The sequence below is a fragment of the Aotus nancymaae genome, unplaced genomic scaffold, assembly GCF_030222135.1.
Source record: "Aotus nancymaae isolate 86718 unplaced genomic scaffold, 86718_ANA_hifiasm-v0.15.2.pri h1tg000002l, whole genome shotgun sequence".
Lineage (NCBI taxonomy): Eukaryota > Metazoa > Chordata > Mammalia > Primates > Aotidae > Aotus > Aotus nancymaae.
Genome location: NW_026988413.1, coordinates 37,452,784 through 37,524,872, shown reverse-complemented (window position 1 = coordinate 37,524,872; position 72,089 = coordinate 37,452,784). Strand labels below are relative to the sequence as shown.

General features: G+C 34.6%; 1 pseudogene; it reads right to left on the bottom strand.

The window, feature by feature from the left end:
- Window positions 1-37,959: 37,959 nt before the first annotated feature.
- LOC110568921 (uncharacterized protein CXorf49-like) lies at window positions 37,960-50,170 on the bottom strand (annotated as a pseudogene).
- Window positions 50,171-72,089: the final 21,919 nt, after the last annotated feature.

The window sequence follows — 72,089 nt, the reverse complement described above, 5'->3', positions numbered from 1 at the left end:
TGTTTAACTGTTTTCTCATGCTCATTTTGTTTCTCTGTAGAGAGGTCTTCAGACTGGTTGGCATCAGCTGTTTCACTAGAATTTGGGAGCTGAAAAACATTTTAAGCAAATAAAAACCTTGTTTTTTTTCAAAAAAATTTTAAAACATGAATGTTGTACATGAATCACTAATATCTGGTCTGGTATTGCACAGTGCTAAATAATAATCCAGTTTTCTGTAAAATGGATATTTTATCTTAACCATTAAAGGAAGTTGGTAAAAGATGTAAACACATCAGGAGTTTTCCTTCTTCTCATAGCTTTATAACTTACAAAACCCACAAAATGGAAGTGTGGCATAATGTGACTAGGCGAAGATAAATGAGAAAAATGGGTGGTTAGGGTCAGGGCAAGGCTTCCAATCTTATAGGATAGCTCTGCAAATAAATAGCCAAACATTTAAATCATTATATGCAAGAGAGAGAGGCTAACCAGGCTTAGTTGTAGCAGTTAATATTCATATAGGGAAGCTAATCCTGGGCTGTGATGCAGTAGTTGGAATTTCAGGATAGAGGTAATGATTGCAGTCATACATACAGGACAGGACACCAGCCTGTGGAAGTAAGTAAGGCATCGGTGTCTCAGCCTAATGGGCTGGCATTTAGCAGGGCTCCAAGTAGTTTTGTTTTGTTTTCCCCTTCAGGGTAGAGAATAGTAGGAAAAGGAAGGGTATGTTCGTTAAAATACTTACCTATGTCAAGCACTTGCTGGATATTTTACACAGAGTATCTTATTTAATCTTTAGAATCAAAGGTGTTATGATCCTTCTTCCAGACATACCAAGCTTGAGAGAAAAAAAATGTATTTTATACCTCACTTAGAGAATAAGTCTTCCTTTACTTCTGTGAGGCTTAGTCAGGCAGGAACAAAGTGACTCTGGATGGACTTGAATCTGCAAGTTATGTTGTTAAGTACTTGCAGCTGAGTGGAGCCAGTGTAGCAACTGAGATGCTAGACACCCGCGATCTGGGCAAGGTCAGGCCACAAGGATCCTGGTACTTGCTGATTGCTTCATTGCCTCAATTTAGCTGTGAGCTTGCTTCTTTGCCTAATGGAAAGGTTATGAGCTTTGGGAGATACTACTTCATCTTGAAAGCAATTTTGTTTTCAGGTATAATTTTTGATACTAGGAGAAAAATGGAATCTTTTATAGAATAGTAATGAGAATTAAATTACAACATAGTAACTCATCACAAAACTAAACACTTAAGAGGTTATTCCTAATTAGTCTCTTTTATTTGCCCTTCTATGTTCCCACAAGGCCAAGCACAGAGGTTCTCAATCCCAGATGCATGTCAGAATCATATAAAAAAAATTATAAAAATATGACAAAGTTATACTCCAAAGAAAATCTAGCACAGGGCCCTGAAATCTATATAATACTAAAAGATTCCCAGAGGAGATCCAAATGCAAAAGTCAGGGTTAAAATTTCCTGGCCTAGTGTAATACTAAGGACTCCATAAATGAAATATTGATTAATTGATTATATAGTAATAAAGTGGAGAGATGTGATAAAAAATTTTGCACATGGTCATAACATATAACTGGAAAGACCCATGAAGCACACTGTGTCTTGTGCAATAAGTTTGAAGAAAGAATATGATAATTTCTAAAATCATTAACACTTGTCATTAGCACCATTTTAAACTAGCTGCCAGAAATTTCAACATAAAAGAATTTCTTTGTAGGCTTAGAAACTAATAATTTGAGGTAGAAACCAAGTATATTTGCAATAATAAGGGAAATGAAGGAAGTGGGATTTTTTTTTTCTTTTTTGTTTTTTTATATCTAGGTGCTATTGCTCTGATCTGCACAGCATGTGACCTTCTTTGTAACATTTGATGACCATGCTTTAAGAGAAATCTAAGAAGGTGTAAAATTATGTTAAAGATAATGTTTAAATTAAATACAACTTTCTGTTAATCTGATACAAATATAATGGTGCAATATTATTTCTTGCAAAGACATAAATTATCAGCTGTTGACATTATGTTGAGTACTATTTTGACATCATCTCCCTACGTTTGCATACTGAAACCAAGCATTCTTAGGATTACTTTAGGGAAGAGGTAGTCTCAGGGTGGGTGATTATGGGTCTTCTAGAATATCCTTTTAGGTAGGTTTCCTTAGTGCCATGCTCTGGCATTTTGACCTAGTACCCTAGCATATAGTTGTGCCTGGATAAATGTTAACAGATAATGAATTCAGTGAGCATAAAGGGTTCTGATTAAGTATAACTGAGCCTGCCAGCTGCTGAGACAAAGAAATAGCCTTAGCCATGCAGCACTGGCTTTTACAAGTTGACATCACTTCCACTTCCGTTTCATGGCCACAGCTTACTGAATCCTGCTCAGGGGGCATTTCAGAGAGGAGATGCTGGGAATTTAAACTAAATCTCCCACTAGATTGTCAGAGAGAAGATCAAGTCAGGAGAACAGTCTTCTAGAAAATTAATGTGCTGTTCTAGGGTGAGGCAGCCTTGGAAGTGAAAGAACCAGCCCCACAGTATTTTAGCATCATCCTCAGAGTTCCAAAAAATAATGCCTACTGGACAAAGTAGGCCAAGGCCTGTTTTTTTACAACTGTCAGCTAAGAATGGTGTTTTACATGGACATGTATGTTTATTGCAGCACTATTCACAATAGCAAAAACTTGGAACCAACCCAATGCCCATCAATGATTGACTGGATAAAGAAAATGTGGACCATATACACCATGGAATACTATGCAGCCATAAAAAAGATGAGTTCATGGCCTTTGCAGGGACATGAATGAAGCTGGAAACCATCATTCTCAGCAAACTTAACACAGGGACAAAAAAAAACCAAATACCACATGTTCTCACTCATAAGTAGAAGTTGAACAATGAGAACACATGAACATAGGGAGAGGAACATCACACAACAGGGCCTGTTGGGGGATGAGGGACTAAGGGAGGGATAACATTAGGAGAAACATCTAATGTAGATAATGAGTTGATGAGTGCAGCAAACCACCATGGCACTTGTATGCCTATGTAACAAACCTGCATATTCTGCACATGTATCCCAGAACTTAAAATATAATAAAAAAAAATAAAAAATTCTTTAGGAGGATAGATCTCATATTAAATGTTCTTAACTCCAAAAAAAAAAAAAAGATGCAAGGAAACTTTTGGAGGTGATGAATATGTCTGTTACCTTGATTATGGTGATGGTTCCACAGGTGGATGCATATGTCCATATTTCAAACTGTACATACTTAATATGCTTAGTTTTTTATATATAAATTATATCTTAATAAGGCTGTCAAAAAATAAATTTAAAAAAATTATTTTCTCCTTTAAAAAAAGTAAGATATTTAATAATTATCAACAGCATTGACATATTTATATAATTTATGAGAAAACTGCTTTTGTGCTGTTAATAGTTTCTAAAACAAAACACAAAAAGAATGATGTTTTAAATATTTAAAGGATTTAAAGGAACTCAAAAATATTTGACAGTGTTTGTAGCTTACACATACTAAAATATTTACTACCTGGACGTTTACAGAGAATGTCTGCCCACCCAGATCTACCTAATCCTTCGGGGCCTTTTACTGAGAGGAGAAGGAAAAAAAAATCTTTAAATAATCTGATGAACTTGTGATTCTCAAGTCCAGGTGACAGCTGGAGTTATTTTTTACTATTCTAGACAATGTTTTGGTCCTCAAGTTTGTATGTATTGGTCCATACATTTGTTTATTCATTTTCTATTTTTTTATTCAAAATCATTGATGATTGGAAATATATACATATATAACATAAAGACATCATCAGAAATATTTGAACACAGGAGAAAGTAAGGAAAAAATAAGGGCAAGGGAAATAATGGCACTGCCCATTATACTTATTATTGATGTAATAAGGGTCATTTTCAGATCCTGGAGAATTGAATGACCTGTATAAATGTTTGAAGAGATGCTAATTGCTCCCAATAATTTATTATGGCATATTATGGAGGTTTGTTATTAAAATACTTACAAATAGATATACATTTTTCTGATTTAGGTTATAGTTATATCCTGAGCTTTACATAATTAAAAGAAAAATATCTTCATGGATATCATCATGAAATGCTGATTTTTTTTCTTCCTTTTAAATTTTCCAGTTGCATATGACCAAAATCTGCTATATCAAACCACATTTTGTTATTTGAACTAACAAATAAAAATTGAGACTGCCAGATTTAAGAGTTCCCTAAAGGAAACAACCTAGAAAATGGAAAAAAATCCAGTGGGTAGAAATTATACTATTATTAGAAGTAAGACATTTTCTAGAAGGGGATTTTAACTGGTTCCTATTTCTTTTTGTAAAATTTAAGCAGACATGAAACACACTTCATCAATTTTACTATCAAAACCTTTCACTGCAACAGAAAATTGTTCCAAATTATTATGATAAAGCTTTTAATAAGGAAAATAATATAATGCTAAAAGTATTATGTGAACAGATATAATAAAAATGGTATTCAAACCCATCATGAGTTTCAGTAAATCATCTTAATCAACTCATTTCCCTTGAATACAAGAGACGTGTGATTTCATTCTTCTCTGTGGATGTCTTGATAGTGTGTAATAGAAAAATAAGCATGCACTAAAATTTAAGGAAAGGGCATAGCACAGTGAGGAAACTACAGAAAGCAAACAACTGCATCAAATTACACATAAGAATGAGATACATATGAGTTACAGTAAATTAGAAGAAAGTAGGCTGCATGTGGTTGCATTATTTAAGTTGAACTATGTTAAGGAGAGAAAGACAGACTCTGGTGAGGAGCTGTTAACATACATTAGATGTGTCAAAGTCAGTTGTCAACAGATGGTACACTCTTTTTATAAGTGATACAACCCTCTAGGTAGCATACAGTAAAAGGTAATGATACTTTCGGGGAAAAAACAACAATTACTTTCAAATTTGAATGAAAATGTCATTTTTTGCAGTAATTTGAATGGATTTGCGGTAATAAGGGCTTCCAGCCATCAGGCTGGATAGACCAGATTAATAACAACAAGATTTGCATTGGAAGTTTCTCAGAGTTAAACCCATTCTAGGTTCCTTAGGACTTCAGTTTTCTGTCACTCTCATACTTATTAAAAGGTATGAGAGTATTTGAGAAATTCATCCTGGACACTTTACAGTTTAAATCCTATCAGGTATCCAACTTAATGTATGACTTGTGGGAGACTTGGAAGTTTTCAGGAGTTTTCTTGCTTATTTTTTTTTTTTCAGAAAGATGATAATTTATCCTGAAGACAGTTTATGGAAATAATGCAAAAATTTCCCCCAATCTTGCCAATGTATTTATTTTGTAAATATGCCTAGACCCACTAAAATTCTCCAAGCTAGTCTTCTTTTATATAAATGTATACACGAAGAAGATTATTCTTATATTAAGAGTTTTACATATATTATGTATTATTATTATTTATATGTTTCTATGAAATGGTACACTGTCAAAAGGAGTTTGCGACTTCTCTAAAAACTGATAAAAGTAGGCCCAAGAACTACCTCCATTTATATTCTCTCATGAAACATATTCTATCCATGAACTTAGTGCCAGCTTCTAGAAGTTACTTTTTTATTGTTACGGAAATGATAAAAGATATCTGTGGATTTAATAACATAAACCCTATAGTCACATCTTTTAAAATAGTCAATATATTATTGCAGTAGAAGCTTTATTAATTGAAGTAAATAAATGAGCATTATCTAAAAGTTATCTAAACATTTTCAATCAGTTCTTTTTAGTGGCATAATTGCAGAACCACTTGGAGAAAGCTACGCTAGACATTTCTTCTTTGAAAACATTCCATTTCTATATTTAAAATATAGCCAACTTATCAAAAATTTAATATCAATATGCTCTTTTTTAATCTATCAAGAACCAATTATGGCAAGGATCACCACTAAGGAAAGAATGGGGTGCAGAAGAGGGAGCAAGAGCTAAGAAAGTTTCTCCAAATCATATTTCAGATTGCTGTGACATACATGTGTGAAATTCCACTTAAGTCTTTTTGATTACTACATATTTTCAGTCTTTATTTCTGATATGAAATTAGAAAACTAAGAATGTGAAGCATATCACTCTGAAAATAAAGCTGTTGGCTGTTATGAAAATAAAATCTATGCAGTAATAATACTCCTGGGTTATTATTTTTTAATGATGCTGTCAATATGTAAAGTGTAGTTAGCAGCACAAATTTAATTTACTCTGTAGAGATTTTAACACCTTCTGTTACCATAATATATCTTGCATCCCTAGTTAATGATTTTTATTTGTTTGATGAACTCCTACAATGTGGTTGGGGCTTAGAGGACTGTCTTTGTCCGAATAATTACATATCTGGGTAAGAAAAGTATCATACTATTTGAATCATTTGCTTATGATTTAACAAAAATTTAGCATTCCTAATAATGCTACGTATTGGGCCAGGAGTTTTCACATTTTTTGCCTAATTTTACCATCAAAATACCTTTTGGAGATGGACATCTCGTTATTTCCTCTGAGGAAACTAAAACTCAGAGAAGTAACTTTACCACCCTAATATGTGGCATTGCCTAGATTCAATGGCAAATCTTTAAACCTGGTGCTAGTTTCATGATTTTAAAATAATCCACAATAGATTGAAAATAAATAATAAATGTATTACTGCAGTTGCTACAAGCCCCATGTCTTTAGATGAAAGATAAGTGGTTGAACTTCCCAGGAAGAGAAGAGAAATTCTTAATTGTCCTTGAATGAAGAAAACATTTTGTTCCATGAGCTCATGACTATTTTATAGGTGAAAACTTGCTCAGGTTGTAGAGTGTGATTCAAGCCAAACAGGGCCTAATGAGGCTCCAGAAAGCAAGAGGTAAGAGAATGCAGTAAATTATGACAGGATAACAGGGCAGACCTTCACATGGTCATGAAGAGTGTTCACTACCAGGAAAGATGAGAGATTGAGTTGTAGTTGACCACATTACCAAATGGCGTTGATTGTACAGCTGTGATCATTTCCCTGACATAGTCAGACCAGGGTATCCCCATTCTAGGAAGATAATTAGTAGTTGCAGATGACAAGCCTTCACCTTTTCTTCTCCAACCTGCACTGGAAAGACATTCAGAACGCCCAGTGAATTTAGAGAAAATGAGCTTCTCAGTTAAATAGCCCTTGTGGCATTATCCTATGATATATCACAGCAATTTGTGGAAATAATTAAGTGCAGATGCAGCTAAATGTCTCTGGAAATATTAGAAAGAGAAGATTCACCAGGGCTACTGAGTGATGTAACATAAATTACATATATTATCTTTAGGCACCCCAGTTCAAGGACCTCCTTGGTGTTTCCGGAGAATCAGCTACAGTCTTTTAGGCAGAATCCCACCTGAACTCTGCTGAAATTATGTTTGTAGCTCTAATGGATTTGTTCAATTCACTGCTGGACAGGAACTGAAAAGCTGATGAAAACTGTATTATTTTCAATTTTTAAAATGGCTTTTAGGTTCACACTAATAAATTTTGAATCCATAGCTCATAAGTTGGTTTAAGCACATAATTCTTATTTTGTTTACTATCTCGAGTCTTAGCATAAAATGCTATGCTCATCATTCTAGGCCCTAAAGAAAAATTACCTGTCAGCTTGAATTAAAAGTAGTTTTTCAAAAATACTTTAAGAAAAACCTCTCATTCAAAAGTACCAGACAACCACAAATCTTTTGTTTACATATTTTTAAATGTACAGAGGGAGATAAAAAAATAAGCAACAAAGAATATATATTTCCACTTATTTATTACTCTATATATTACTATTTCGAGAACTTTATTATACATAGTGCTAGGGATAAGGATGATGGAAAATACTTGCTAGAGGGTAGCATGGTATAGCAAAATGTGCACTGCACCAGACTTGGGTAGTTCTAGGATAATTTTTGTTGCCCCTTGGTTGTAATTGGTTCTAAGTCTAAACAAGCCATTTAATCTGTCTTTGTTTCCTTATTTATAAAGTGGGAAAATAATAAAATCTAATCCTCATTATTTATTGATTAATACTCTGTTTATTTCTCAAAAGGATATCTGGGAACTTCATAGTATTTTCATACAAATTTTGATTATTTTGCTAGCCAATAGTGCTGCTTATTAACATGCTAGTTCATATTGACTAGTGAGAGGATTTTAGCTTTCATTGTTAATAAGCTCAATACAAGCCAATGGCATCCTCTGCTCTTGCATTAATAGAAGTGAGGTTAGGATGGGCCTTCTCTACTCTGCACTGGGAAGACCTCACTAGGGCACTGTGTTCTTTTCTGGAAAGCTCACTTTTGCGGGTCTTCTAATCATAGTGAAGAGTGTTCTAGTACAAACAGTGAACATTGCTGGTCACTCTAAATCATGACATGAGAACCTACCTGAAAGAGCTGAGAATGTTTCATCTGGAGAAGGAAAGTGTGAGGAACTCAATAGCTCTTTTTGATTATTTAAAGATTCATATGTGTAGGAAAGTTTAGATTCATTTTGAGAAGTCCTGGATGATAGGACTAGGAAAAAAGGTGAAAACGATGGGGAAGAAAAATTTAACATGGAATAATTTCCAATGACTAGAACACATCTCAAAATGGATTCAGTTACTTCTCTTGAGAATATATTTCTGGATCCTGTATGTGTTCAGTGAGAAGCTAGAAAGACACTTCCATGAACTTTCATAAAGAATGAATCTAGATCACCTCTTAAATGATAAAATCCCTCTTATATTTTAAATTTTCTTATTTTTATTACTTTGTTATTATTGCATTTAAATTAAAAATTTGCATTTTATAATAAAATAATATTAATATGCAATTATCTGTAAGGGTTTGAATTTATTTCTAGAAAAGTACAGGTGAAAATAAAATATAATTGGATTATTACAGTATTCTAGTTTAACACAGCTAATCTTGGCTCCATGAGGTGCTCTGTTTTCTGCTTTGCCATTTTTTTGTGAGGTGTTTAACATGTTTCACTTTTGACATTATCTTTTAAAAGTTTAAAAGATTAAGAGTTGAAGGAGCCTTAAAGATTTCTAGTCTGACAATTTATCCAAAGTTCTTAATGATCCTGTAACACCTTTGGCTAGGGTTTTCCTGTCTGATGCTTGAACTCTGAATAGCCTGGCATTATAAATTCCTGTTAGGTATGTTATTCAGAACTGGACTCAATCTTATTATAGTTGTGGCCTGGCTATAGCGAGCAGACCAAGACTGTCTCCTCCCTTGTTCTACTGCCTGTAATTCTGTTAATTCAGCCTAAGCTTTAAATGATGTCTTGTAGCAGCTAGAACTGACTTATTTCACTTGTGCATTCAACTAATATTTAATGAATGTCTACTGAGTACAAGGTTTCAGTTGTAGGCAAACAAAGAATGAGCAATGGGCTTTCACATTTTAGTGAAGCACATGCAGTAAAAACCCTTCATTCTTTTTCACAAGAGCTCTTGTTAAACCATGGTGTCTATTGGAAATTATAAAGTAATCATTAACAATGTGTAGGACATTGCATTTTTATCAATTCTATTTTTTTAGGTTGTGTTTTGTTTTAATATTGACTCCACAAATTTTGTGCGCTATTTCAGCATTTGAGGAAACTGTCTTCCTGAACTCCACTGCATGTCAGGTACTGTTGTATTACGAGTTCATCTATTAACCTTCTCTTGAGGGGAATTCTTAAGCTACGATTGTATCATCACTGGCAAATTTGTCTGGCATGTGAATAAACCCCCTAAGGTACTAACTGACACTGGCCTATGTTATTAATTCCTGTTCTAGATGCAAAATATAATAAAAATAGAAATAATATGAATGAAAAATGTAGACTAAAAAGAAGAAGATAAAACAACAAATATAAAAGAATTTAATGAACATCCCTTCCTAGGCTGGAAAAACCACTATGTGCTCAAAATTTTATTAGATGTTATGATATGATGAGAATTAAAGACAAATGTGGTCTCAATCCTCTTGATAGTTGCAGTCCAGTGTAGGGAACTGACATTAATCCAAACATCCAAATAGTCATGCAAATATATTGAAAATTTCAGCTCTGATATAAATTTTGTTAAAAGGGTATCTATCTTTCAGAGATACATATTGAATTATTTGAGATGAAAAGGGAATTGTCTCAAAATAATCTGGATGGGGAATGGGTGATGTCATAATGAAACGACTGCTGTGAATTGCTAGTTTTGCATTATTAGTTCATTAGAGCTGCTATAAGAAAATACCATAAAACTGGGTGGCTTATAAACAACAAAACTTTGTTTCTCACATTCTTGAGGCTGGAAAGTCCTAGATTGAGGCACTAGCAGATTCAGTGTCTGATGAGGGTCAACTTCATCATCAATGGCACCTTCTCACTGTGTCCTCACATGGTGAAAAGGTTCTCTGTGATCTCTTCCATAAGGACACTAATCTCAATCATGAAGGTTTCAGCCTCCAGACCTAGTCACCTCCTAAAGGCCCTGCCACTTGATACCATCACCTTGGTGGTTAAGATTTCAACATATGAATCTAGGGAGGACATAACATTAAGACCACAGTGATGTCTTAGTTCTTTCATGCTGCTGTCACAAAATACCCTAAGCTGGGTGGCTTAGAAACAAGAATTTACTTCTCATCTTTCTGGAGGCTGAGTGGGAAGCCCAAAATCAAGGTGCTGGTAGATTTGGTTTCTGATGAAAACCCTGCTTTATAGACAGTCATCTCTTCAGTGTGTTTTTACATAGCATTAAGGGCAAAAGAGCTCTCTAAGACCTTCTTTATAAGGGCACTAATTGTGTTTGCTAGGCCCCGATGACCTAATCAATTCCCAGAGGTCACCTCCTAATCTCATCATCTTGAGGAGTTAGGATTTCAACATATGAATTTGGGGGGACACAAACACTCAGACCATAGCACTGGATCTCAGATGGGTACCTAAGGCTTCATTATGCTCTTCTCTCTCTTTGTGTATGTCTTTGATATTTTCTGTTAAAAACATTATAAACATGTAAATTCAACTCTGACAGGTGGTACAGAGGAAAGGTAGCCAGTTTGCTGACCGCACATGATGGAGGGAATTCATAAAGTCAGGGAAGTCAAGAATGGTCTCTGACAGGAAGAGATGCAACATTAGACTGGAAGAATGGATGGGAGTATGGAGAACAGATCCCTATATCCATTTGGAGCCCTACTGCAGAGGGACCCATACCATATCTTAGAGACCAAGGGAGCCAGTGTGGCCAGAGGGCTAGCAGAGAAGTAGGTGCAGCTGGGGAATGAGACAAGGACCTCATGAGGAGTGATCTTCATGTGTCCTAACAACAATAGGAAGCCATTGCAGGATTTTTAAGCTTGGAAGTGACAAAATCATATTTGCTTTTTGAAAAGCAAAATGTTCTGTCTACTAAGTGAAAACTAACAGTAGGGGGCTAGAGTGATGCAGGTGGACTGGTTAGACACTGCCAGTTTTTTCCAGAAATACAGCCTTGTTACATAAGCACCCTAAAGCTTCAGCTTCCTTTCGTTTAGACAAATAGCCTTCCATGTTGATTTTATCACTTTCATATCCTATAATTCTATCAGCTTTTCTCTAGCTTTTCTTTTATCATCTTAGTGCAAGTCTCCTTCAACTCCTGTCTGGAATACATAACAGCCTCGACACTCCAGCTGCATCTACTCAGAAGCATTCTTTGCCCAGGAAACTCATCCTTTTAAAAATGTATGTTGCCTAAAGAGTTCTGGGCATAATCACGTTTGGCTATTCTATTTTAGCTAAAATCGAGTTCTTTAGTTCAAAAATGTGCACGGTGGGGTTGCCAGAAAGAAAAAAAAAACATTTTTTTTTGAGACAAATAGTGAATCCAAAGTATAAATATGTCTCAAAAATTAAGACATATAATACTTATATTAAAATATGGGATGGGCAATATTTAGGATTTACTAATACAAAAAATTATTTGCTGTTTAATTCAAATTTAATTGGCCATCATGTTTTTTAATTTCCGAATTCTGACCAGTCTAGAGATTTGAAAGCAAGTAAATGCCTGTTAATCTAAACCATGAGCTTCAGTGACTATGCCATTCATTTCATAAACAACGGAAAACAATTATGGAAACCTAATTCCAAATATATAGTAAGTTAAAATGGAATATTGCATCCAATGCATATGACAGAACTGCTCATTATTTTGAATATAAAGAAAGAAGTATATAGTTTTAATAAATGGAAAATCAGTTTTCTACTTGCTCCCATTAATAAAGATTGAACAAAACATTTAAGGAATATTGGTTAGGAGGGAAGTCTGCCCAGCATCTCACGTTTGTAGGTTCAGACCTGCTTTAGGTCTTGTTCTGATTCCTGTCTGAGGTTCTCTCTGTCTCTGTTATTATGAGCAGAGACTTACAACATATCATGAGGAACATATGGTCCAACAATAGCTCCCCAGGTGAAAAGAAGTATCTCTACAAAAGTTCCAGGAGGAGTTTGATAAAGAGATTCAAAAATGACATGAAAGTAATTGTGTCTACTGCTTGCCTCTCCACATGCTCTTTCCTGGTATTACTTCATTTGTATTGTTTTTAATATAAGCTGGCAACTTATCACGTTGGAAAGTGAACAGATGTGGTGCATGGTGCACTTAGCAATCCAAAGGGCATTACATTTAAATAGAGAAACTATTCATATTTATGAATACAAATGGGGTATTTAATTAGAACAAAATTTCAATAAGATTTTTTAAAAGCACTGACTCTTAAGTCTGTCAAAAATGAAGCAAAAGAATGAATGCCAGTCCAGTTTGAATAATTCTGAGAATGAAATTCTTGCAAACAGTTGTTTTAATTCCTCTAATTTGATAAGATATTTATCCTCCTTGATGATACATAGACATTTCAAATACCTTATAAAACATAATATTGAAACTGCTACATATGTGCTTTAAAATTTCACTCCATTAGATTAGTAGAAATATTTAAAATTATGAATTTCATGTATGTATTGCTAAAATGTATTTTAGGTAAAAATACAGAATTTATTTATAATATGGAAATGCTTTATTATTTTCACTATCGTGAAGATCATTGTTGTGCTGTAAAAAAAAACCCTGGTCTGCATGTTGGATTTTTTCTTACAACAGATATACATGGGCTATTAACTTTTAAGCACTTTAAAAAACTGTATGGCACCTAAAATATTGGGGAAAAATATAAGAACACAAATGAAAATTAGTTGAAGAATCAAAATAATATGTTTTTGTTAATATAGTGTATTTTAGTATAAAAAGAGCTGCTTTAAAGGAATCCCACAGGATTTCTTTTAGAGCAATTGGATGTAGTGTATTGATCATGAATGTCAGAGATGAAGAAATAAAGATGGATATATATAAAAGTGCAAATGGCTATAATAAAATGTTATGTGTAATGAAGATTCAGCAGAATTTCTGCAGAATAATGAAATGGACCATTAAGAAGCAGATATTCAGCAAACTGGGAATAGAGCATGACTTGTGAGAAAAGTTTAAATGTTAAAAACAAAACAAATTTTAAATCTCTAAGCAAAGATCTGTATGCTTAATGGGTGAATCCTATTCATTTGCTTTAGATGTACATGATTTCTTGGGGAGGGGGGTGGATTTCTGAAAATGTCTATAACAAGAAAGAAACTGGGCAGAAAAGTAGATTGAACAGCTAAACTGACACAAACAAGGATTATATTTGAGACAGTGTAATAGGGAACTGATGGGAAGATCATTTTCTATGTAAACTTATCATGGCTAGGCTCCAGCTAACTTCAAATGAAAGGTTGGCTATCATATCTTTAGAAGATCCAGGCTTAAGCAGAACTGGGATCTAATTCAGTTAGCCAAAAGCCAATTTACCCAATGACCAGTTGACTTGTTTCTTTTAAATATCTTAGTTTTCGTTGACCAGTTTTCCTTTTTTCTACATGAAATCTTCAAAAGTGTTTAAGGTGCTTCTGATTCCTATCCATGTTGCTGTAGCTAGAGACCAACGAAGGGAGAAAAGGAGAGATTGAAAAGCAGAGGAGCATGTTTTTGGGTATAGAGAATTTTTGTCAATATGGTGTTTATAAATGTATTGCATATATTTTTATTCTATATTAAAATATTATTGATGGATTTAGTTATCTGAAAGAGAACATCAACATACTAGGTACAATTTATCTATTAGAAAATAAACTGTCATGAAAATATTTCTTTTATTTGAGAGAGACAGAGTCTTACTCTGTCACCCAGGCTGGAGTGCAGTGGTGTGACATCGGCTCACAGCTGCCTTCTGGGTTCACGTGATTTTCATGCCTCAACCTCCCCATTAGCTGGGATTACAGGCACCCAGCACCATGCCTGGCTAATTTTTGTATTTTTAGTAGAGATGGGGTTTCACCATCTTGGTCAGGCTGGTCTCAAACTCCTGACCTCAAGTGATCTGAGTGCTTCGACCTCCCCAAGTGCTGGAATTACAGGCGTGAGCCACCATGCCCAGCTGTCATGAAAATATTTTCAGGAACTTCATAATTATATATATTTATATAACTATATAACATATTCGTAAGTATTTCTTAATAATATTGCCATATATATTTTATATTTTAGAATATAAACATTTTATATTTTTATATTCTTATATTCATATATATTTTTATATTTTAGAATATAAACATTTATTTATAGTTCATTTTAATTTTATTCATAGGTCCCTCAATTCCTGATCTTTTCTCTATGTTTCTTTCTCTACCATGGTTCTCACTTTCTTCCCTCAATCACCTGCTTCTTAAATGCTGGCATGGAGACAATTGATAAGATAGAATTGTGTGTATATATTTATGAGCTAGAATTAGAAATAGAATGATAAGAAATAAGTAAATTTGATGAGTTCATGTATTGACTGAATTCTCTGGTGTTTAACACTGGTTGGAGCAAGGTTTTTTCTCTTGCCTAAAGAAAATATACAGAAGTTTGGAACTTAATTCATAAGATGGATTGAATTAAAAGGCTAGTTATTGGCTTGGAATTAGCATTTTCTATTCCTTTTTGTGCCATACCTATTTTGACTAGATATTCATGAAGATTCATGATTTAAAGCAAGATTTATTTAGGGTCAGTTACTATTATGTAAAATTAGTAATCCTGCAATAGATTTGCCACCTCATCCTGTTTTTTATAAAAAAATTGTATACATTAAGCTGTCCCATAGTGAGTCTTTGTATGTGTGTGTGTGTTTATTCTCCCAATTATAATACCAACATTTCCTTAGTAAAATGGGATAAAATAAACCAAAAGAGTGGATAATACTTCATGTATGTGATTTATTTGTTTCCAGATAATGCTATTAAATAAGAAAAATGCTGAAATTAAAAGAAGGAATAATATGGAGTTTGCTTTTCATTAATTTATTTGAGAGATTTAAGGATACATCAAAAGCAATGTATTCCCCAATAGTTTGAATAGAATGGCCTCCTTAGATCTTGCCATTCCAAAGGGTGATAAAGTGTACATTGTTGTGCTGTGACTAGGTCTCTTGCAGCCTTATCTACTTATCCGTGTGTGCTGCAAAAATATGGTTATTTTCCATGTGTGCCATGATGTGAGGACAGTGGGAAGCACTGGGTAGATAACACTAATAATTATCAATTTTACTGAAGGCTTTAAGGGGTAGGTGATCACCCATCTTATCGTATAGCTCCTAGGAAAAACACGAACCCCTCCCCCCAGCCACCAAAAACCATAAGTTAACGAACCATTCTCTTTTTTGATTTCTTAAAGAGAATTTAAAAAGCTTAGTAATGCTTATTTATTCTAATCAAATTTATAGCGAAAGGATGGTGTTCTGAGGAAATGAATGAATGTCACCAAGGAACATCCCTTCCACTTCTATCACATCAAGTTAGATGTAATAAGTAGAAAAGCTGAACACTACTTCTAGAAGCTGTTATTCTGAGACACTCATTTGGTAAAGAAAGAAAGATATTAATGGGTGAATTTTTTGGTGACTATAACGGAAATGAAAGCTTCACAGAGTGCTAATAGAGGATAGCTTCCTGTTTTCTTGTTTCCAGATGTGCTGTTACCTGGCAGTTCATTTAAAAAATGGGCAAAAGTTGAGAGTGATCATTATACTAAAAATAAAGATGCTTCAAATCTAAAAAGATTTATAGAAGCTTGCTAGGAAAGATAACTGGTAGAACTTTGGTTCAAATGAATATTGAATTCTAAAAAGCGGCCAGTGATAGCAACTTCGTTCACTTTAAATTCATACAATTATTCAGATTAACTTAATATGTTTTATCAAATATCTTTATTTTTACTAGATAGAAATAATTCATAAAGCAGCATATTAAGCTATCAACCCATATAATCAGGTTTCAATTCCTACTGCAGGAATATTTTTGAATTTGCAATACCCAAAATATTTTCTTGATGCCTGGAACTTGTTTTGTTATAAATGCCATTTCTTAATTCTTATTTCAATGCTGATTTCTTAGTGACTTTATGATTGGCATGACAAATGTAAACCTTTGTTCACACCTTTTCCAAGTTACCACAAATTCCAAACTTGTAAAATTAGAAAATTATGATCCATGATTACAGTTTTATAATTCTGCTTAGTTCTCATTAATATAGGTATTAACTATACTATGCCCCAGTATTTATTCCTGAGAATAGCAACCTATTAAATAATGAAATATGGCAAATATGTGTTAAGATTTGGAAACATTCTCTTTAATTACATAGTATATAAATGTATGCTGAAAAATAAACAATTAGGCAGGGAAGAAAGATGTAAATTTGATTCTTCCAGTGTTTTGTACTCCTCTTAATTTATTCAGGCCACTTTTTCCTTTAAGATCCAAATAGAATATATCTGCATCCACAACACTTACATGACGAATCCTCTTAGTATCCTCCCTAATATCTTTTGTACTTGAGTAACATGGAGTAGAGGTCACATTTTATATATGTCAGTCAGTGTTTCCCTCCTTTTTCTTAGCGGTAACTTTGAGCACCTGCCACAGGTTCTCTGAGCACAGAAATGATGCTGTTATTTCTTATTGGCCAACTGCATCCCATGTTGAACATCACCCTTCTATAGGGCTGTGAAAAGTCTTAGAATTTATCCTATTTGCAAACTAACAGGTTAGCTTGCCACAGCTTCATGAAGACTAACAGGCAATATGAGACTCCTGGGTCAGAGACAAATGAAAAAGCATTATCACTTACCAATATCGGTGGCCAGATAATCAGTATTTTATGTCATTTTCCTAAGCTTTGATTCCAGTCATGCCACGTAACAAATAGAGTGGATTATAGAAGAGGAACCCTGCGTTTAGAAAACCCCAAACTTTTCAGTGGACTTTAAGAAAACATGCAGAATGTTTGCCCCAGAGAATAGCATTGTCTTTATTACAGCAGACAGCAGACAAATCTGCCCTCCACTATGGAGAGAGACATTATTTCTATCTTCAAAACTGCGGGCCAATCAAATGTCCTTAGAAAGATAGCTCAGAACAATAAATTGTTAGTGCCTCTACACTCATGTATCCCAATACATTCTTATTTTCCACAGTATATTCCCAAGGTTGTCATGTCTGGCAGAATTTTATTGAAGTTTTGGTGATAAAGAGAGTTCCAGAAAACAATATTTAATCTTTAACCACTATTCTTAGCAATTTTTTTTTAACCCAAAAGAAGTCATTTGTCATATCTGTTAGAATATCCTTCTTATCGCACCATATTTCAGGGACTTGTTTTGGTCCTACTGAGCTAATTTCTCCTCCCTCTTGTTCTATTCTCAAAACTTCAAATTTCTCCTTTTAATTATGCAGATCATTTTTTCTTTTTGTTTCACCTTATCTTTCAATATGAAGCTTGGGCCATACAGGAGATTCCAATGGTAGTAACTGATCATATTTAGAGGTCAATCAAAGCATTTTTCCAAAAAAAAAAAAAAAAAGGAAAAGGAAATAACAAAAAGGAATGAAGAAAGAGAAAGAAAGATGAAAGAAATACAGATGACAGAAAGAAAAGAAAGATAAAGAAAGAAGGAAAGAAAGAAAATTGAGAAAGCATTCAGACAATCCTAAAAGCCAAAAAAAAGAAAGAGTATTGAGAAAGCATTCAGATAATTCTAAAACCCAAAATAACAAATCCAGTGAATGTAGACCTTATCCTCAGATCCTTCTTTTTATCAACAAGTATTTTTAGTTGGCCTCAGGAAAGTAAGTTCTGCTGAGCATAAACTCTAAGGAAGTATTATGAGATGTCACCTTGTATTTTTTGTTCCTTTCCATTGAAGGCAAGGAATTTACAATATAAATTACTGAAATAGAAAGAATCTCTGAGGTTAAAATAAGGTACTTGAGAGAAAAAATGAGTTATCTTCCAAATGATATGAGCCACATAGTTTATTTTGGTTCTTATGTGTAGCCTACCTTGAAATCTATTGTCTATAATTACGTGGTTTCTGGAAATATTTTATTTTGCCCTCTTGCTAGCTATATAAACAAATTGTGTAGAATTTACTTGAAAAAAAAATCTCTGGTAAAAAGATGAAGAAGAAAACTTGTTTCCAAACATTATTGTAAGGCATTGTTATACATATTGTACAAAATAAATATAAACAAATATAATGACTTTCAAGATATGCATTATATAAGTGACTCAGTGGGACATAAGATTAATAAACCCTAGTTTCTGATTCACCATTCTCATCTGCAGGTAAAGTTTATTTCTACAAAAGGCAAGTAACAACAGAGCATATAACCATGAAGGAACTCTTTTTAATCACAACAAATAAAGTGAAGAAATAGGGAAAACAGCTATTGGTTGCAGACTACATTTCAAATATGCACAGCTAACCAAATTTAGATAGCTGAGGATGAAAGTCTTAACTTCACAAACAGGTTATGTGAACTGTGTTGGTTAACTGATAGGTAGAAAATCTCTGTATTTATGAAGGAAATAATGTATACAATGGCCCATTTCCAAGACAAAGTGTCTTGAATCAGCTTAGGTCAGCAAACTACAGAAGAAACAGCTTGTACAGCTGATGCCTGCTTGTCAGCCTCCCTCTTTTCACCCACTTCCCCCTGCCTTAGTTGCCCTCACCCAAACCAAAAAATTTAGTCTATGTTTAATAGCCTGCAAAATAGCTCGTTTTTGTCTGTTCTTATCAGCCTGCCCAGCTACTTAGGTCTTAAGTCAAATACTTAAAGAGCCCTTGATCTAACTAGGATTGAAATGCATTGTGTGTTGCAACAAAATGCAGCCATACAACCCTAATAAAAACACCTAAAGCCTCTACCCAATAATCAATAGACAATATCCGGGAAGACTGTGACCCCCATAGTCCTCAGCCGATGAGGAACTGGTTGAAGGACCTGTGCACTAGGGGATAAATTGCTTGTTGTGACTGTGCTGGGTGTGCCTGCCTTTCAGACACTGGATCTTGCAAGACCATCATTAAAATTCTCACTTTCAGCTGGGCGCAGTGGCTCATGGCCTGTAATCCCAGTACTCTGGGAGGCTGAGGTGGGTGAATCACCAGGTTAGGAGATCAAGACCATCCTGACCAACATGGTGAAACCCCATCTCTACTAAAAATACAAAAATTAGCTGGGCATGGTTGCTTGTGCTTGTAGTCCCAGCTACTCAGGAGGCTGAGGAAGGAGAATCGCTTAAACCCGGGAAGCAGCGGTTGCAGTAAGCCAAGATGGCACCACTGTACTCCAGCTTGGCGACTGAGCGAGACTCTCTCTCTCTCTCTCTCAAAAAAATAAAATGGTCTTACACTCACTGTTCTCCAGGTCTCTGAATCTCTTCTTTGGGCTTGGATGGTGAGTTTGTTTCTCACTACCTGGTGGCCCTTACAGGGATCTCTTTCCCTGAGTGGAGTGAGACTCTGGTCAAGAGGGGAGGTGTGTCCCAACTGATTTAAGTGATTTAAGTGGCCCACTCTGTCTGGTGTCCCAGCTCCCTGCAGAAGACTTAGACAAACCTGAAACTGTTATTCAGGAGGCAGTGGAAGTGACATAGGGAGAAAAGCAGGCACTGTGGCAACCAGGCAACCTTGTGCATGAGCCAAGGTAGGAAAAGTGGACCATAAGTACTACCTTGGTGGTTGGGCATTTTCAGAGGTCTCGGGGTATGCAAGAAACCTACAGCAAGGGTGTTGGAGCACACAGGGAAAAGCTCAGACACAGAGACTAACCGAAATGGGAAACAGGAATTCTAGGCCTAAGGAACAAATGAAAGAGGGAACTAAAAAGACCCCCTCTGACATTCTCCCAGATAGTCCGTTGGGGAGAATGTTGCAGGTTTGAAGGTATAATCCTTGAACCAGGGACAAGAAAAGGCAAAAGATGATGAAGTATTGCTGTTTTATCTGGCCCAAAAAGCCCATTTATCAGCCTTCGGTCTTTTGGCCTAAGTTTGGCTCAGATGAGAATTGTGTGTGCCAAGCTTTAATTCTCTATGCCAATGATAAAACCCGTCCTCGATGGGTTATGCTTTTTGTTGGATTAGTGAACTTGCCACATATTCCCACTTAAAGAGGAAGCTAAAAGCAGAGTAAAGGGCTCTTCCCCAGTGAAAAGCCCTGGGATCCCCTAACAGGGTTGCCTCCAGCTCCCAACCATATATCTCACAAAATAGAGGACAAGGAGATGAGGGAGCAACAAGAAGCCAGAGGAAGAGGAATCTAGGGGTCACGAAGGAGCTAAACCCAATGCTCTCTTAAATTCTCATCCAAACTTGTGGAAAGAATTAGAACAATGTAAGATGGACATTGAGATTTCCCTATTCCTTCAAAACAGCAGGTGTCTAACGTGTACCCTCCTAGAGAAGTCCCTGTGGGGCAGGGAGAAGTTTGATTTGTGAGTGCACCTTTAACAAGTACCAAGGTAAGGAATTTTAAAAAGGAAATGAGGCCACTCTTGGAAAACGCCCTTAGTTTAGCAGCTAGATAAATTTTTAGGAACCAGTTTTTGTACTTGTTCTGAGATAATGTCAATCACGAATATTCTGTTTACTGGAGGAGAGAGGGAATGATTAAAAGGGTAGCCATGACTATTTAAGAAAGACAGCATCCTCCGGGGCAAGGAGTCCTGCCAGCTGAGCAGAAATTTCCAAATATGGATTCTGGATGGGATAACAATAACCCCAAAGATCAAGTCCTATTACAAAACTTTAAAGAGCTAATAATTAGAAGGATTAAAGAGTCCACTCCTAGGACACAGAATGTCTCGAAAGCATTCGAGATCCAACAAGAAAAAGAGGAGACTTCCTTGTGCATTTCTGCAGAGGCCCAGGGATCAAATGAGAAAATATTCAGGATCAGATCCAGAGGACCCAGCAAGGCAAGGTCTTTTAAAGGTTAATTTTGTGACTAAAAGCTGGTCATAATTGCTGTAGACAATTTTCGTTGGTTATAGATGATCATACTTATTGTCCATTTCAATCAAAGTGTATTCTCTTGCTGTGTTTAACTCTATTACTCCCCATGGTTTTGCTAAGATGATACAAAACTAAGTAATTTAATTAATCCCAATTCATGACCAGTTAGTTCAATCTAAACTAATTTGTTGCTTACATTCCTGACTTACGTTTGGCTGCCAAGAAGTGATAGCCCAAATGCATCTAAGATAAGAGCAAGGATTTCGTGAATAATGAATGTAGAGTTTGCCAGGGTTGGAAGCATATATAAATTGTGAGAAACAAGCTCACCCGTCCAAACTGAAAGAATGGACTCAGAGACCTGGAAAACAGTGAAAGTGAGACTTTTAATGGCAGTCTTACAAGATCGGGTGTCTGATAGGTGGGCACACCAAGCAAGGTCACAACAAGCAATTTATCCCGTTGTGCAGGTTTCTTTTGCATCATGAATTGCTACAAATTATTTATTGTCTTTCAGTTTCAGTGGGATGAGAAAAGTTAGTTTTCATGTGAACTCTCTTAAAAAAATACCACGTTAATACACCTTGCACAGTTTCTGGTATTTAGAAAGGGGGAAATAAACATTAGTATTTTATTACCATTACTTATATAATATTTAAACAACTAGCCGTATAAAGCTTTATGAGGGATATGGAAAAAAGTATAAAGGGCAAATTGTTATTGTCTGTGCAACCTTTGCATAACTTTTCCATGCTATCTTTAACCTTTATAATGAACACTTTACTGACTTAATTGACGTAATGTGTTTGCTGCTAAGTAATGAGAGCCCCCCACTGAGTTAGTTTTTTTTTTCTTTTCTTTTTTTTTTTTTTTGTCTTTTTGGCTCAGTTATAGGTATTATTTAGAATTTGGTTAGCATTTACTTAAGAAATGTATATGTCACTGCTGGGTATATAACCAAAAGAGAGGAAATCAGTATATCAAAGAGATAAGTAAATATTCTTCAGCAAGAATTCCTGAAATGGTTGGATCAGGAATATCCATTTTCTATGCATGTTGTGACTCACAGGCAGCTTGTGAAGTCTTGCCAGCTCAATAGCCAATCTTCAAATAAGCATCTTCTTTCAGTGTGTCAGGCGTTTATCTCCTTCCTACCTGGCTGACCTTGCCACATGTGTTTCACAATATACCCTTGTTTCTCTTACACCCAAAGAGAAGGGAGCAGGGGGAGCCAGCTTTTCTTCTTGTTTTAGACTCTTGCTTACACCATCACAGTAAAGTACTAAAGGCTGAACTCTTTATTTATGGCTTCACCTGCCTTGACTTCCTTTTTGGTTCTTTCACTAGTGGAAATCCAGTCGCCCATTACTTTCACCTGACGTTTAGTAGCTGCAAGTAGTGTTTATCAGCATTTTATTTTTCTGATTCAGATTCGACCCAAATCTGTATTTTGTGACTTTTGGACTTTGAAATTTCATTTCAGCCACCAACTTCAATGCAGTCATGTCACTGAACTCTCTAAAAGGAATTTCTTCAGAACACATTGTTGATCTTATTTCATGGCTCTTCAAGTTCTTGATTCTTGCCCTTTTTTTCTATTGCTACTTTTGAGACTTAATGGTTGCATTTATTTGTATTATTAATATATCCACAGTGAGAGGGCAGGAAAAGTATATCCAATTCCCAGTGAATGGATGTTCACTGACATCAGACTAAGTCTCCTTTTAATGATTATTTATTCTACCTGAGTTTGGAGAAGTGAGAATGTTATAAAAAGAACATGGATGAGAGAGAGTCTATACAAGACAACAGCCTCCTACCTAGTGAAGAAAACAATTACATCAACTACATGTATTTTTTTCTTATATGCCACATATACATGGGTTTATCAATACAAAGATTCTTCAAAGTCAATTTGTAGAAATGATCTATTTTGTTAGTCATGTAGATGTGTTAAACTAGCAGATATTTTAGTGTGGCTACTGTCCACATCAAATTTCAGTAGGAGGATACTGAGGAGTTCTGCTGCTGATTAAAGGCTATGCATGATTTTTAGGCCTGACCAGATACAACTACAAAGATTTCACTAGACAGGCCTCACCAAGGAAACTGCCCTACCCACACCAGACTTGGTGCACAATCAGGTCGAGTGCATTCTCTGAAGGGAGTTGCAGTTGAGAATCCAGGCTCTCTTTGCTGGTCAGAATCTTTCACATATTTGCATTTTTAGCTTAGTTTTCTTTATCTGAGGCCCTTAGCAAAGGTCCTCTTCAGGTGTTTCTGAGGTCTCTTTTTAGGAGACAAGGGAGAAACCTTAAGGATACTTTTCCAGACTGATTCAGTACTCAGTTCTTTTTTGTTCCTAGCTTCATACTCAAACCCTCTCCACCCTCCCCCTAGCCCCACCTGAATCCAAAAAACTGACACTTTTGTGTGTAGATCCCTGAAGAGTGAGGCAATTCGTACGTTTCCTTTAATCCTCCTGACTCTCACCCTGTGTGACATTCTATGGGGAAAAATAGAGCAGAGGGAGTGAACGTTTCTTCTTGTTTTAGACTCTTGCTTACACCATCACAGTAAGGGACTAAAGGCTGAACTCTTTATTTATGGCTTCTTTTTTTTTTTTTTGAGATGGAGTCTTGCTCTGTCACCCAGTCTGGAGTGCCAGTGGCACAATCTCAGCTCAGTGCAGCCTATGCCTCCCTGGTTCAAGCAATTCTCCTGCCTCAGCCTCCTGAGTAGGTGAGTTACAGGCGTGTACCATCATGCCCGGCTAATTTTTGTATTTTTAGTAGAGATGGGGTTTCACCATGTTGGGTCAGGCTGGTCTCGAACTCCTGACCTCGCGATCCACCCACCTTGGCCTCCCAAGGGCTGGAATTACAGGTGTGACACACCGTGCCCGGCCTTGTTTCTTTAACTGGCTACTTTGACATCTGACAGCTCAGTTCTCGTAGTCCAGCTGAGCTCCTGACAGATATATATGTAGAAGATAAAAATAACATCTCTTTTTCTAAAATTAAATAATTAGTAGTTTTTATATTTAAAAACATTATGCCTAGATAAAGTAGCCTATATTTTGATTGAACCTTTTTAAGTCACTTATGTGTCCTAAATTAAAAATTTATAATAATTTTAATTTTCAGTAACATAAAAATAATTTTGTATGAAGAGATTTCCTTTGTTAACTGAGCTAAGCTGGTGATTTGAAAATGAAGCCAATTAAATACAATTCACTGTTGATTTAGCATTCTTAGATTGCTAATGGAAATACGGCTTGAGCATCTCTAATCTAAAAATATGAAATCCAAAATGCTCCAAAATCTGAATCTTTTTGAGTGCTGACATGACTCTACAAGCAAAAACTTTCACACCTAACTGCATGTGACAGGCTGCAGTCAAATGCAGTCAGAACTTTGTTTTATGTGCTAAACTGTCACAAATATTTTATAAAAATTACCCTCAGGCTATGTGTATAAGGTAAATAAAAATATAAATAAATTTGGTGTTTAGATTTGGGTCCTGTTCCAAAGATATATCATTCTGTATATGGAAATATTCCAAACTCAAAAAGAAAAAAAAACAATTAAAAATCTGAAACACTTCTGGTCCTAAGTATTTTGGATAAGAGACACTCAACCTATATTGCTATCATAAATGAAGGAAAACAAATATATGTATACAAAGTTAGATTCTTCCACAAATTTTATTTTAATAAAGTATTAAAAATTATAAAAAATGTTTAAGCAGATTTAGAATTTCAACAATAAATGCTTAGCCTCAGACTACTGCATTTTTGTATTATAATTTGATGGCCACTTCTTACATGATTTCCACAAAAATTAAACAAGTTTCCTACCTATTTTTATCAGTAATCTTTTAAGACACCATTTGGATGATCAAAAATGAAGTGGCAGATATAAATGTTTAATATATATACTCCTTAAGACATTGTTATTTATTTAGAACGTTGTTCCCAGTTATTTTAATGTGGTTAGTCACCTTTAAACAAACAAACAAAAGAGAGATTTTTCTGTTTTATCAGCTTAAAATATAATAGGAAAATAATATTTGTATGTCAAAAATTATCACTTTTGAACATTATAGCATCAAATAACTAAATAATGAGCTTTTCTCTCTTTGGGAGGACAGCAGGACAGAATCTCCTAACCTTTGGAATAATCTCCAATGGTAGCCTTGGGTTTGTGTTAGTCACTTGTAAGCCCCTGAAGGGAAGGGAAATAGCTCATGATAGTTTTAATAATCAATCATGTGTCTATAATCACTTTTGCACAATTAATTCTAAACAAAAAGGCAAAAGAAGTGATTTTGCATTTTTACTTTTTCAAAGTCAACATTGCTCAATAGAGAAAATCAATTTTCTTGAATATGACGTTTGCATCTTGTCTTTAGTATCACTGTGTTTTTGTAGCCAAGATGAAAGTGGTGTTGAATAGCAATGAGATTTTGTCAGTTCTGTAGGCATAAATCCAGGGTTTAAATTTAAAACCTGAATTAAGTATACTAGATATGGATGAAGATTTACTATAAAATTCCATTATCCCTGACTCCAGGAGATTGATATATCCTTGGATATTTTTAAAAATATCATGCCTTTTCTTGCCATTTTTGCACTGCTTAATATTTTTTTTCTTCTCTTTTCTTTGGAACAAGCTTTCAGCATTTAATACTGGAATGCACAACTTTATGATGCATACTATAGCATTCATTTTTCATAATGTGATGAGAGATCAATTTTAAAGTACTTGCCATTCTTCTGTAATGTAATATCTAATGTATAGAAGGTTTAGTGCTTGGAAGTTATTAGAAGCAATGCTTTTCAGAAAATAGAGATATTTATCATTATGTTATTCCTAGTCTAGTTTTTCTCTATCTTTGCTCATGCATAGGTCTTGGCATTTTAATTTAGTCCCACAGGGAAATTATCTTCTGCCGTTTCCTCTCTCAAGACTTAGAGTGAGTTCAAAAGAAGCCATGGACACAGAGAAAACACTCCTTTGGGGAATCTGACCATAAAATAATTTGAATTAATGCTACATATTTTTTAAACATTATGTGCAACACAACAGAATATAAGATTAAGTGTAAATGAAGGATACAATCTTATAACAAACTCAGTGAGATGACAGGAGAAAGGGAAACATTTATTCCTTATCTAAACAGTCTCATTATAATTTCTCTGGGCTATTCAAGTTTACCAGTGACTGTTAGAGCATGAATTTTGGAGTCAGGCTTTCATGAGTTTCGTATCTTGCTGGTCTTGCTCTTCACTTAGAATATCAGTTTGGCAAGTTAGTTCAGCCTTCTTATCATATACCTATGCATAGATTGTGAGGCCTGTTCCAGAAGTTGTGAATTTAAGGAATCCTTAAATATTAGAGGTAAATTTTAATTTCTGGGAAAGATTATATTGTAACCCACCTATGTCATTTATGTCTCTCTCTCTCTCTCTCTCTCTCTCTCTATATATATATATATATATTTATTTATTTGTATATATCTCTCTTTCTATATATATGTATATATAGACAGAGTTTTGCTTTTGTTGCCCAGGTTGGAGTGCAATGGCATGATCTCAGCTCACCACAACTTCTGCCTCCCAGGTTCAAGAGATTCTCCTGCCTCAGCCTCCTGAGTAGCTGAAATTACAGGCATGCACCAATACGCTTAGCCAATTTTGTATTTTTAGTAGAGATGGGGTTTCTCCATGTTGGTCACGCTGGTCTCAAACTCCTGTGCTCAGGTGATCCACCCACCTCTGCCTCCCAAAGTGCTGGGATTACAGGTGGGAGCCACTGCGCCTGGCTGTATGTCTATATTTTTAAAAAAGGAAAAGAGGCCACACACGGTGGCTCATGCCTGTAATCCCAGCACTCTGGGAGGCCGAGGCAGGTGGATCACGAGATCAAGAGATCAAGACCATCTTGGCCAACATGGTGAAACCATTTCTCTAGTCAAAAAAGAAAAATACAAAAATTAGCTGGACGTGGTCATGCGAGCTGGTAGTCACAGCTACTTGGAGGCTGAGACAAGAGAATCACTTGAATCTGGGAGGTGGAGGTTGCAGTGAGCTTAGATTGTGCCACTGTACTCCAGCCTGATGACACGGAGCAAGACTCTGTGTCAAAAAAACAAAACAAAACAAAAAAAAGAAAAAAAGGAAAGGAAGGGGAAGGGAGGGTTGGGGAGGGGAGGGGAGGGGTAGACTTACTGGATGTTTTAGACAGAAAATGAGCTGGGACTGTTTTTTTTCCCATATTCTCTCAGCCTTGAGCAAAAGCAGGAGAGTTCCCAGGCCAGAGTATTCACCTCTGGATGGCCATTGCTGGCATTATTAACTTCTCTTGAGATCAAGACAATACAAAACTCAGGTCCTCTCTGCCAAAGATCCTGTCTAGGAAATACTGAGTGTTTGGGGTAGTTTCAAAGATTTTCTAAATAGAAAGTATGTGCTGAGTGTATTTTACTTAAAACTTTTGGGTGAATTTTTTTTTTTAATTATTGTACTTGTAAGTAAATGTCTACTAAATTTATAACTAATTTATTTATCCCAATTAGCACATTTTAAAACAAACAACTTAATATTTAAAACTAAAAACATGCCATAAAATTTCAAGTCCTTTTCTATTCAAAGCAATAAAGCTGTAATATTCTTTTAAAAATTGCTATACAGATTGTGAAACGAGCCTAACATTGCATGTCACCTAGCATGCTCAATCAATGTTATTCCCCCATTCCTCTTAGCAGGTCCTGTTCTTCATCTATAGTGAACTGCTTTTGATTTCAAGGTCTTAGAAAAAAAGCTTTTTCCTAAGAAAATAAATTATGTTTTTGGCAAACTACTTTTATAAAAATGATATGTTAGACTCAGTGGATAACTTTAAGAATTTACTTTTGTAAATATTTGCATGAAAATGCTAGATTTTTATTTTTTGAGTCATTGCTATGTTGATGATTGTTTGCTCACTTTATTACTTTACTGAAAAACAAATGTGATCAAACAAAATGTTGTTACTTTTCTCTTTGGAAGCTTCAAGTCATCCTGGATCATATGCCATATTCTATATTCTGATTGATGTTTTAATAATGTAATGATACTATATTAATATCACTTTCTTTAAATTATACAATTTGTTATATTTCTGTTTACTTTGAAACTACATAGTCTACACTCTTTTTGCTATCAGTATGGAATTTTGAGAATTATAACAAAAGCATATAAATATTATTCACTAAAGAAAACATAATCAAGCTTTGGAAGGATTAAAGTTAGTGTCATTCAGAAGTCTTACTGAGGACTATAGCCCTAGGCAGTTCTGCTTAGTGTTTCAGCCACTGCTTATACACAAGTGTGGGAGTCCAGTATGTGCAAAATCACATCAAACTTAGGAGTTACATTAAAACAGAATCACATCAAGGTTTGGGTGTAAGAGTAAAGAGTACATCTGGTTATAGATTACAGAAGCATAATCACTACCCCTGTCAGAAGTTATCTTATGTGCAGGGAAAGGCAAAGACTAGGGTCATTTATCTTTTAAGGAAAAAATAGTGGCTCAGGCAAGAAACATTGGGGGCAGTGCATGCTATCCTGTTTTGTTGTCAAAGCATCCCTTCAGTGAGCTGCAGTTGATCACAAGTCAGGGAGGTTGTGAAGTTTTGCTAGCAAGCAGAAATGAGCAAACATGGTTTGTTATGTTTGCTACTTTGTCTCACAGTATATTCATGAGTGTCACTTGTGATTAATAATAAAATAGCATTTTCACGTAAAATTTACATGCACTAAAGTAAAAGAGAGCTGCTTGTAGATAACCTAGTTTCACTGGCACTAATATCAACATTTGCAGTAATACTATTGTATTAGTTCGTTTTCATGCTGCTGATAAAGACATACCCAAGACTGGGCAATTTACAAAAGAGGTTTAATGGACTCACAGTTCCACGTGGCTGGGAAGATTTCACAATTATGGACAAAGGTGAAGGCATGTCTCACATGGTGGGAGACAAGAGAAGAGAGCTTACGTAGGGAAATTCCTTCTTATAAAACTGTCAGATCTCATGAGATTTATTCACTATCATGAGAACAGCATGGGAAAGGCCTGCCCCCATAATTCAATTATGTCCCCCAGGTCCTTCTCACAAATGGGAATTCAGTATGAGATTTGGTTGGGAAAACAGCCAAACCATATCAATTATAAATTAAATTTTTAGGTTTTAAGTAGTGATGTGCTGTGAATGTCTAAGAACTGGCCTTAGAGAGGGAATCTGGTTTGTAGAATTTGTCCAGACCTCCATAGTATGAATAACTACCTCATCACCATATTCAAACTATCAATAGTTTAAAAATCTGATTGAAAAAAATTCCTGAAAATTAAAAAAATAAAATGGCTCTTTTGAGCCAATGTCTTCAGCCAGTCTTTGCACTATGTTGGGATTAAGTAAATATCAACTGTCACATACAAGCATGCCTTTTTTTTCATTGTGCCTTGCTTTTCCGAGCTTCACAATATTACATGTTTTACAAATTGAGGTTTTGTTGAAACTTACATTTAGCCTTATCAGCTTCCGTTTTTCAACAGCATGTGCTTACTTCATGTCTCTCTGCTATATTACAGTAATTCTTACAATATTTAAACTTGTTCATTATTATCCTATCTGTTATGATATCTGTGGTCAGTGATACTCTTTTTTCTGCATCAACAATTTTAATAAAGAAAAATATGTTTCTTAGGGAAAATAACCAAGCTCATTGGTTTGTAGTCCTTTGAACAAAGCAATATGATACTTGGTTGAGGGGTAGTATCCTGACTGTGGAGCTCACCTTGTTTTCCATACAGTTCAGAGACCTTCTACTTGGAGACAAAGATAAGCCTTGCTCTTGTTTTAGCAGGGCTATATCCACTGAGATGAGAATTCAAGCTAGGTTTTTAAAGAGATTTGTTTTATTTTTTGCTTTTGTTATTTTTTTAATTGACACTAATTCTGCATATGTATGGGGTGAAGCGTGATATTTTGATATGTGTATACAAATTGTATAATCAGGGTAATTAGCATATCCATCACCTCTAACATTTATTATTTTTTGTGTGAAGAACATTCAAAATTCACTCTTCTAGTTATTACTCTAAGCTTTATTTTCTTCTTGTCAGAATATGTACAACGGCATGCCTAGAAAGACTTTGTTTTACTGTTAATGTTTTGCCACTGCCAATATGTTCACATGCAAAGTGGCACCTTTTTCCTCATGGAAAGGATATGGATTTGTAGAATAAACACAGTTGCGTAGGTTCTTCCAGAGCCTTCTCTTGTATGTCAAAAAATATCCTTGTCTGGGGCATGAGTGTTCATATGTTGCTTAAGATAATCTTTGTGTTTAAAAGTTTTCTGGCATACTTCATATGTTATTTCCTTTTTACAGGTTTTTCTCACGTTTCAAAACTTCTGTTCGTGTTTTCACCATAAAATAACACGCTTTTTGACATATAGAGCCCTCATGGGCCTTGCTGCTTGCTGGATGGATCGGGCAAAATGCTTCCCACATCTTTCCTGGGTACAGTTGATTAGTGGTTCATTGGTATGATGGCAGTGATGGTTTTTCACCTGCTGATGTTTGTAAAGGTCTTCTTACAATCTTCAACATTGCATTTGTATTGTATTTTTTTTTTGCTGGTTTTTATGTTTGTGTGTAAAATGTCTCTTCAAGTTTGCTTTTGTGTTGAATTCTTGATCACAGTTACTAGATGCACAAACATATGGCTTTTCTGCAGTATGAATCAGACATGACAACTGAGATGTTAGTCCCTTGAGGTGGGTCTTGCCACACCCTTCACAGTCATAAACAAATGGTTTCTTCTCCATGTGATTACAGGTGCACATTAAGCTTCCAGGCTTTGTTGTAAGTGTTGCCACGATTGGGGAAGTAGCAGATAAACCTCCTAAGAAATATGTGAAGGGGGAATGAGGGAAGGGAGAAGCAGGGGTTGGTGGGGGGCTAGACTCTCGCAAGCCTCCTTGAACACATCAGTGACATACCCTAGAGACCAGAGATCAAAGTCACTGGCTTCAGGGTGCTCAGACCTGTGTGCCCTGGCCCAGGCATTGCCATATCAAGCCACATACTATAAATTGGCCAATGGTCAGTGATTTTTGATGTTACTATTGAAATTGTTTTGAATTGCCTCAAAAAGCTCCCATTTAGGATGATGATTTTATTAATTCACGTTGTGTGTGTTCTAACTGCACCACTTACCAGTCATTCCCCCTTCTCTTTTCCTTACCTCAGGACTCCTTATCCCTTGCTACATAACAATATTTTAATTTGTTCAGCTAATAACCTTACAATGGTCTTTAAGTGTTCAAGTGAATAAAGAGTTACATATATTTCACTGTACATCAAAAGCTACTAGTGATTCAGCTTGTTGAGGAAGGCACATTGAAAGAAGAGACAGTCTGAAAGCTAGGCCCCTTGCACCAAACAATCAAGTAGAGAATGCAAAGAGAAAGTTTGTGAGGAAAATTAAAAGTGCCATTCCAGTGAACACACAAATAATAAGAAAGCTGAAACAGATTTATTGCTGATATAAAGAAAATTTTAGTGGATTGGATAGAAGATAAAACCAGCCACAAGATTTCCTTAAGCCAAAGCTTAATCCAGAGCAAGACCCTAATGCTCTTCAATTCTATGAAGGCTGAGAAAGGGAAGGAAACTACAGAAGGACAATGTGAAGCTAACAGAGGTGGCTTTATGAAGTTTAAGGATAAAAGCTACCCCCATAACATAAAAGTGAAAGGTGAAGCCGCAAATGCAGATTGATATAGAAGCTGCAGGAAGTTATTCTAAAGATCTAGGTGAGATCATCCACCTAGGTGTATAGTGTAGGTGGCTACACTAAACAGCTTTTCAATGTAGACAAAACAGCCTCCTATTGGAAGAAGATACCATCTGGGATTTTCATAACTAGAGAGAAGCCAATGCCTGGCTTCAAAGTTTTAAAGGACAGCTAACTCTCTTGTAAGGGACTAATGTAACTGTTACCTCTGAAACCAATGCTCATTTACAATTCTGAAAATCCTACAGCCTTTAAGAATTATGCTAAATCTACCCTGCCTATGCTCTATAAAAGGAACAGCAAAACCTAGATGACAGTACATCTGTTTAAAGCATGGTTTACTGAATACTTCAAGTTCACTGTTAAGACTTACTGATCAGAAAAAAGCTCCATTTCAAAATATTACTGAGCATTGGCAATGCACCTAGAAACTCAAGAGCTCTGATAGAGTTGTACAAGGAGATTAATATTGTTTTCATGCCTGCTAACACATCCAACATCCCATGGATCAGAACTTAATTTTGACTTTTAAGTCTTACTCATCAAGAAATACATTTTGTAAGGCTGCCATAGACAGTAATTACTCTTATGGGTCTGTGTAAAGTGGAAACCTTCTGAAAATGATTTACCATTCTAGATTTCCATTAACAATATTTGTGATTCATGGGAGGAGGTCAAAATATCAATTCTGAATGAGGAGGCAGAGCAAAATGTCCAGATAGAAGCTTCACTGATCATCCTCCCTGCAGGAACATCATACTTGACAACTATCGACACGAAAAGCACTTTCATAAGAACCTAACATCACATACCCGGTTTTAACTTCATATTGCTGAAGAAAGCACTGAAGAGGGTAGAAAAGACATTTTTGAATTGCTGAAAACACCCCTTCCCCATCCTCCAGCAGCTGCCATCTGGCATTAAGAGAGAATTTGTGCACTCCCTCTCCCAAAATGGAGTGGGGGACTTTGCATTGAAACAAAGTGCTGCCAGCACTGGGAAGAACTCAGCTGGTGCCTATAGAGGGTGCATTTAGACTACCCATAGCCGGTAGGGAAGTGCCTCTACCAGCAGGTGAAAGCTAAGTTTCTTTAAGCCTCACCACCTCAGGCTAGAGTAATCTGGGGTGCTAAATAAACCTACAAGGCTGTCTAGACAACAGGGACTGCTTATGTCTCTCCTCCCTGAGCTTCAGGAAGCTCAGCAGAGAGAGCTACTCCATTTGTTTGGGAGGAATTAAGTGAAGAGAACAAGTTTCTGAATGGTAACCCAGAAAATTTTCCAGATCTTATCCAAGACCAACAATGAGTCTGAAAGAACTACAGTGTTACTGGGCTTCGGGTGGCCCCTAATGTAGCTATGGCTGCAGTGACCAAAACCTTAGATCACAACACCCAATTCCCTTTAAATACCTGGAAAGCCTTCCCAAGCAAGATGACTAAAAATAACCACAAACCAAAATTCTTGTACAAAGATAACAAGAAATTCCTAATTGTTTGGTGCCCACACACCATTGTATATCCACAAGCATCATGACCATTCAGGAAAATATTGCCTTAGCAAATGAACTAAATAAGTCACCAGAGGACAATCTTGGAGAGACAGAGATATAGGACCTTTCAGATAGAAAAGTAAATATATCTTTGTGGAGGAAACTCAAAGGATTTAAAGATCACACAGAGAAGAAATTTAGATTCCTATTAGATACATTTAACAAAGAAATTGAAGTAATTAAAATGAATCAAGCAGAAATTCTGGAGTTCAGAAATGCAATTGCCATACTAAAGAATGCATCGGAATTTCTTAATAGCAGAATTGAACAAACAGAAGAAAGTCAACTTGAAGAGTGACTATTTGAAAAGACACAGTCAGAGGAGACACAAGAATGAAATAATATAAAACAGTGAAGTATGCCCACAATATCTAAGGAAAGGGGCCCCAAAGTGCAGATCTAACAGTTACTGACCTTAAAGAGAAGGTAAAAAGAGAGATAGTGGTAGAAAGTTTGTTCAAAGGGATAATAACAGAGAGCTTCCCAAATCTAGAGAAATATATCAGTATTAAAGTACAATATTCAAGACTACCTCAAAGTATTTAATAAGCTAACTTCCAAAGGTCAAGGATAAACAGACCAAACAAAAGAGAGAGGGACAGAAGACCCAAATAAATAAAATCAGATGAAAAAGGAAACGTTGTAACTGACACCACAGAAATTCAAAGGACCATCAGTGGCAACTATTAGCAACGATATGCCAATAAATTGGAAAATCTAGAAGAGATGGATAAATTCCTAGACACATACAACCTACTAAGATTGAACCATGAAGATATCCAAAACATGAACAGATCAATAACAATGAGATAGAAGCTGCAATAAAAAATTTTCCCAGCAATGAAAATCCTGGGAGCTGATGGCCTCACTGCTCAAACATTCAAAGAACTAATGCCAATCCTACACAACCTATCCAAAAAGGAGAGATAGAGAGAACACTCCCAAACTAATTATATGAGACCAGTATTACCCTGATACCAAAACCAGACAAAGACACATCAACAACAACAACACACCAAAACTCACAGGCCATTATCTCTGATGAACACTGATATAAAAATGTGAAATCCTCAAAAAATACTAGCAAATTGAATTCACCAACACATTAAAATTAATTTATCATAAGAAAGTGGTATTTATCCAAGGAAGTTTCAACATACACAAATCCATCAGTGTGATACATTATATTGACAGAATGACAGAGTAAAAAACCATATGATAATTTCAATTGATGCTAAAACAGCATTTGATAAAATTCAATACCCCTTAATGATAAAAACCCTGAACAAAGCTGGGTATATAAGGAACATATCTTAACATAATAAAACTCCTACACAACAGACCCATAGCTAGTGTTAGGCTGAATGAAGAAACACTGAAAGTCATTCCTCTAAGATCTGAAACACAACAAGGATGCCCGCTTTACCACTATCATTCAACATGATATGAAAGTCCTAGCTGGAGTAATCAGATAAGGAATAAAAGGCATCTGGGCATAAAAATTGGAAGAGAAATCAAATTATCCTTGTTTACAGATGATATGATAAACTTCTATGCCTTTCCGCATTAAAAAAAACATTTAGGATTTCCATTCTTTTGTATTTACTGAGGAGTGATTTACTTCCAATTATGTGGTCAATTTTAGAGTAGGTGTGATGTGGTGCTGAGAAGAATGCATATTCCGTGGATTTGGGGTGGAGAGTTCTGTGGATTTGGGGTGGAGAGTTCTGTAAATGTCTATTAGGTTTGCTTGGTCCAGGTCTGGGTTCAAGTCCTGGATATCCTTGTTAATTTTCTGTCTTGTTGATCTGTCTAATATTGACAGTGGAGTGTTAAAGTCTCCCACTATTATGCTGTCTTCCTAGTAATGAGTGAGTTTTATCCTACAAGAACTTAGTGTTAAAAAGAGCCTGGCACCTTCCTTCCCTCTCTCTCCTGCTTCCTCTTTTACCGTGTGACAAGACAGCTCCCCATCCCCTTCTGCCATGAGTGAAGCCTTCTTCCTGAGGCCGTACCAGAAGCAGATGCTGGAGCCATGCTGTACATCCTGAAGAACCCTAAGTCAAATAAACCTCTTTTCTTTATAAATAAATAAAAAAAAAATTTAGGGAAGTAAAAATATATATAAAGACTTTTAATTTCCTCACAAAATTACCATTTCTGGTGCTATTCATTTCTTCCAACATATTCAAGGAGGTATCTGATTTTATTTTGCTTCAGACTAAAGAATTCTCTTTAGCATTTATACTTCTTTTTGTTTCTTGGACCTGTAAGTTAATATTGTTTATCTAATTTTGAAAGTGTTTGATAGTTACTTCAAACACTTTTTTCCTACTCATTTTCATTCTCTTTGTTCTTGCTAAGATTAAATTCACATGTATATTAAGCTTCTTGGTATTTTTCTACATATATGTAAGTCTTCATTAATTAAAAAAAACTTCTTTTTCTGTGTGTTTCAGATTGAGTAACCATATTATCAACTATTAATTTTTTTCTTCTGCCATATCAGTATGCTATTTATGACACCTACTGTATTTTTAATTTCAGTATTAGTTTTTAATTCTAGAATTTCCATTTTGTAGTTATAATTCATCTATTAATATCTCTTATCTGTTTCACAGTAGGATTATTTTATTTTTTAGTTGTTTGAAAACAAGTTTTAATATTATTGAAAATTATTTACTGTAGTTGCTTTGAAGTCACAGTACATTAAATTCAACTGCTCATCATCAATTTCTATTAACTATCAATATATTTTTCTGAGTATGGGTCCTACTTTCCTGTATCTTTCATCCATAGTAATTTTTGTTCGAAAACATGACATTTTAGATGATACATTGTGTCAAACCTGGATTTTACTATATGATTTTGATGACTTTTGTTATTTTTTGGTCTTAGAGTCAGTTAACTTGCTTGCTCTTCAATCTCTTCTCTCCTATGCAGTACAGCAGCTACTTTTGCTTAGTACAGACAGATTCCAGCTGCTGCTATTTTATCCTGGCCCTATGGATCCTTGCTGTGACTGTTTGGTTTGATAATTACCCAACAATTTGGGCAGATTTTGTGATTAGATTTTGGAAGGATTACCTGTCTATTCCTTGCTTTGGATACTTATTTAAATTACCAGTTGTTCTGCAAGCCTTGAATTTTTCAGTCTTCTGATACCTCAAGCCAATAACGTTTTAATGTTTTGCTGCTTGATATGACAATGGCTAGGGAAATGCATACAGTTTAAAAACATATATAGGAAACTTAGAAACCTCGTCTTTTGTCAGTTTCCTTCAGGATTAGATTCCACTCTGGACATGGCTTCTTTTTCATTGAACCCCTGGTGCCACCTCTACACATATATATTTTAGTTATTAATGTGGGAATTTGTGCAGTATTTTTACTCATATTTTGTGTCTCATTCTTGTTGCTTTTTTGCTTTAAATATTTCTCACTTAAGTTCACAGTTACTTTTCCAGCCCCAAATTCTCTCTTCTGTCACCTTAAATTGAAAATTCTGTGGTTTTGCAACTGTTGTAATCATGCATGTGGTTGGAAAATCTGCCCGGGCAAGAAAGCCATAAATTCACAACTCTACTTTGCAGACGAGGTGTTTCAAAAATAAAATCTAATTTGTGTTACGGCTTGTTTTGGCCACTTTTAAATGCCTGTAAGTAGTTGATTTTCTAAAATACATTTTGTATGTATAATTGCTATTTAAACAAGTTTCACGTAGTCGCTTCATTTGCCTTAATTACCTGCTTCTATTCACTGTCAATTTAAATTTTACTCATAATGCAATATAACACACTGTTGCTTCATGAGCTTTCTGTATGTATAATTTAAGCCTGTACTCCTTATACCAACTTTTCAATTTTCTCTCTTAGAAGTATCAAAAGAGAAAATCTTTATTTTTTTATTTTTAATTTTTTTTTTTTTTTAAATGAGAACTTTATTTGAAACTGCTTTGAACTGCAGTGGGAAGAGGGCAAACGCAGAGGCAGAGAGGAAGCCTGGGTTGAAGAGGATTCGGGGGGAACCAGCTTGGCTGCAGCTCAGGGGCTCCAGAGGTACCAGCTGCACATTTTATAGGAAGACGCTGGCTCCATCTTCAAAAGTCCTGGGACTTGTCAATGAGGCGCTGCACGGCCGCTAGTTGGTCTCTAAGGTCATTAACTTCCACCTGCAGCAGGACGCGCCGAGGACGGCCCTGGGCTTCCGGGTCTGCTGCTGCCTTTCCGGTCTTGGGGGATGGACAGGCCGCTGCTGGTCACGGGGTCTGGGCACGAGACGTCTCACGCTCAAAGCCGAGGACTGTGACGTTCCTGGAACTTGGGGAGCTCTGGTGGGGTCGCCACTGCTGCATTCTCCACGACGCACGGACAGGGAAATCACCTCTGGCTTGTGTGTGGGCAGTTGGGCCCTTGGGACCTCATCTCTATTTGGGTCATTATCTTCTCTGGCCGCAGCCTGGGACTCCCTGGTCTTTCTTCCTGCCGATTTCTTCCCAGGGCTTCAGTGCTTGAGCTCCTCGGGTCTCCCGGACTTCCCCAGGAGACCCACACCAGAGACTTGCGGGAAGCTGGCCGGATCCTGCGGAATTGTTGAGAGTGTCTGCCCCCAGGCAGGAAAGGGTTCCTCTGGGGCCAGTTTTGGCTCACCCCCTAGGGATTTCTTCTCCTGGGCCACCTTCCTTCCTGAGAGCCCCAGGGTACCAGCGCTGTAACGTCAGTTCCTGAGCAGCTGGGCCTGGACCCCCACCTTTCGCCAGACGGTGCTCTGCATTTTCTTCGAGGAAGACGCGTCAGGCTCTCCCACGGCCGGCCTCTCCACGGCTGGACTGAGTCTGCGGGGAGCAGAGGTCAGGAGAGGGCCCTGAACGTGAAGGTTACTCTCCCTGCGGTGGATACTCCGACGCCTGCAAATGTCTGCTGGCTTCTTGGCGCTTCCAGGCTTGACCTGGCTTCCTTCTCTGGTGCGAATGATTACTCTAATCACTGGTAAGTGGCTGCTCGCAGACAGCAGGGCGGGGCCTTCCGCGGAGGGCTGCTGGGGATCCACTGGACCGCTCACACTGCTCTTAGAGCCCCTTTCCGGGTTCTCTCAGGCCGGGCCTGGGTGTTAATTCTCTCTCTAATTACCTAAACCTGTTTGGTCAGAGTGTTAGTCCTGGCCAGGCTACATGTTGTCTTAGGTCAGTTGCTGTTCCCTAGTCTAATTAAAAATAGCAACACTGGCAAAGTCTAACAAGGTTCAGAACATGTACCCCAGTCTGGCTCAGAGAGGTAATGAATCACCTAGGCTTTCTCTGCAACCTTGCTCAACTTAATTACACACACACACACACACACACACACACACACACACACACACACATATACACACACACATATATATATATTTGTAAAGGATGTGAAAATGAAAAGCCTTACAGTTACTATAACCAGTTTAGAAGAAATCCCACAATGCTAAAAAAAAAAATGACATTTGGTTTTAGATTTCATTTAGGTGATGAAAAAGTTTTTGCAAGTAAAGTTTAATTTTTTTTAAAGCCCTGTAAAACTCAGTGAAGAAATGTACCGTTTTAGCATATTAAAATTTAGAACTTAAAATGGCCTTAATGTTTATTATGTTCAAATACTAAATAGATGAATTTCAAGACATAATTTAACATCTCATAGCCAGATAATGACAACAAGACTAGCATATACATCTTTAAACTGCAAGTCATTTGCTCTATTCATTCTACTCTTCTGCCAATATACATAGACTTATATAAAAAGAAAAAAAATACCAAAATATTCACACTATAACAGTAACTTGAGGAATATTTATGCCAATTTTATATTGTAATGTTCTTTAAATTATGTACATATACTTTGATGTATCCAATTGCAGTGCAATATACAAAGATGTTTAGTAAGTTCTATAATCTTCACATGATTGCTACATGATATAATTAAAATTAATACTAAAACAAATTCTTGATTATATTAGAAATATTTTAAAATTTTTCATTTAAGATGGCAGATTAGATATATATTATTTTCCTTCATGATACAGCATAAAAATAATGAAATACATATATTTTTAAGGACACAAACTCCTAACAAATAAAATAACTAGAATTTAATAATCAACAGACGAAAGATTTAAACTTTTCTGGGAGATGAGAGTGGATTGAAGTGTGTTGAGAACTGAAGCAGAGCTGAAGAAGCCACATCTTATGGGGTGTTCCAGATACACATACGTTAGAAGGGAGCTGACCTGCTATAGAAAGTAAAAATTTCAGAGAGGCTGTGAATTCTGAAGTTGGCACTATGTAGGAAGGAAGAGAAAGCGATGCTGCAGACAAGGGAATATATAAAGTCCATATTAAAAAAAGGCTTGATACCGCCTACTTTTCCTTATCCTGCATGCCAGATTGTCACATAGGGTTGGTTAGGGGAGGCGTTCTCTAAAGAAGTAGAATGTATTATTCAAGACAACATGACCCTGCATTTGGATCATTTATTATTGTTATTATTGATTCGTTGTGCTGTAAGTAGTAGTAGTCATCAGTTTGGATGACACTACTACTTTACTCTTCAGAGTTGCTAAATGATCTTCTATTATTATCTTGATAATTTCCATCTGATAATTTCCATTACTACCTTGATAATTTTGTTTTATATGTTCTCTCTTTCTAGTATTTCTATTGGTTGAATATGATTTTCACTGTGTTTTGATCTCTAGTCTAATATTTCTGCAAATACTTTTATTCTCATAATCATGTTTTCTTAAAATATACATTTATCAAGGTAATCATAGAAGTTAGTTTAGCAACTCTGAAGAGTAAAGGTCTCCAAATTGATGACACTACTACTTACAGAACAATTAATCAATTAAAAAATCCAAATAAAGGGCCATAGTTTGTGAAATCTCAGAATGCCAAACAAATGTAAGATCCTAATGACTTTCAAACATCAGAAACAGGCCCCTTATGGGGTTAAGTTATGGGGGATTAGATCTTCTGCCAGCAACAATTGGTGCTGAAAACAACTGAACCGGATTTTGGGAGTATAGAAGGAAATAATGTTGTTTAATTTAGAATTCTAAACCTAGTCAAAATACAAACAAATGTGAAAGAATAACAAATAAATATTCAGACATATAATTACTGATGCCATATAAAACTGAAACCTACTTGTACTTCAGCGAAGAAAAATTATAAATCAAAAAAGAGGACTACAAGAGATCAAGAAAACATTGAGAGGATTTAGAAGTCCCAGGACAGCTTGGATTCACTGGGAGAATAGAGATATGAGACATAAAAAGAATTCAATGGAACATATAATATGATGGACAATTTCATAAATCCACAATATAATAAAACTACTTGGTAGAGCACAAAATGGAGAGTCAATTTAAACTTTATATTATGAACATTTTCCGACCAACATAGAACTTTAGAATAGGAAATGTAATTCTAACACACAGCTTGCTTTTGCAGATAATAATATTTTAAAAATATAACCATGATAATTTAAATATTATATTGGTTTTGAAATTTGAAATCGACACATCCACTGATTTGAGTAGAGTTAACCAAAATGTGATAAACCTTTATCTTCTCATGTCTTTATACTGTATTTAATAGCAAAGGAAATGGAGCCTTGAATATATTATTTGACGTTTTAGAGTTGCAAAGTTAGATTAGTGATAAAGCAATATTAGCAGAGAAAGTATGTGAATGGTATGAGACATAATCTTAGCTACTATATCAGAAAGTCACTAGGCAATATCTAAAGTTGAAAGACCATAGAATACTGGTAATAATATTATTTACAGATGTGGAGTTAGTAATCAAATGAACTAAAAATGCAAAGATTGAAAGAAGTTGATAGTGAGGAAAGAAGAAAAGATATTACTCTGGGGGTGGAAAGAAAAAGATTGGGATAAGAATTTATTGTTCTTCACTGTAAGCATTTCTATATAATTTTACTATTTAATATCCACCCATGTACGTGTGTTACTTCAATCTTTTAGAAAAAAACTAATGAAGCAGAAAATTACTAGAGGACAATACATTGCTAGAAACATGATGTGTATTCATGTTTTGGTCTGGTCTACCAATATAGATAACTTGTTAGAGGCACAGTCTATGATCAAAAAAATTTATATGCTTTCTACATTATACATCATATAAAAGGCAAAAATCTCCAGGAATAAATCCTAATAATAGATTCAGAGATTCAAGTAGCAGTCACCTTCAAAAATAGTTATTTAAGCTAAAAAATTTTTAAACTGCAGACAACAAGCTGCCAGTTAGATTATGTTGAAAAACATCCAGCTCCTATGTCTAGGAATGATTTGAACATTACCAGGCAAATCCATTCAGTTAAAAGTCCTCAGGAAACACACATTTTATTCCACTTCCTAAGTGCAAAATTGAAAAAGGAATTTAGTTGAGTGATTTTTTGGAGAGTAGCTATCTAGGAATCGAAGTTTTAAGGCAATCTGATTTCAAAACTGAGAATATGATTTTGTATGTATAAAAATACTCCCTCAAAAAACAACCTTAAGTCATCTTTGTATGTATGCCATGGTTTAAATGGTTGAATGAATTAATTCACATCATAGGGTCAAAGGAAAGAATCAGAAAGAAATGTAATTATCTGTTGTCCAGATAAAGTGGAGTTAGTATAAAAAGTTCCAACATTACTCAGTGATGCTCTCTACATAACCCATTTTAATGAAAAAAATATATTGATATCCTGAACTGAATTTGAATGCTATTTGATAAGATTTCATGGTGTGCGGAAGATCCTGATAACTCTATTGACTAATGCTAAGTAAAGAATTTGGCACTGTAATGTTTTAATGACTATAGCTTTCTAAAATAATTTGAAGCCAGGTAATGTGATGTCTCCAGTTTTGTTGTTTGCTAAAGATTTTCTTGGCTACTTGCGGTGTTTGTAGTTCCATATACATTTTAGGATCGATTTATTTATTTTTCTGATAAATAACATTGGAATTTTGATGAAGATTACACTGAATCTGTAGATCACTTTGGACAACATGGATATTTAAGCAATATTAATTCTTCCAGATTATAAACATAGGATGTCTTTATATTTATTTATATCTTCTTGAATTTCTTTCATTGAAGATTTGTAATTTTCAGCATATAGATCCTTCACCTCCTTAGTTACATTTATTCCAAAGAATTTATTTTTTTATATTGCTGTAACAAATTGGATTTTATTTTGGGGGGTGGAAATAGTTTGTTGTTAGTGTATAAAACTGTTACTGATTTTTACATGTTGATGTTATACCCTGGAACTTTACTTTCCATTTTTTTTTTCCTTGACATGGAGTTTCACTCTTATTGCCCAAGCTGGAGTGCAGTGGCACGATCTTGGTTCACTGCAACCTCCACCTCCCTAGTTCAAGCGATTCTTCTGCCCCAGTCCCCCGAGTAGCTAGGATTACAGGCATGTGGCACCCCACCTGGCTAATTTTGTGTTTTTAGCAGAGATGGGGTTTCTCCATGTTGGTCAGGCTGGCCCCGAACTCCCAACCTCAGGTGATCTGCCCACCTTGGCCTCCCAAACTACTGGGAATATAGGCATGAGTCACTGCACCCAGCCTCTTTAGGGTTTTCTGTATGTAAGATCATGTGATGAGCAAACTGTGAGAATTTTACTAAAATACAACATGTTTAAGTTCTGTTGACCATTAAATAAATTTGCATAGATTACCTGACAGCTAATGTTGTCTCTTGTATTTATCTAGAGGCACATTTGTCCATGTGTCCGTATTTCCCTGATTCTCAGTCTACAAGGCTGCTGACAGGTATTGCATACTCCCTTGCTCTCACAATCTGTTTTGGAGCACAGTATTTAAGCGTTAATAAACTTGTGCCTGCCACTGTGATAATACATTTGAACCAAATTAATAAAATTTGGCATAAAGTGTGTTTAAGAGAATCAAAATAAATGTTAAATTTTAACCAAACCATTAAAAGCTACAACTAAAATTCAAATAGACCATGACAAGGTCTTAAACATCTCTAAAAACATGATAACTAAAACCTAAATTGTTAGTAGATACCCCATCATGCTTACCTCTAAATATGAATCATTCATCAAAATTATTTGACAGAGTATCAGTAGCAACAGCCTAAAACTCAAAGGACTTGGTAGTGCTATAGGATGCCGCTAGAGGGGCCCATTCATACTCTTGAAGAGTCTCATCAATCCCTTTCAGACGTGATCTGGTAATTCCATCCTGACTCCATGAAACATTGCTGTGGGTCAGAGACATTTGCCTTCCACAAGCCTCTCTACCGGAATGGGGAATGGACTTGCCTTCTCAATGAGCTAGAAGCATTTGTGGGTGTGCTCAACCATTCCCACCATGTGCAAACTTCGGACCCTGTATTTTCCCTTTTATTTTTTGAAGAAGCACCGTAACATGGGGTCACATATGTTTCACTCCCAACTCCATTACTAGTTCTGTGCTTGTAAGAAAGTGGTTCATCTTTTGAAGGCTATTTCTCCCAAGTAGAGTATGAGTAATAACTATACATATCCCACAGAGCTCTCAACATGACTAAATGAAGTTATGCACGTAAAATGTTTAATGAGCAGCATTTGGCACAGAGTTAGCACTAAGTAAATATTATTTATATCATTTCACTTTTTCTTCTTCCCCTCTTCTGCCAATAGCACATGCAGACATCTATTAGACTCTACAAGAGCAATCATTAATAAATGTAGAAGATAATAGTGATAGTCAATGCCATGAATAACTGGGTTTAAATAAATTCTTGGCATACTCTAAAAGTAATGGAAAAAACAGACTTTCTTTACCTTGGAGATAGTCTGTGCTTTTCTTCTAAAATGTATATTTTAAATTCATCCTTGTAAAATGTCTATTTTATGTGAATTGACAGTTCACTGATACAATCATTTGATCGAAAAACTGAAAAGCTGGATAATAAAAGCATCTTGCATTCAAAAACCAATGTGAGAATTTCTGAATTTTATCTACTCTCCTGTTTCAGAGTTTCTTTCTATATTTTTAAAAGGAGCAGCATTTAGTCTCTCATCTATCATTGAACTAGAATAGACTTCCAACAAGTGTTCAGGTTGCAAAAATTGTTTTAGGAAACTATGATTATTATCTCTAGGTTCTATTTTTTTTTCTTCCAAGTGATTTTTTTTCAAATGCCCTTTTAATATTCACTTTTATGGCAACTAAAATGCTGTCACAGTGTTCCCAAGATGCTGTCAATGCTACTCTGTAGTAAATAACATTATAATGTCAATGCATGACTAAGGAAGTGACATGATGTCAAGGATGCACTCAGTGTGGTTGTATCATAAATTCAGTAGAAAATACATATTTATGGAGACCTTCTTTGGATGTCAAAAGAGAGTAATGCAGATGTTACATTACTGAGAAAAAAAAAATCACTTCAGAGAAACTTTGTTAAAGATGATGGAAATTCTACTGAGTAAAGGGAATTTCAAGTCTTGGCAGTCAAAGTGCCTTCAGATTTCAAGGTGTTTTTATATCTCCCCTGACAACTCTAAGGACTATACCCGCCCCTCTGCACTGTGCCACCCAACCCAGTTGCAAAAACTTGATGTCCTGGGTACTGAGAGGGTCAAGAGACATAGATTACAACCTCTTTCACCCTTGAATTACTGATAGCAGAATATTATTTCTATTTATACAAAAAAAGAGAGGTCCTTTGGCTGCTGTAATTAACTGTAAGACCTGCTCCCTTTGAAGACTCTCCTTCTTCCACTATGCTTTGCACTAGAATTTATTTTATTAGAAAATAAATCATTTGGTTTAAGTATTAAAATATCAAGGCTACTAGGCAGATAACAAATAAAAGCTTCTCTGTTGGTGTGTTCTTTTCCCACCTGTATCCCTTTAAACATTCCCTCAAGCCATGAGAGAAGTTAAATTTTTTTTCTTTCTCTTCACTTTTACCGCAATCTCATTTTATATTCTTTCTCCGTTGATGTGAGTGACCTTGTACTGTTAATGATTCTGCTCTTTTTCCCTCAAGATGGTGGGATAGGAAGATACAGGGAAATGGATTCTAATTTTTGAATAGAATCATTTTCCAGTAATCCATTAGACACTTATTTTTAGCTATAAGTTAAAATTTTTAGTGTTGTTACTAATACCAATGTAACAGATGATGCCCTCGCCATGTTCTAAACTGGTAGGAGAGGTGAGAATGTCAACTAATAAACACAAGGTGGCAAGTACTGTAGTGGACCTGGATATTATGAAAGCAAAACGGGGTAGATGCTCATGGAATCCAGGGATTATTTATTACCATCTTCCAGTCAAAATTCTTTTAACTGCACAGAAAGGGAAGCTTTACTCTAGACCACTGAAGGAGTTTCTATTAGATTGATGGAAGTAGAACCCAACGGTAGGAGGAGTTGTTTGAGTTTCTAATGACTGGGAGCTAGAGAGCCACCAGGCCTCTGGGCTCACCATTCGCCTCCCTTCATGAGATGATGTGGTTTCTCTCATCTATAATTATCTCTCTATGTCTATTCCTTTCTCCTATTTAAACACCTTTCTATGCTTTTTTTCCTCTTCTGCAAAGCTCTACAAGGATATTATTGCTTATGGTGCATTATTACCATTTCAACACCTGAGCCTATACCACCTGTAGGCTTCCATGTAGTCTCAGTGGAAAGTCCTGATGCAAAGCAAAAGGAGGATGATTGTGATTCCCTCAACAGTTTTTTTTTTTTTTTTTTTTTTTTTTGGTTGGGGCTGCGAGTGGAGGAGTAAAAGCCCTATGTGTCATTGTCTAGTTTATGCTTTGTTTCTACTGGAACCAAAGTTTACATTAGAAAAGTACTGGGTATGGGGCTGGGTGTGGTGGCTCACACCTGTAATCCCAGCACTTTAGGAGGCCAAGCTGGTTGGATCACTTTAGCTCAGGAGTTCAAGACCAGTCTTGGCAACATCATGAAACTCCATCTCTACTAAAAATACAAAAATTGCTCCAGCCTGGGTGTCAGAGCAAGACTTTGTCTCACAAAAAAAAAAAAAAGAAAGAAAGAAAAGAAATGTACGGGTGGTATGGGAGACAACATTATTGATTTGTCTCGTATACCTCATTTTCTTTTAAAGCTAATACAAGTTTCTCATTTTCTTCTATATTTTATAACAAACTGAGATGAGTTTCTTAAAATGTGAGATAACAGGTATTGTCAGTGGGGAGGGAGACGGGGAAGTCCAGTAGAGATGAGTTCTACAGTGAAGCACCAAGGCTGGGAAAGGCTGAACATTTGGGGTCACTGGGCATCTAGTTATTCTGAGGTGAGGAGAACACAAGAAAAATATTAACATTCACCAGGATACCAAAAAGTGGAAGAGATGTTCAAAAGGAACAGGAGGAAAACAAGAAATATAAATTTTACCCAGGACTTCTCTGAACAATGTAAGAATAATGACCTTCCTTGATGACATTGCGTTACTTCTGATTACAAAGTCATTACTTTATTCCCACTCTAATTGACAGAATTTTTGATTTTCTGACTACAAAGTGAACTTTAAGTCCTGAATGGGATTTTATCGTGTTTGTATGTATGCTCTTCTTTGCAAGAAGTTGGTGGAGTGTTGAGAGATCAAGTTAAATTGATCCTGCTTATATGATAGATTTGTTACATCATTCTTATGAATAAATACATGTGAATTCATTTATTATAAGATTTATGTTTTATATATACATGTTGCAAGGGGTATGGAGATGGTGAAGAACTGTTGATGGCAGTCTGATGAAGAACGAGTAAAATAACAGAAAAATTGCAGATACAGCAAGGCCAACATTTTTAAAAACCTGCTCATTTTTTTCTCTTCTTTCCTTCTTCTCTCCCTTCCTCATCATGTTCCAAGCACAATTTTAGGAGGGTTGGCACAATTCAAAGGTATAAAAAAGAATAACAAAAAGTGGACCATATGCAAAATCATAACCTCTGATAGCGTTGTAAGGTAGAACTAAGAATGGGATTTAAAATATAAAAACTATTGGGCCACATGTGTGCTACAAGAGAGACAAGATTTTAATAGCTGTGATCACATTAGAGAAAACGTGGTCAATTATTTCCCTAACTGAGCTGGAGTGTCCCTCCCTGTCATTTGTGACTTGTTAAGATTGCCTGGTGGTGCCACCTTCATTCCCCAAGTTTTTTTTTTTTTATTGCCATTGGAATTTCAAAGTCATTTTCTAGATTTTTGAGAATTCCCAAAGAGCTTCTATTTTCCATGGTCATTTCTGGTATCAAACAGGTGTCCCAGCAAGTTTGTCCGGGATAAGGGATGTATTCCATCCTGTGGCTGCTGTTTCTCCTTCAATTCAGTTTGAAACTCACCACCTTCCTCACCAAAATACTTTCTCCATGAGGCAATTGAGTGTAGCAAATTTTACTGAGAAATTAAAAAGACTGCAGAGTAATTATTGTGTAACAATGTAACATCAACCTGACAACTGTTAAAATTCCTCTAATTTTGAAATATTTTTAGTGCTTGCTTTATTCCAGCAGTACTCAGTCTCATATTATCTCAGTGGCTCCTCTATCCATTTCCCTCCTTTTATTCTTTTTCTTCCCCTCCCACATTCCCTAACAAAACAAAACAAAACAACAGCAACTACAACAAAGAAACCTCAAAATAATTTAGTTTTCTTTTCTGGTACATTGGCAAGGAGCTTTGAAATGGTCCTTTGCAAGGGTCCTTTGCTATTTCATTCCGAATACTCAATCCAGATAGATAGATAAGATATTTCCCAAAGCATGTATAATCCGCAATTAAGAGATTTCTATGGCTGACAGTAAAAAAAAATACAATTTCACTGCAGATTTTTATCAGAAAAAAAACTTATTCTCAGATGTACAACTACTCTTGACAATAAAAACACATAGCAACAGACTCACAGTTCATCTTCAGTCTACAGCAGAGCTGCAGAGCTAGAGCCAACTCACAGCTGTAATTCCTAATGTGAGTAGAAATAAATCTTTTTGTTATAAAGTCACTGAAATTTTGGAGTTGTTTGTGAAATTGCATTACTGCAGCAAAAGCTGACTCACATGGTGCTATGCATTTTCCATTTGACAAACATACCTTTATAAAGACCAAATAAAATATATGTATGTACAACTATGATCTCTATACAGCTACAAGTTAGTGAAACATTTTTAAAAGGATGAATTTATTATTGTGCATGCCTCAATTTTTCCCTTATAGCCTAGTGATCTTCATGTAAAGATATCTTAAATCAAAAACCATTTTATGTTGTTTTCTAAAATTTATTTTTGTTTCATTTTAGAAAAAAATATAATTAAACTATTTTAATAAAGATTTTAGCATAATTTATATTTAATGATTGAAATCCCAAATTATACATCTGTGTTTTTAGTTTTCAATTATTACACTTGGAAACCATTTCAAATTTACTGTTAGTTATACATCTTTGCAATTCGAACTTAAAGTGACTACTGTGTGACAGGCCCCATGACAAATACTGCTGAGTTCTTTTCATGGTGAACAAGAATCAGCTTGTGCAAGACTTTTATTTTTCCTGAGTCTTTTTGATTCAGCCATTCCTCATTTCTTTTTTCTAATTTTGATTTAAAATTTTCATATAGTAAAAATAACTTTTAAAAAATTTGGTATTCTTCCTGTGAATTTTAGCACATGTATAGCTGCTTCATGTAACCATGGAATATCAGGATGTGGAACTGTAATATAAGCCCAAGGAAATTTTCCCATGCCAACCATTCATACTTACACCTGCTCTTCACCCTTCTGCCAACACACATCTTTGGCAAAGGTGGATTTAGTCTTTGTCATTATATTTTCCATTTCTGAGATATTATATAAATAATATGGTATGTAATATTTGAAATTGGCTTTTATCATTTAGAACACGCTTTTGAAATTTATCAGGCTGTTGTATTCATATTTCATTTCTTTCCATTTCTGAGTAATATTCCATTGTATGGATATATAGTGTTTATCTGTTTACCTACTGAAGGACATTTGAGTTCTTCTCAGTTTTGAACTATTACAAATAAAGCTTTGAATATTTTTTTGAGATTTTTGTCTGATGATTTTTCTCGGATAAATATTTAAGAGATAGATCACTGGGCCATATGATAAGAAATAACTTATAAGAAAATTCCAAATCACTTTCCAGAGTACCTGTAACATTTTACATTCCTACCAGCAGCAATCCAGTTGATCTGCATTCTCATCAGTGCTTGATAGTGTTCATATTTTAAAATTGCAGCCATTCTAATAGATGAGTAGTGATATCTTATTGTGGTTTTAATTTGTGTTTTCCTAATGACTAATGATGTTAAATATCTTTTATCTGCCTATTTACTCTTCTTGCATTTTCTTAGGTGAAGTTTTTGTTCAAGACCTTTGCACAATTATTAACTGGGTATTTTTATTATTGCATCTGAACATTCTTTACATATACTGGAGAAAAGTTCTTGTCAAATATCTTCTCCCAGTGTAATATTTATGTTATCTCTTTAAAGGGTATTTTACAAAGGTTTTAAGTTTGCTAAAGTCCAATTAATTAATACTTTTAACACTTTTACTTTTATGTTATCATGTCTCAGAATTCCTCATGTAATCCTCTATTATCAAGGTTTTCCCTTACATTTTTCTCTAATGTTTTATTGTTTCCTGTTTTATATTTAGAGCAGTCATTCATTTTAAGTTAATTCTAATAAAACTAGCAGGCTTGCTTTGAGATTCATTTTTAGCTTAGAGATGACCAGTTGATTCACCATTAATTATTGAAAAGATCAGTCTTTATTTTTTGAATTTGTTTCATATGTTAGTTAAAAACCAAGTGACCATATGTGTGTGAGTTTATTTCTGAACTCTTTATTCTATTTCTTTGATCTACATGTATATCCTTTCACCAATATCACACTGTATTAATATAGCTTTAGAGTGATTCTTAGAATTGGGTTGAATTACTCATTTAAACACATATATTTTTATCAAAATGTGTTAGCTACTTTGTTTATTGATTTATTTTATTATTTTATTGCAGTTTAGGTTTTGGGGTACATGTGAAGAACATGCAAGATTGTTGCGTAGATACACACATGGCAGTGTGATTTGCTACCTTCCTCCCCTTCACCTATATCTGGCATTTCTCCCCATGCTCTCTCTCCCCAACTCCCCACCCCCCACTGTCCCTCCCCTATTTCCCCCCGACAGACCCCAGTGTGTGATGCTCCCCTCCCTATATTCATGTGTTCTCATTGTTCAACACCTGCCTATGAGTGAGAACATGTGATGTTTGATTTTCTGTTCTTCTGTCAGTTTGCTGACAATGATGGTTTCCAGTTTCATCCATGTCCCTAAAAAGGACACAAACTCATCATTTTTGATGGCTGCATAATATTCCATGGTGTATATGTGCCACATTTTCCATGTCCAGTCTATCATTGATGGGCATTTGGGTTGGTTCCAAGTCTTTGCTATTGTAAACTGTGCTGCAATGAACATTCGTGTGCATGTGTCCTTATAGTAGAATGATTTATAATCCTTTGGATATATACCCAGTAATGAGATTGCTGGGTCAAATGGAATTTCTATTTCTAGGTCCTTGAGGAATCACCACACCATCTTCCACAATGCTTGAACTAATTTACACTCCCAACAGTGTAAAAGTGTTCCTATTTCTCCACATCCTCTCCAGCATCTGTTGTCTCCAGATTTTTTAATGATCACCATTCTAACTGGTATGAGATGGTATCTCAATGTAGTTTTGATTGGCATTTCTCTAATGACCAGTGATGATGAGCATTTTTTCATATGCTTGTTGGCCTCATGTATGTCTTCTTTTGTAAAGTCTCTGTTCATATCCTTTGCCCACTTTTGAATAGGCTTGTTTGTTTTTTTCTTGTAAATCTGTTTTAGTTCTTTATAAATTCTGGAATCAGACCTTTGTCAGATGGGTAGACTGCAAAAATTTTTTCCCATTCTGTTGGTTGCCGATTCACTCTAATGACTGTTTCTTTTGCCGTGCAGAAACTGTGGAGTTTGATTAGGTCCCATTTGTCTATTTTGGCTTTTGTTGCCAATGCTTTTGGTGTTTTGGTCATGAAGTTCTTGCCTACGCCTATGTCCTGAATGGTTTTGCCTAGATTTTCTTCTATGGTTTTTATGGTGTTAGGTCTTATGTTTAAGTCTTTAATCCATCTGGAGTTAATTTTGGTGTAAGGTGTCAGGAAGGGGTTCAGTTTCTGCTTTCTGCACACAGCTAGCCAGTTTTCCCAACACCATTTATTAAACAGGGAATCCTTTCCCCATTGCTTGTTTTTGTCAGGTTTGTCAAAGATCGGATGGCTGTAGATATGTTGTGTTGCCTCTGAGGCCTCTGTTCTGTTCCATTGGTCTATATCTCTGTTTTGGTACCAGTACCATGCTGTTTTGATTACCGTAGCCTTGTATTTTAGTTTGAAGTCCGGTAGTGTGATGTCTTCCGCTTTGTTCTTTTTGCTTAGAATTGACTTGGCTATGCAGGCTCTCTTTTGGTTCCATATGAAGTTTAAGGTGGTTTTTTCCAGTTCTGTGAAGAAGGTCATTGGTAGCTTGATGGGGATAGCATTGATTCTGTAAATTACTTTGGGCAGTATGGCCATTTTCACGATATTGATTCTTCCTAACCATGAACATGGAATGTTTCTCCATCTGTTTGTGTCCTCTCTTATTTCACTGAGCAGTGGTTTGTAGTTCTCCTTGAACAGATCCTTTACGTTCCTTTTTAGTTGTATTCCTAAGTATTTTATTCTCTTTGTAACAACTGTGAATGGCAGTTCGTTCTTGATTTGGATCTCTTTAAGTCTGTTATTGGTGTATAGAAGCCTTGTGATTTTTTGCACATTGATTTTGTATCCTGAGACTTTGCTGAAGTTGCTTATCAGTTTCAGGAGATTTTGGGCTGAGACAATGGGCTCTTCTAGATATACAATGTTTTTTGAATTTATCTACGCTTACTTGTATAGTTTCTTTACTCAAATAGATTTTAGAACCACTTGTCTTTATACACAGAAAATATGCTCAAATTTTGATTGGTATTGCATGAAGTCTGTAGATCAATTGATAAATCACATGATTCATATTTTGTCTTTCAATTAATGAACTTGGAATGCTTCCATTTTATTTAGAACTCTAAAATTTTCTTTCATCAGTGTTTTATAGTTCTCAGTATAGATATCCTGTACATGTTTTATTAGATTTATATCTAAGAATTTATTTTATGTTTGAACTATTGTGATATATATTGAGATTTCCAATTTTGTAGCTCTAGCTTACTTATATATCCACTTCTTCTTTTTGTGTTAGTATAAAATAGCTTTTCTGCATTCTTTTTTTCTTTCAACCTATTTACTTTTTCAAGTGAGTTTCTTGAAAAATGATATAGTTGGGTCATATTTTTATTTTATTCCTAAAATATCTATCTTTTAATTGGTGTGATGAAACCCATTACATTTATTATCATTGATATGCTTAAATTTGAGTACAAATAGTATTTGTTTTCTGTTTGCTGTCTCTGTTTCTATTCCATCTGTCTTTTCATCTTTCTTTTGCATTATTTGAACATGCTTTATTATCTCATTTTAATTTAGCTATAGTAGTTTTGACTCTATTTAATTGCATGTTTGTAGTGTTTTCTCAAGGAATTAAAAATATATATTCTCTTATACTCAGTATATTTAGAATCGCTATTTTAGCACCTCAATTTTAATGTTGAAATCTTACCACCATATAAATCTTCTTTAAATATTATGCTATGGTTGTCATATATTACATGTGCATACATTAAAAATAATTTCAGAAATTTTACAATTTTGCCCTCTACTTCTTAACATATTTCAAAGAATTTGAGAGAAGGAAAATATTTTATTAGATTTATCTATATTTTTACCAACTGGTACTACAGGTTTCTTTCTGGTGTTTTTTATCTGCTGTCCAAAAACTTTCCTTAGCAATTATTTTAGAGTGAGCCTACTGTGTATTCCTTTGGAAACAGATCATAAACTACGGTTTTCAATACTTAAAAGAGAAAAAAAATTCCTATAGATTATAAATATGTGAAAAATCACCTAAAATGTGTTTGGCACATAGTTGTTGCTCCAAAGCTCAATCTGAATAGGGGATATCATTTTTTTTTTTTTTTTTTTTTTTTTTGTGATGGAGTTTCGCTCTTGTAACCTAGGCTGGAGTGCAATGGTGCGATCTCAGCTCACCACAACCTCCACCTCCTGGGTTGAGGCAATTCTCCTGCCTCAGCCTCCTGAGTAGCTGGGATTACAGGCATGCGCCACTATGCCCAGCTAATTTTTTGTATTTTTAGTAGAGACGGGGTTTCACCATGTTGACCAGGATGTTCTTGATCTCTTGACCTCGTGATCCACCCGCCTCGGCCTCCCAAAGTGCTGGGATTAAAGGCGTAAGCCACCGCGCCTGGCCCGGGGATATCATTTTTAAGTTGATTTGACCTATGTTATTTCGTTTGCATTCCAATATGTAGACACAATTAGTGATGATTTCATGAGGAAAAATAATAACAAATGAATCATGGGGCAAAATACAAATACATATATAGCATAGGTTTGTGTAACATTCTTAGTTTTTTAAAAACTGTGACATGTTTTTTCTTTCAATAAAATCCCAAAGTAAAGGTTGATAAATATTTTAAAAATACTTTTCTCAATATTACATTGATGCTATCTGTATCATAGTAAATGTATCAAAGAGTTAGAGGCCACATTTAAGTTTGTGAATTTTCTTCTGTTATTTAGATATTTTTATTTTGCATAAGTTATTTCAATTTACTCATTCCTAGGTTGGGGTCATACTAAAACTGTAGAAAGCATATTCCTTGGAGCCAATGTTGAAATGAATGATTGAGCTAGACTTCTTTTGACCTGCTGGGAAGGCTCCCCAGGTGTATGTTGTTTCCCAGGTGACTTGAAGGAAAGAATTAATCAACTGCATGTTTCCTAGGGGAAAAAGGCAGCCAGGGGGAAAATTTTAGATGGCAGATCATTAAAGTGACATGTTGTGAATTCCTCTCTTACATCTGGTAAGCTGCTTGATTAGATAGCCAAGGTAAATATTGCGTAAACATCTTTAAAAAATCTTTTACAGAACTAACAGTTACCAATTTCTTAGAGGATTATCCTAAATAATACATACTTCAAACCTAAGAAATCAAACAAAGTTATGATGTTAAATTAGTTCTTAATTACTAAAAAGACCTTGAATAAAGTTATTTAACATCATAAGCCTATGTTATCTTATTCACTGAATTGGGAAATGGTAATAATGCTTTTCTCAGAGGGTTATTATAATGATTAAATGAATGAAGGTATATAAATTTTAGAATTGTGCCTGACACATACCAAGCCCTCCAAGTAATGTTTGTTATTATTTCTAGTTTGTTTCTATATATGACATTTCCAGTAGTTTTGAGGTATATAGGAGGTGGTATTATAGCTTTTTATTTGGTTAGAAATACTGGCTCACAGAAAGAGGCTCACACTGCAATGTCTTTTGTGATTAGATCAGAAAGTAAATATCAATATTAGATAAAACTTCCAAAAACGTTCTAGTTAACAGTTTTATCAATCAGGCAGATATATGTACAAACAAATAATCATAGAATTATCTATATAATTTTACTTCATTTAAATATTATGTAGACAAGCAGTTAAACTACATTTAGAAATTAGCAATTATATGTCAGCTTACCCCTCTAAAACCTTTTTATTAGTGATTAAGCTAATTATATTCTCAGAGCCAAAACTAGGCCTCAGGTTAATAGGATATTCTAGAACAAGAAGATAATGTCATCTATGCTTGTTATGGTTAAATAATAAACTCCTACACTCAGATTGTCACATGGAATTTCAGGTATTTTGTAAACTTACTCACTTCAAGGTGTTAATCGTTTGTTACCTCCAAATATATTTTCTTCTCCTAGAAGATATTGAAGCATAATTTCCATATAATAAAATACATGGACTTTATAAGTCAATGAGTTTTAACAAATTATATAAAACTATATAACCTCTCCAAGATATCAAATGTTTCCATTATCCCAAAAACCCCCTCCTACCTTAGGTTTTTTTTGTCACCCTCCCCTACTCTCTATCTCAAGCAAGGCCTGATCTGCATTCACTCACTATTTATTAGTTTTAAAGTTTCAAGAATTCTATGCAAGTATAAAATACTGTGTCTGATTTCTTTTACCCAACACAATTTTTTGAGGTTCTTCATTGCTGTTGTGTACATTGGTATTCCTTTTGTTTTGTTTGTTTTGGGTTGATTCTATTATAAACTTTGGTATAATAGACTATGTTTAGTTTACCTATTCACGTTTTGAACTTGAATTGTTTTTGTTTGGGACTCTTATTAATAAAATTGGTATGGATATTCATTTACAATCTTTATATATACATACTTTTCATTATCTTCGACAAATATGAAGAAGTGGAATTGCTAGGTCATGTAGTAAGTTTATGACTACATTTGTAGAAAATGAGCTCCCAAAGTGGTTATAACAATTTACCTTTATACTAACAATATAGAGAATATTTTCTCCTCTCTATGGCTTTTCTTTTTATTTTTTATTGTTGTTTTTTTCATGTATTTTTGTTATTCATAGTTGACAAATCATAATTGTATACATTTATCGGATATAATGTGGTGGTTTAATTTATGTACATGAAGTAAAATGATTAAATCAAGTTAATATTGATTATCATATTGATCATCTCGCTAATCTACCTGGTATTTTTTGAAGAGCAGAAATTTTTAAACTTGAAAATATCCAATTTATTGATGTTTCCTTCTTTTGTTGGCACAGTTTGTCTACCCTAAGGTTGTGAAAATATACCTTTAATAAGTGCTGGTGGGAGTGCCTGTAACTTCTTGTCATGCTCTTTAGAACATGCAGATAACTTGTGACTCCTGCCCTAAGCCTTTGTTCTTGGCAGAAATTCTGTGAAGGCATAAAAATTCCCACTCAGCATTTTACCACCTAGTTTATAAGATAAAGTTGGCAAAGGGACTGAAAAATGTCTACAAAAAAATGTAGATTTGCCTCTTACTATTTTTATTCACAGAAAGTTGTATTCTTTTCTATATTACTATGCTTTTCTACATTAAGTGATGGTTTGCTTAATATTTTTTATTATACTTTGGCAGCAAATGTTTTCTTTTTTTTAATGAGACAGGATCTCGATCGGTAGCCCAGGCTGGAGTGCAATGACATGTTATCTTGGCTTAGTGCATGCAACCTCTGCCTCCTGGGCTCAAGTGATCCTCTCACCTCAGCCTTCCCAGTAGCTGGGACTACAGGTGTGCACAATCATGCCTGGCGAATTTCTTAATTTTTTTGTAGAGAAAGGATCTCCCTATATTTCCCAGGCCAGTCTCAAACTCCTGAGCTCAAGTGATCCTTCTGCCTCTGCCTCATGAAATGATGGAATTATAGGTGCGAGCCACCCCACCAGCCCTATATTTTCAATATTAGTAACAACAAAATTTCAATATTAGTAAAAACAAAAATTTAATGTTGATAAAAAGTTTATGTCTGAAAGGTTCATTTCCATAACTGAGACTAAACATACTGTTTGGAATTAACTGGACCTGCTCTACTGACTGGAACATAGGAATCACCAGAAGGAATAGTTAAAAGAATACAAGTCTAGTCTGATGGGCCCCATACTAGGGTTTCATGTCTCCAACCTGTCATGTAATCTGTCAGTTTTTTTCTATGTAAAGTGACCTTTTGTGTTGTTTTCAGTTTTCAGTACTATGATTTTGAGTTTATTGAAGATAAATTTGCTTTTGTAAATAAATAAATATTTCCAATGTATTAGAAAATTAAAGAACCTTGGCTCTCAGTTGTATAAGCTTCACCGCCAGTCTATCCTGGACTGTGAGGTCTTTTTAAAGACAAATTCTCATAGATCTTTTCATCTATAGAACCATCTCGGTATTTGGGAGGATACTGGTACAAAATGCATGTTTATTAAAGAGTGAGTAAATAATACATTTTATTTCCAATGGAACCTTGAGATTTACACAATTGTTTGCTATAAGTCATTAGTAATTTCCTCTACTATAAGTGAATAGACTTATAAATGTATCATTGATATCTTCTTGCCAATGATTTAATAATCTATGAAGAATACCAAGTCCATTTCCCACCAAGATTTCGCATATGTGATATGCAGATCAGTGTATTAGGTTTTTATGCTAATATGCATAAAAGAGTGTGTAGCAAAGTATGTGGTGGTAATATATGTGTGTTAGCAATTCTATATAAATAAGTGTTCATTTTAATTCTATACCCCTAGAATTATTTTTCTCTAAGTTTGGCGTTTTTCATTGAGCTTGTAAGCATTTTAGAAATTTTTGTCAAATGAAAATGGATTGTGACATCTGTTTTTTGTTCTCCTTTGAGTGCTACTAAACTTCTGCAATTTACTATTCCTTTGCTAGATCATGTAGCTTCTATCATTTCCTTCTGGTTCATAAAAGTTTATTTCTAGATGTTATGCTCCAGTGGAGAAATAGATATATGACATTTCCAGAAAGAAGTCCTCTGTGACCTACACAATTCAGTACTATTTCAGGATTTATAACAACTTTTTATAGAGGAATCAATAACTTTAACTTTATTCTAACAATATACACTTTGTTTTGATGAAGAAAATTCCATTTATTGCATTTTCCAAAAGAATAATGTTAGATAAACTATTTACTCCAAGGTATATAATGGAGTCATTCTAAGCATTAGAGTCAAAAACACATTCATTGATCTTGAAAGTTGGCCCAAGGCACCTCCTAAAAACTATCATAAATCCCATTTGTGTTTATTTTTATAGTTCATCTTGGCAGAATTTTTCTAAAAGTCAAAATAAAATGTGATTGGCATTCCATCTCGTTATCATCTTTGGAGCTCGAGGCTAGACTGCCTTTAACCTTAGGAGGGGAGCTCAAACGCTTGCTATGTCTCAGTTTGTGAAGATTCCAGCATTTCCAGACCTCCAGCAAGATCAGCTTTTCAGAGCTTCTACTGACTATTAAACATTGAAGTTGTTGAAAGATGTTACTTTATATACTGTCTTTTTCCAGAATTTTATTATATTAGAAACTTACACTATAATCTCATATTATATTATTACAAGAGGGGCTTCTTTGTGTACATTAACCCCATATTCAATAAAAAATTCTTAAATGACTCCATATTCCCTGCTCCAGTTTTAGACATGATTCATTATGACATCTTTAAACAGACCTCTCATATCAGGCACAGATGGCTTATTGATTTAAAGATGGTCTCTGGAGAAAGAACTATATTTTCATGCATAAAAATATAGCACCTGGGAATTATGTGATGTTTTAGGTTAATATTCCTTCCCAAGAGAAAATACATGCTGTCACCAAAGTGATTATTTTAAAAATTAAGGGACAAATGCCATACAAATTTTGGAAAAGATTGAAACAAGTGGAAACTTGTCATAATAAAAGCATAAGATATTAAAAAGATAAAAATAATAAAATATATTGTTGAATATGTATACAATTGAATGAACAACTGAATGGAAGAGTTCTGAGATAGTCTCTGGTGTGCATAGTAACTTATTTTGTGGCTGGACAGGGCGGCTTACTCCTGTAATCCCAGCACTTTGGAAGGCCGAGGTGGGTGGATCATTTGAGGTCAGGAGTTCAAGACCAGCCTGACCAACATGGTGAAACCCCATCTCTACTAAAAATACAAAAAAATTTAACCGATTAACCGAATATGGTGGCACACACCTGTAGTCTCAGCTACTTGGGAGGCTGAAGCAGGAGAATCTTTTGAACCTGGGAGGTGGAGGTTGCAGTGAGCTGAGATAGCTGCATGACTCTCCAGCCTGGGTGACAAAGTGAGACTCTGTCTCAAATAATAATAATAATAATAATGAAAATTAATTTGTGGATGCTATGTATAGGAAATTAATTTTAAAAAATGAAGAATCATATAACAATTGCAATGGAGTTGTAGAGTTTTTTTTTGAATAAATGATATGGGAAACTTGAAAAAAAATCAGGACTCATACCTCCCTCCCACAAAAGAGTAGTATCCAAGAAAAAATGTTTGGAATTATATAAAATTCTCCAAGTGAACAAAAGAAATGTAATCAAGCAGTAATATAGATGGTAGGTGACTCTTTAGTGGTGGCTAATGAACTATTTTCTAAACATGTATTAATTTGTTTATATCACAAAAGGTAAAAGAAGTAGTTGTAGATCCATAAAATTTTGCAGTGTGCTTCAAAAGTTAATACTTAGTATGTTAATTTAATATTAATATATTTAGTATATTAATTTAATATTTAGTTTATAAATCAATAGGAGAAAATACCTGCATACTAATACAGAGAAAGTAAAGACAATTTTAAAAATTATAAAGATAGATATATTATCAATAAATATATTAAAGTTTAACTACAGATGTAATAAGAGTAAAGTGAATAACAGAATATAAAAAATAGTGTGATGTTTTACACTTACTGAATTAAAAATATTTTTAAAATATAAGGATACTGATGGAGTTGTGGTGAGTTGGTTGCATATCTACTGCTGGTAAAAGTTTAAATTAGAACACTCCAGGTTAATATGAAAGAAATTTGGAAATATACATTAATATCCTAAGTGTTCTCCTTCTTTTATCCTGTAATCCTGTTGTAGGAATCTCATAAGGAAATACACAAAGGAATTGCAATATAATGAGGAAAACACATAAATAACTTAGATATTCAACACCTGGTAAAATATGTTCATTAGGAATATTGAGATGGTAGAGAATGTTTATACTACAATGTTATGTGAGAAAAAAAGTCACAATGTTGTGCTGAACATTCATAAATATGTGATAAGGTGTTAATATCCAAAATATATAAGAAAGACATGCAACTCCATAGCAAAACACACACACACACACACACACACACACACACACAACTAATTGAAAATGGATGTAGGAATTAAATCAACATTTTTCAAAAAAGACAGGCAAATCGCTCATAGGTATATGAAAAAGTACTCAACATAACTAAACATCAGAGAAATACAAATCAAAACCACAGTGATTTATCACCTCTCCCAACTTCAGAAAACAGTTTGGAGGTTCCTCAAAAAACAAAAAATTAATATGTGATTAATCTCATTTCTTCATTTCTTGGCATATTCCAAAAGAAAAGTCATATCTCAAAGAGATATACATAACCCTATGTTTATTTCAGTGTTACTCACATTAGCAAAGATATTTGAACAACCTAAATGTCCACCAACAGATGATTGGAGATATATCTAGACATAGACATTTGTAAAAACAGATATATACACACTGGAATATTATTGAATCACAGACAAGAAATAAAGTCCTGCCATTTTTGACAACATGGATGAACCTGGAGGACATTAGGTTAAGTAAAATAACCCTAACAGAGAAAGGCAAACTGTATAAAATCACTTACATGTGGAATTTAAAAAGAGTTCAGCTCATGGAAACAGAGAGCAGAATGGTGTCTCCCAAGGGTTTAGTGGTAAGATTGGGAGCCAGATGTGACAGTTAATGAGTATTGGGAGATGATTCTCTACAGTATTTGTGTATCGACTTTCTGAACTATTTTGTCAAGGATGTTTGTATAACAAGCAGCTTTGGAAAATAGAGAGATGATTTCTCTTCAGGGAAGAGGGCAGATACGATTCCTGGCCATAATAAAGATAATGTCATCCTCAAAGGCAAAGATCCAGAGGGTGTTCTCTAGTGGCTCCTTTAATACAACTAGGATTTTCTAAGTTTGTAGTTTCTCAGCTGTAATAAAAACTCACTGTGTGTGCGGTTTTTGACTGGACCACTCCATGTGGCCCCTCTTGTGTTGGGAAAGCAAGGGCCAAAAATATGAACATGACACTCATGCTGCTTATGTAAGAAACACAGGTCTTCCCTCTAACTGAGGAGTCTAATGTCTCCTGTTTTCATGAAGGTTTTCATGAAACATGACTTCAGTTACCTTGAAAGTATGGTAAATTTCAGACCCTTCAGAGTTATTTAAAATGGGAAGACAAAGTCAAAGAGAACAGTGTAATAATCATCACTCATGAAAAGGAGGTTTTTTTTTTTTTTGGTCTATGTGTGTGGGAAGCAGATTTATAGTGAAGCCATTAACTGGGCTAGAGAGTGCAGAAATAAGAACAGATTGCAGGGAAATTAAAAGCTAAATTTGAGTCTTGTGAAATTTAGAATGTTAGTAAAACAATTAGGGAACTCTAGATATATGTTGGGCATTTTTGAGTATATAAGAATTGTCTGAAATATCATATCACCACAGATAAAATGTCTTCTACCCAAAGACAGGCAATAACAAATGCTGGCAAAATAGGGGGAAAAGAGAACTCTCATACTCTGTTGGTAGAAAGGTAAATTAATACAACCACTATGGAGAATGGTTTGGAGATTACTCAGAAAACTAAAAATACGCTAATATATGATCCTGCAATCCCACTTCTGGGTATATACACCAAATAATAGATTTCAACAGATAGAATACATACCTGCACTCCCATGTTTGTTGCAGCACTATTCACAATAGCCAAGATTTGGAAGCAACGTTAGTGTCCATTAACAGATGAATGGATAAAGCAAATTGTGGTACTTGTAGACTATAAAATACAATTCAGCCATAGAAAAATAAAACTTGGTCATTTGCAACAACATGGATGGAACTGGAGGTTATTATGTTAAGTAAAATAAGCTAGACATAGAAAGATAAGCATCAAGTGTTCTCATTTATTTGTACATCTAAATATCGAAACAACTGAGCTCATAGAGATAGGTAATTGAAGGATGGTCACCAGAGGATAGGACGGGTAGTGGGAGCGGGCAGGGGTGAGGTGGGGAAGGTTAAGGTGTACAAAGAAATAGTTAGAAGAATGCATAAGACCTGGTATGTGATGGCACAACATGGTAACTATAGTCAACTATAATTTAATTGTACATTTACAGATAACTAAAAGGGTATAATTGGGTTGTTTGTAACACAAAGGATAAAGCTTGAAAGGGATAAATACATACTTTTTCATAATGTGATTATTATGTATCTTGTACAAAAATATCTGATGTGCTCCAAAATTATATAAAACTACCCATGAAAATTAAAACAAAATTAAAAAAAAATCCTCTACAGAGATGTATTATGTTAACTCATGAATGTAAATGCAATCCTTAAATCACTTTAGAATAATACTACTTTCTCTAGAGTACACTTAGTCAGCTTTGTTTCTATAACATGTATCTGCAACCACTTTGGCCTTTAAAGGTGTAACTTCACTATTTACTGTTTACTATTTCCTTTTTTTTTTTAAATTGTACTTTAGGTTCTGGAATACCTGTGTAGATCTTGCATGGTTGTTGCATAGGTACATACATGTCAAGGTGGTTTGCTGCCTCCAACACCCCATCATCTATATCTGGCATTTCTCCCCACGTTATCCCTCCCCACCCCCCGATATCTCTCCCCTACAGCCCCCCAACCGACCCCAGTGTGTGATGCTCCCTTCCCTGTGACCACGTGTTCTCATTGTTCAACACCCAACTATGAGTGAGAACATTCCATGTTTGATTTTCTGTTCTTGATGTTAGATAGCTGAGAATGATGGTTTCCAGATTCATCCAGGTACCTACAAAGAACACAAACAAATTGTTTTTATGTCTGCATACTATTCCATAGTGTATATGTGCCACATTTTCTTTGCCCAGTCTATCATTGGTGGGTATTTGGGTTGGTTCCAGGTCTTTGCTATTGTAAACAGTGCTTTGATAAACATACATGTGTATATGTCTTCATAATAGGATGATTTATATTCCTTTGAGTATATACCCAGTAATGGGATTGCTAGGTCAAATGGAATTTCTATTTCTAGATCCTTGAAGAATCACCACACTGTTTTGCACAATGGTTGAACTAATTTACACTCCCAACAGGGTAAAAGTGTTCCTACTTCTCCACATCCTCTGCAGCATCTGTTGTCTCCAGATTTTTTAATGATCACCATTCTAACTGGCTTAAGATGATAGCTCCATGTTTTGATTTGCATTTCTCTAATGACCAGCGATGATGAGCATTTTGTCATGTTAGTAGGCCTCATATATGTCTTCTTTTGAGAAGGGTCTGTTCATATGCTTTGCCTACTTTGAATGGGTTTGTTTGTTTTTTTCTTGTAAATCCACTTTAGTTCTCTGTAGATTCTGGATATTAGCCCTTTGTCAGATGGGTAGATTGCAAAAATTTTTTCCCATTCTATTGGTTGCTGATTCACTCTAATAATTGTTTCTTTTGCTGTACAGAAGCTCTGAAGTTTAATTATATCCTATTTGTCTATTTTGGCTTTTGTTGCCATTACTTTTGGTGTTTTAGTCCTTGGCATGATGTCCTTGCCCATGTCTATGTCCTGAATGGTTTTGCCTAGGTTTTCTTCTAGGATTTTTATGGTGTTGGATCTTATGTTTAAATATTTAATCCATCTGGAGTTAATTTTAGAGTAAGATGTCAGGGAGGGGCCAGTTTCTGCTTTCTGCACATGGCTAGCCAGTTTTCCCAACACCATTTATTAAACAGGGAATCCTTTCTCTATTGCTTGTTTTTGTCAGGCTTGTCAAAGATCAGATGGTTGTAGATGTGTGGTATTGCTTCTGAGGCCTCTGTTCTGTTCCATTGGTCTATGCCTCTGTTTTGGTAACAGTACCATGCTGTTTTGATTACTGTATCCTTGTAGTATAGTTTGAAATCAGACAGCATGATGCTTTCAGCTTTGTTCTTTTTGCTTAGGATTGTCTTGGCTATGTGGGCTCTCTTTTTGTTCCATATGAAGTTTAAAGTGTTTTTTCCCAGTTCTGTGAAGATGATCATTGGTAGCTTGATGGGGATAACATTGAATCTATAAATTACTTTGGGAAGTAGGGCCATTTTCATGATATTGATTCTTCCTAACCATGAGCATGGAATGTTTTTCCATCTGTTTTTGTCCTCTCTTATTTCCTTGAGCAGTGGTTTGTAGTTCTCCTTGAAGAGGTCTTTTACATCCTTTGTTAGTTGTATTCTTAGGAATTTTATTCTCTTTGTAGCAATGGTGAACAGGAGTTTGCTCTTGATTTGGTTCTCTATTTGTCTGTTATTGATGTATAGGAATGCTTGTGATTTTTGCACATTTTATTTTGTATCCTGATTCTTTGCTGAAGTTGCTTATCAGTTTTGGAAGATTTTGGACTGAGGCAATAAGGTCTTCTAAATATTCAATCTTGTGGTCTGCAAATAGAGACAATTTGACTTCCTTTTGTCCTAATTGCATACCCTTTATTTCTTTTTCTTGTCTGATTGCTCTGGCTAGAACTTCCAATTTTCGTAATTTTTATTACAAAGTTAGGGTTTTTGTTAATAACTAGTATACAGCTACTTTTCAAAACTTCTCAATTTTATCTTCTTATAATCTCTCAAATATATCTCTTTCTACTGATTTGTACCGCTCTGCCATAGAATAATCCCTGATTGTTTCTCATTTGGACAAACCTCGAATTATCCCCTTGTGTTGATCTCTACTCCTGTCTCCTCTCTCAAATCAGGATCAACTTTTATTGTTTTAGAATGTTAATGATTTAAAATATAGTTCAGACCATTTTCTTCTTGTTTGCACAACCTTTTGAAATTTTCTTATTGTCTACTGCTTAGAACCTAACTTAAATTCATAATCAAGGGTCTCAAAAATGTACTATAATTTTCTTTCAGACTTTTGGCTTGATTTTATTGCGTGTCATTTTTCCCTGATATGTTATGTGAGAATTTTTCTTGGCATTGTGATTTAGAACACTGATCTACTTTCTCTGTTTTTATTTATTTATTTTTTATTATTTATTGAGATCTCTTCATTTTGTTATGCTATGGGCTCCTAAAAGTTAAATAACTTTATTAAACTTTATATATATCAAGTATCTATTATTGTATCTCATACTTGTTAGGCACATAGCAAAATTTACATGCTGGATAAATACATCCATTTATACATTAATGTCATTAAAAGACACCAAATTGCTCTTATTCACTAATAATTTAATAGTTCAATCTTATTGTTTACTCTGCATATATATATTTTATATATTTATATTTTTGCATTACAACTCCCTTGATTTCCAATATACTCTGACCTAATGGGCTAACATCATTGCCTAAGAGTCAATATTTTCTTGCTTAAACCAAAAAATAGAAGCAATGGAGAAATGTGTCAACTTTATTTTAAATTAAATCAATGAGAATAGAGAGATAGAACTATAACAATAGTTTATATTTTAATTGGATGGGAACTAGGCATAATGAAGAAATTTAAGACATATGATTTAAATGTGGGAAAATCTAGATAATCTGTAAAGATTTCCAAGAGTACTTCTGCATACTGTGTCCAGGAGCTGCCATACAATTTAATTTGCAGAGGCAAATTGATGAGACTGTCCAAACAGTATATAACATGCTGTGTTGCTTCACCACACTTTTATTAAAGCAATTCACAAAGGTGTGTGTCTAACTATGCTTTTAAGCCTCAAATTAATTACATAAATCTTGGAGGAAGTTTGAATAGACATTGAGTAAGATGGATAAATCATGAAAATTTTCTGACATAAACATTCAGCAGTTTTGAAGGACATTAGAGATTTTTAATTACAAGTTAGAAGTGTCTGATTATAAAATAAGTACTATTTATTGGGCCATTACTTGGGTTCAGGGTTTTTAAATAAATAGTCTATAAACTATTACAAAAAAAACTATTACCAAAAAAAAAACCTATGCAAAGAAATAGTTACTGGTCTCACTTTACAAATATAGAAACTGTAGCTCAAAATGTTTGCAGCAACGTGGATAAAACTGAAGGATATTATGTTAAGTGAAATAAGCCAGACACAGAAAGAGAAGTATCACACGTCCATACTCATATGTGGGGGCCAAAAACATTGCTCTCATGAAAGGGGTTAGTTGATTGATGGTTGCCAGAAGCTGGGAAGGGTAAAGGGGTGGGAGAATGAAGAGAGACTGGTTAATCGGTGCAAAAATAAAATTAGAAAAAATAAGCTCTAGTGTTTGATACTATATAATATATAATAAATTATATTTACTGATACCACAGTAGGGTGACAATAGTTAACAAAAATTTAGTGTACATTTCAAAATTACTAGAAGATTAAAAATGTTACCAACAGAAAGAAATAGTAAATGTTTGAAGTAATGAATATTGTAATTACCCTGAATTAATCATTACATATTATATGCATGTATGAAAATATTATATGTTGCCCCAAAATATGTATGATTATCATGTATCAATACAAAATGGGTTTAGTAATTCATGGAAGATCACATAGCTAGTAAGTATTCATTATCAAGCTTTGAACTGATATCTCTTAGGCTTTATTTGTTTTGCCTTTAAGCTTACACAAATTGTGTATAGTGATCCATGTGATTTTTCCAATAGGAGCAGGCCTCTTGTCAAGAGTTAAATCTGAAAGCTTCATAATTTTATTTATTTAGAAGTTGGTATACGTTTCAAGCCAGGACATACTCCTTTGAAAAGTGTGAGTTTTAATGGAATAGGAGAAAAATGTAAATACAATACATAAAGAGAAAAGTGATTTGTGGTAGAGCTTATTTACAATAAGATGTAAATGACTGATAGATTAAAACTAAGACTAATTAAAATACTCCAGAAAAATTAGCCTTTTAAAATTATTTACCTTAATAATTTAAATCAGTGCTATGAAATGTTGTATTTACAGATTGTTCATTTTCTCTCTCTTATCTTTTTCTCAGGAATAATCTTTTAAAATCAGTTATCTATTTCTTTTAGATAATGCCACCCATGTAGTACATATTTAATATTCCAAATGTAATTACCTGTTTGACTTCTAAATTTAATATACTTGATGATACAAACTTTCAACAATTTTCAACTGAGTTTTAATCATTCCAGTAAAATGATTTAAAGCAAAAAGCTATTTTAAACAGTAAAACTGAATTCATTTTGAAAATTAATTCTATGATTAAAATATATATAGCCAATGATTGTGTCCCTATGCTATCACTCTTCAAATCATAGTAAATTTTTATGTTAGTGTCTTTTCCTCTCAAAAAGTCTTTAAAACACTCTTGTGGATTCAGAATCTTTCTATAGAACATGACAAACACATTTTTTTAAGGTGGTGCATAATTACTACTCATCATGTCTGATGAAGAAAGAAAAGTTCTTGGTATATTGGATGTATCATTTGGCTTGTCTAATGCAGTGATTGTATCTATAAATATTGCTGAGATATCTGGCTTATTCATGTCCAAGAACACTTTTAATTAGCACATTGACTTTTTAAAAGGTATTTCATATTCATGAAATCACATTTAATCTCATTTCTGGTGGCTAAGTTCTTATTTCTTGCCTTTGTCTCTTGTTGGTCAGCATGCAGTCTTGACCTTCAAAGAAGGCCATAAGAATAACCAATGTTGAAGTCCCACTGATGGTTTACACCAGTCAAGAACTCATTTTTAGAGTTCATTCCTGTCTCAAGTTAGAACAAAATCTGCTACATATCAGTCATCTCAAAATAGGCCTTTACGATGTTTTCTCCAAGTATCGTTTGTTATTGTAACACCTGTGTTTCTATAGGCTTTTATTATTCCTGTGATTTGATCACACACCATAATCTCATTTCTCTTCATGGGAGAAACAACTTGACTGCATTCTTACCATTCACATGTCCTTAAAAGCAATACTGAATTATCTTTTAAAACAATACTAATAGGTATTGAATATAGAAGAAAGTACACTGGTAAGTACCTCATGTCAAGGGGAGTGGAACCAAAGTGAAATATATGAAAAGATTTCTGTATTAAAATTAAGATTTTTTATTTTTGAAACACGTACTTGTTAAACACCTTCTTTGATGGAGTATTGTATATGAAAATCGAAAAAATGATAAGTCTCTGTCTTCATGTGGTTTTTAATAGTAGAGTTTATGTAAAGAAAGCATGCATACACATAACTAATACACAAGACAATGTGATTATTTCCAGAAAGTAGATATATAAGGCAGGCCGTGAGAGTTCATGGGGAAAAAGAAGAGTCTTTTTCCTGATATATCAAAGAGAGACTTTGCAGTTACATTAAACATAAACTTACTTTATGATACGTCCATTGTATCCCTGGATATTTATCCAAGAAAAAGTAAAAACTTATGTTTCCACAAAACCATATACACTACTTATTTACAGTAGCTATAACAATATCACCCAAGTCAAAAATTAGTGTAAAATTATATTAACAGTAAATAAATTAGGTACAATAAATAAACATTAAAAATAGCAAAGTTTACTGGTAAACACAAGCACATAGGGGAGTGTCAGAATTAATATGTTGAGTAAAATAACCTAGAAAAAAAGAATTACATACTGTAAGATTACATTTATTTAAAAATGCAAAGAATTATGATGATAAAATTGCCAGTAATTGTTGCCTAAAGCCAATGGTTGGAGAGCTGTTCTCTATTACCAATTTGCTGATGGTTACAATGGTGTACACAGCTGTTAAAACTCAGTGAATTGCCTACTTTAAATGGATACAATATGTTGTACATAATTCTACAATACATTTAATAAAGTTTCAAAGAAAGATTTAAAACTTAAAAAATATTAATCCACTTATTCTTACATAGTAATCTTTTTCATGGTTTCTCAACACAAACTGGTATATAGCAAATAACTAATAACAGTGTAGTTTTGACATTTATAGTTGTTTGGTGGATAATTTATGTGGAAAACAGGGATAACGTTCATTGTATATTGTATTTTATTGTATTGTTACAGTATATTTATTTATAGCTTTGTAGAGTGTCAACTAGTAACTCATAGTAAATCAATAAATATTATCATTAATATGATTTTTTTGTAAGTTTAATGTACCGCTTTTAAAATAGTATTTCCCATGCAATATTACAAAAATATCATTAGAATAATGTGACTAATATACTGGCCATTAAAAAAAAAAGTGAGCCTGAAACCTGATAGTAATTTGTGTGACAAAATTTTGTTACGTATTTGTTAATAGTGCAATAAAATATTTTTGAAAATAATTTAAAATATTTAGAAATTCAGCACAAAATAGCAAAAATTATGTAAACATGAGAAAAATAAAATATATTCATAAATATTAACTCCACTGATAGAAATTTAAGATGAAATAGGTTAAATATTGAGCATAGGGGACTTTATAGAGCAATAATGACTTTTCTAATAGGAAATATGTAAAAATAGATGTAAACCATTGAAGGCTTTTTGTTATACATGAAAAAAATAAAGAAGAGAGAATTTAAGATTGGAATTGATACGAGGTACAGAAATGTATACTCAATAAATGTACAACCTTTCACTAAATGACTTGAATACCTTTTATAGCCACATATTTTAATAATTTTTGATAATGGTCATAAGATTAGAAAATGAGTGAGGGGGCTCTATAAAGTGAGAGTCCTAACTGATTTTAAACAGGAAGTTAATTTCATGACTGAGATGATTTACCTTATGTGCTTTGTAAGCTCAGCAAATGTCCTGAATATTAAAATCAAAGTAATGGTGTATGTTGATGTAACCTTCTGAAAGGTAAAGAAATAATAATGTTACATATAAGAGTGAAATATTTAATCTTATATTACTCTATATTAAAACACAATTATTACCGTGAGAAGAGAAATCTGTAGGCTTATCCTTCCCTTTAACCTTCCTCATTGTTTTGATTAATCTGAAGTACTTATTAAATAAATAATTCATATTCAATCACACCTCCTCTTCCAGATCATCATACTTTCCAGGAGATGGCACTCTAGCACTTTGTTTTATAGTCCAGATAGCAAATCTATAAGCCAAAGGTTATTTTAGCAATGCCTATATAATATCGAGTGATTTAAACACTCTATGTCCACATATAATCTTCAATTATTGGTCTCATGTATTAAGATTATTCATTATTTATCCAGGTCTGTATTAAAAGTGTGACATGTCCTACTACAGTGTTATAATGTACAATTTTAATAAATGATCTGTTTAATTTTGCAATTAAATTTAGGAAACAATTTAATCTTATAAAGAACATTAAAATATTTATGAATCAAAATGTCAGAGGTTGCAATGCTTAATAGATAATAGTAAACTGCCACAATTCCAGTAATGATGAAATTCAACATGATTTACATTTTTAATAATATTGAGATTCCCTGGAATTTTATCTGCTATTCTGTAATATTTGGTAGACTTAGTAGGCAGACATAGTTTTATATAAAGAAATGTTGACTTTCACATCAATAAGATTTGGAATGAACCCTTTCAGTACTTAAAACTTTTATTTTTTAAATACTTAAGTCTTTCTTTCCGTTTTCTTCTTATTGGATTCTAGTGTACTATGTGGCCACATATAGGTATTTACTTGCCAAAGCATCATGAAATAAATCGAATGCTAATTTATTAGTATGTCTCAGAAAAAATATTTATTTTTATTTTTATTTTTAATTTTATTTTTTATTTATTTTTAAATTTTTTTTTAAAGCCTACAGCACCCGGTATTCCCAGGCAGTCTCTCACCCAAGTACTAACAAAAATATTTATAAAGCATGAGTTCTATACCAAGCATTATGATAGGTACTAGTTGTGTGACAATGAAAAAGAAAAACTAGAACATCTTTGATCTTGAGGAGCTCCAAGTCTTATATGAGGCAGGTGTGAGAACTTATACTAAATTGTTAATTTTTGTGTGAAGCTGAAGCCTGAAAAATGGGGATTTCCTTGGGCTTTTTAAGAACATAAAAGGCATCTACAAAACTTTTTAGGGGTCTCTAAAGTAGTCATTATGCTTGTCAGGAAAAATATCCATTGAAATAAACATGAAGAACCTTCGTCATAGAGAAAGTCCTACTCTCTGTAAAAGAAGACTCTACCAAAGCTTAATTTTGACACTTAATCCCAATTTGGGAAGAGGATTCCTTCCCAGAGGAATAAAATCATAGTGTATAGAGGTGAGGTCTTTCTTCAAGAAAATAAA